This window comes from Poeciliopsis prolifica, unplaced genomic scaffold (genome assembly GCF_027474105.1).
Source record: "Poeciliopsis prolifica strain line A6 unplaced genomic scaffold, Auburn_PproV2 SCAFFOLD084, whole genome shotgun sequence".
Classification (NCBI taxonomy): Eukaryota; Metazoa; Chordata; class Actinopteri; order Cyprinodontiformes; family Poeciliidae; genus Poeciliopsis; species Poeciliopsis prolifica.
In genome coordinates this window covers 718,081-790,169 of record NW_026562459.1, presented here as the reverse complement: position 1 = coordinate 790,169, position 72,089 = coordinate 718,081, and the positions used below count along the sequence as shown (strand labels likewise).

General features: G+C 37.7%; 1 protein-coding gene across 1 annotated transcript; it reads right to left on the bottom strand.

Moving 5' to 3' along the window:
- Positions 1-55,278: 55,278 nt before the first annotated feature.
- Positions 55,279-63,365, bottom strand: LOC129353121 (Krueppel-like factor 6). Its single transcript, XM_055022340.1, has 4 exons — positions 63,036-63,365; positions 59,551-60,133; positions 58,569-58,692; positions 55,279-58,070 (listed from the first exon to the last, which is right to left on the bottom strand). Exons 1-4 carry the CDS (start codon positions 63,135-63,137, stop codon positions 58,019-58,021), a joined length of 861 nt encoding a protein of 286 aa, XP_054878315.1. The 5' UTR covers positions 63,138-63,365; the 3' UTR covers positions 55,279-58,018.
- Between the last annotated feature and the right edge of the window lie 8,724 nt (positions 63,366-72,089).

Genomic DNA, 72,089 nt, shown 5'->3' with positions numbered 1-72,089 from the left:
TTAATGGTCTCCTATTTTTCTAATTGGACGAGTGTGTGAAGCTAATTAATTATAAATTACCTGCTAATGGTTGCATATTGGTGAGCCCACAGCCTATTAGCGACCAATAAATACTTATTAGGATGCCCTGATTGCTAAGTAACTTATCATCAACATGCTCATTATCTGATAATTGAGGCTTGTTTCCCTTCTTGTCTCAATTTGTTGATAAAAATACAGCAAGACAGAAAGCAACAGAGGCGAAAGTGTCTCAGCTCTGACGAATAAAAAAATCATTTTAAGTTGCTTTGATTGCACTCATCTCTGCAAAACTGTTACATTTGTAGTTAATGTAGAAAGTAAGTTATTGTTAAAACAAATTAGTCAACTCAAAACTTTTTATATGCAAATAGAGAACATACAACAATCACAGCTATCTTCTGCAGTTGTTCTGTGAGGATCTCAGTCATGTTTGCAAACAATGAAATTTTTTCATGACCAATTGTAATTTACCAATTATTTTTCTGTATTTTTCTTGAATCTTGGCCTTTCATATTAACCACATCTATTGACGACATGTCCTTGGATAAGTGCCTGTTCCAGAGCACCACACCAAACATGCCCCATTTCAAAGTTAGCTCCCTTAACATTGTTTAGATTGTTGAGGAAGACCTACAATCTAAAAAGGGGAAACATTAGACACCCAGGATGTCATAAAAGATTTGGTGCAATCTTCTTAAGGAGGTTAGTGAACTTTGGTCCAAGTTCTTGTTTCTCACCAGCTTTCAGTGGCTGTTTTAAAATTCAGGTGTTAGTTGGTCACTACGCTCTTTAATATCTTATCACTCATCCCAGAACTGATTGTTGGTACCTTTACAGATCTGACATTTGGTGACATTCAGTCAAGTCAGAATCTTGCATCTCTTAAATCTGCTCTGATGGTTTTCACAGGGAATTTTTCCCTGTTCCATATTTGTACCTCTTAAAATGAAAACTACTGAGAAATAAATAATTAAAACTCTAAATTGATTTACAAAAGAGTTTGAAGTGTGACTTCAGTTGACAGCTGTACAATTTTATAAAACATATTTTTTTTCTGATTTAGACAAAAAAAAGCTGATGAATAACTTTTTATGTTTGCTTCCCCAGTTGTTTAAACTACTTTAGGACAAAACTCTTTAAATAAAACATCACCTAAAATCTAGCAGGACTCAGCAGCACCTGCAAACAGCCTGACACTGCATTGATCAAAAGGGCCAGCTTTTGAAAGTGAATAATCAAATAAAAGGAATTATTCATACAAATGACACCAGAGCTCCAACAGCTCTCAGCTCCGAACGTTTGAATTTCCAAATGAGACGTCATCTCTCTTGCTATTTGTTCAGTGGCTTTTAGTCACTGTATTGCTCTTTCTGAGTGTAAACACAACATACACGCTTATAGAAATGCCTGTGGCTCATAAGGGTTGTGATGGCAACAGCAGGATGCACTCAAGCTTGCTTCCACGCAGCTGGGACCCCTGCTGTGCTGCGACCTCAGGGGGAGATGTTGGGAAGATGGAGTGGGGGATCAAGGTTAGGAGGGCGTAAACTGGGAGTTAATTATGTTGAATCAACTGAAAAATCTTACAAGTATGAATCTTTGATGTATGGTTGCATTTTCTTCATTAAAACAGTAGAATTCAATTCTGATGGAAAAAAAATACTTGGTGAAGATGAAATCTATCTATCTATCTATCTATCTATCTATCTATCTATCTATCTATCTATCTATCTATCTATCTATCTATCTATCTATATCTATCTATCTATCTATCTATCTATCTATCTATCTATCTATCTATCTATCTATATCTATCTATCTATCTATCTATCTATCTATCTATCTATCTATCTATCTATCTATCTATCTATCTATCTATCTATCTATCTATCTATCTATCTATCTATCTATCTATCTATCTATCTATATCTATCTATCTATCTATCTATCTATCTATCTATCTATCTATCTATCTATCTATCTATCTATCTATCTATCTATCTATCTATCTATCTATCTATCTATCTATCTATCTATCTATCTATCTATCTATCTATCTATCTATCTATCTATCTATCTATCTATCTATCTATCTATCTATCTATCTATCTATCTATCTATCTGAAATCACTTTACTAGGTTATTTTTTGCAGGACTTATGAAGCACAACTGAATCATTGAATATTTGAGACCCCCTCTAAAAATGCTCATAACTGCATATTTTTGATAGTTCAAACATCAGCTATACACTGACATGCATTGATACGTCCTGTGGAGTCTATATCTTAGTGCTGTGGTAGAAGCTAACATCTACAGCCTTTCCATATGTTCCCTCTTCTGGGCTTAGTCAATTAGAGCCAAGGAAACTGAATGGTGTCCTTGGATTGAATTAGTGAATTGAATTAGTGAATGTCAACTGGCATTGCGACTAGATACTTCTGATCTGCATTTCATTTAAAAAAATCCAAGGTGATTTTTCTACAAATAATTTGGAGGCACATTCCACAGAAAAGTCCTTGAATCCTAACCGGTAAATAGACAGGGTTCTTACACAGTTACTGCATATTTATTGGTGTTTATTAGACTTCAGGAAAACCCAACAAGGTCACTACCCTCTGTAGTGACCTGTACATCATCAACAATGTGTTGCTTTAGGCAGCATTTTTATTTAGTTATTTTTTTAATGTTACAAACATGTAAAAAAAACATATTTATGGCTCATATTCTGAAGGAGAGTCATTGATCTGAAAGCACCAGAGTTTGGTGTCTGCATTGTGATAGTTCTGTAACAAAGCAGTCATGAAAACTGCAAGTTCAGTCGGTAGTATGAAGAAATGATTGCCTTGACAACCATTGAAAGGCAGGGAAGAGCATCATGACCAGGTTTTTATGATATCATTTTATTTTTTTGGGTGCAAACATTATAACATACAAACTGTTTTCATCTTAATTTCTTTCTTAAATTTCTTTCATCTCAATAAAGAGAGCTAACAGGATCTGGCAGCAGTTTGGTGAAAGCTGCGCTTGTATGTTTGAACTGATTTTGCAATGTTTGATAAATGTGACAAATATAAAAATCTTAGATTAAAAACATAACTTCAAGGGGTTGAATTTTTGTTCAGTTGCCAGTTTATTATGTAGCACCCCAGAACTAATTAAACAATCTCATTATAAATCTTTTCTTCTTGAAGTCTGTAATTATTATTAGTGGTGCTGCAGGATATCGCTGCACTCCGTTATGAATCTGAGGGCTTTCTACATTAGGAACACCTCCCATTCTAGTAAATAACCCTTTTAAAGATCTATCTATCTATCTATCTATCTATCTATCTATCTATCTATCTATCTATCTATCTATCTATCTATCTATCTATCTATCTATCTATCTATCTATCTATCTATCTATCTATCTATCTATCTATCTATCTATCTATCTATCTATCTATCTATCTATCTATCTATCTATCTATCTATCTATCTATCTATCTATCTATCTATCTATCTATCTATCTATCTATCTATCTATCTATCTATCTATCTATCTATCTATCTATCTATATCTATCTATCTATCTATCTATCTATCTATCTATCTATCTATCTATCTATCTATCTATCTATCTATCTATCTATCTATCTATCTATCTATCTATCTATCTATCTATCTATCTATATCTATCTATCTATCTATCTATCTATCTATCTATCTATCTATCTATCTATCTATCTATCTATCTATCTATCTATCTATCTATCTATCTATCTGTCTGTCTTGCATTCTGAAACAGTCCTATATAAGATATTTCTCCATTATTTACTCTGTGTCAATGCACTGTTTGAAATCCAAGGATACTTGGTGCTTTTTCAATCTCATTTCTTCACAATTGTTAGTCAGATTGAGAGCGTCTATCTTTGGTCTGGGTTGAGGTAAACAGTTTCCTCGATGCCTCAGCAGGAGCTGAGGAAGCAGGCACTGAACTCAGATGATGAGCCACAACAAAACTCAACTTTGTGCTTCCTGTATTTATTCTTCCTGATCTTTGAGCTCTTCCTTACTTGGTTGCAGAAATTTTATTTTATTTATGGTTATATTTTATTTATGGTTATTATTTTATGGTTATTTGGGTTGTGAAAATTATTTTTCACAACCCAAAAGTAGATCTAATCTATTTTAATAAGCATATCCTGAAATCTTGCTTTTTTATTGCATTTATTTACCTATTTAACGTGTCTTAAATGTTAGAAACTTTCATACTGCCACTTTCATATCCACTAAATCTGTTATGTCACTTTGGAAAATGTCACCAACACATCATACTAAGCCCTGCGTTGGTTAGCTGCAGTAGCAGCTTGTATTGATCTGAACAGGTAACTAAATCTACTTGTCAAAATAATGCTTCCAGCCCAGAGCTAATATATCTCACTGAGCACGTTTACAGCAGCTGGTACGAGCTAGCCAGGTGGATGTGTTGAGGGTAACAAGCCTGTTGTTTAGCAGACATGTCACATGAATCAAGCCAATTGTACGATGGCCTTCTTTGTGGCGGCAGCCTCGTAAACAGCAAGGTCAGCCGCTACAGTGGATGGAGACATAAATGGGTCATATATATTGTAACAAGGCCATGGGGGTTAGGGCAAACACGACCCTGAGAGCAACCTTGCTTGTACCCCTCCCCACAATACTCATTTTCCCAGACTCCTTTATTGTTCATTTCTATAGCAACTGTGCGCTCGTTGCTTTGGCCTCTTTAATACCTGATAGCAAAACTGCTCTTAAAGAGAGAAGCAAGATCCTCGTTTCATGATATTTTTATGGTAACTGCAATGTTGAGCGACTGACTATTTCTTTTTTCTTTCTTTTTCCAGAGCAGCGTTATGTTTGCTACACTGTGCACCAAGAACAACCCCTCATTGGCCAAGACACGCACATCACCACATGCACGCTCTCACCGTTCACCCGTTTCGGATCTGGGGCCAGAGGAGCCCACTGGGGCCCCGGGGGCAGAGAAACAAAGACAATAATTGGCTCCAGTTTATTGCTGACTGCGTTTTGCACATCACACACTTGTTCCATTCTTTGGTAGCAAGCAGCAGCCTGAGGAGGAGCCAGAGAGGTCATCAGTGCAACACTCTCCAAAGGGCTGAGGACATTCAGAGGTGAGCAGTAAGAGATTTATCAGGTGTGGCAGCATAAAATGAGAGACAGTAACTCCTAATATGCAATAGTCTGTCTCAACATTCATGTGTTAGATTGCTTAAGTGCCAATCATCTGCAAATGTAACTTTTTCATGCATAAATTATGATAACCTTCCTCTCCCCAAGTTTTTTAATAATTTTCAGTCATAAAAAAATCTCAAATTTTCTACAATTTTCTTGTACTGTAAAGTCTAATAAATATTTAGTGCTGAATTTAAAGACTTTGTTCACAATAATATATGTTGCATTTTTTGTGGATTCAATCAAACAGCATGGTTTAGTGGTTTTTCATTCATGCTGATGTACAAATAGATGCTTGTCTGAAATCAATATTTGATCAGAAAAAATTGTGAACAATAAAATTATGCATGTCAAGAAGTCATTAACTCATCATCATAATAACACACTGCCCATACATGAACTAAATAGCTTTGAAATTTTAAAAATATCATGAGACAGAAATTCTGCTAATATGTTTTTAATATTTGAAATTTAAATAAATGAATGTGAATGTTTTTTTTGGCATGGATCCATCAACTTGCATTTTTATAAAAAGAAAAGGATATCATAAATAGAAAGAGTGCAAGAAACAGGTGCTACACATTAAATGCTTTTAGAATGAAGAATGTGTTGAGAAAATGTGCAATCTTAAAAATCAATTCTTAAAACAGAAAATCAAAAATCAGGGACACAGAGGAGAAGCAGGAGGAGTGAAATAATATTGGATTTCCAGTATTTCACAAATCGGCATCAACATCATCTCAAGATCCACTTTGAGGCCAAGTCTTTTATTTTGTTTGTTTATTTTTCTGTTTTAATTTATATTCTGTTGCTGAGGCAGTAATTGAGCCATTTAGAAAGAAATGACTCTGTTGAGAGGATTGTGTGTGAATGGAGGAAACAGAACTGGGATAAAGACGAAGGGAAGCATTGGGTGGTAACAGTTGCACTCTCAGAGAATGTGAGACTTGAGTTGAACAGCAGCACAGTGGAAGAAGAAATCGAAGGGCGGAGCCGGGTGGAGAGCTCCCAAGAGCCCAGAGTTAATGTTGAGATTTTTCCTCCCTCCAGGCAGAAATGTGGCCACAGAAAAATATATTCAAAGACAAGAAGGCAATAAATCAAGAAGTCCTCAAGTTAAACATGTTTGGTACAATGTTAGGCAGACGCTGCTCTTGGATTGACCTTTTATTACAAACCTGATAGGGTTCAGTCTGGCCTGTCAACACACACAGGATGAATATGATGCAATTGAAGTGATGACATGTTTATGGCTCAGATGATGAGACTGGTTTCAGAGATTAGTTACGTTTATAATTTCAAAACCACAGGTTAATTAGCAGCAACAGAAGGCAGACAATTACAGTGACAACATTTATTCATTTTCTTTAATGATTTCTAGAGAAACTGTAAGCCATTCAGACTTCTGTTTCCCACATATTGGTTGTACTCCTATGTGTCACTTCCTGTGGAAACTGATTATCTTCCAGTTCGTTCTTTGTTTGATCATCACTTCTTGGTTTAGTTCAGCCACAAAACAGGACAGGTATGCAGGGAGGATCATCATGGCTGACACTCCCTACATCCAGGACTTGTACTGGTCTAGGGTCAGAAAAGGGCAGACCCCACACATCCTGGACTCCGACAATTAAGACGTTTACCATTGGGTGGGTGCTACAGAAAATAAAACTAAATACATAAAAAAAGCTGCCTGTGTTTGATGAACACGATGACTATCTTACAGTCTGAGTGTTTGTTTGTGGTCAAACCTGATTATTACTCTGAAATAAGTGACTAGTCTTCAGAACCCTAAATCAAGTTTAGGATACCATGGAAACTGACATCATTCTGTTAGAAAATAGGTAATTGATCAATGTTTGGGTTCAGTAAGGTTAGAAATTCAGGCAAAGTTTCTCTAATTATCTACTTGCCTCTCTGATATGACAAAGAATTAAAATAAAATTTTTATTGAAACCAAAACAGTTTGACAAATAATGGTTTTGTGATTGGAGATGGTTTTGTGATTGGAGAGGATGATAAAGTACAAACTAACCTGAAAATAAAAATTTAATCCAAAATTTAAATTATGCATCATTTCTAACCTTCAACATAAATTTCATATGTGGGTTTTGTCATGCTACAGTCCAAGCCCTCTGTGTCATTTTGTAAAATCTGGGGTTGTTTGCTTCTGTTATTCCACTTTGCTCCACACTGAAAACAAAGTTTAACACAACATCTGCAAAATTGTTACTGCAAAACTTTTGTTTTTCTAAGCTGATGACATTATTCTTTTTTAAATTTAGCTTTTATTTCTGTTTAGCATAATAAACAGGTATAAACTACAACTCAAAACTTGCAGCAACAGCCAAATAGCAAAAAGTGGAGAAAAGAACATATTTTTGGACCCTTAGAGATTTTTCCACAAGTATCACCAATAAAAAAACTGAATAAAGGCACTGATACATTATGTTCTCTTCATCAAGTTAAACAAAAAACAAAAAGCTTGTTTATTTTAAGTTTCCTCCATATTTCTACCAATCTAATAAAAAAAACAATCATTTATGCTCATGCTTGAGCAGAGATGAAAATCCATGGTCTCTTTCCTCTTCCATGGTTCTTTTCATTCAAAAGGATACGCGCAAACAGAAAACCGTTTCTTACTGAGCCCCATCGCGTCTGTTTATAGCCAGGATCTTTTGTTTTGGCTTGTTCCCCTGTGTGTGCGGAACGAGGGGGAGTTCCTTCAACCTTGACCGAGTGCCTCAGCTTGGCATTGCAGTTATGAACAGATAAGAACAGATAACATTCTTCACGGGTATTGAACAGAAGTCTTCTGGTCATGTGTGGTCTTGTCACATTGTTTATGAATCAGCCTCAGAGAAAAGCATGTTGTCTGTGCATGAATAGGAACATTATATAATGCAAAAAAAAAAAAAAAAAACATCACTATGAATGCTTGAATCATTCATTCAGCTCACAAACGTCTTGACCGTTTAGTGTCTTCTGCCCAAGTTCAGCTTCAGCAGCATTTCATTTATTATCATCCATCAACATTTATCTGTCCAGCGATCATCCACCATCATCAGAACATCAACCCAAGGATCCACTCACCCATTCTGGTGGATTTCAGGTCAGGATTGAGCAAACATCATTATGAAGATGAAGAAACACACTATGCAGGTCAACACTTTCCTGAGGCAGGTACAGCCAGTAGGGATCTGCGAACCATAAAGGAGTTTCTTGAACTTTCTCAGCTGACTGAATTCGAAGTGGAGGAATGGGGCTGACTGACGGACAGCATACGCTCCCTCCAACTATTATCTCTAAGGCTTAGCCCAGACACTATCCAGAAAAGCCCATTTCAATCATGATCCATATCACATAACTATAATGTAACTGTGAGATGGAACATAGACAGACCAGTAAATTGAGAGCTTTGTCTTCCGGCTGAAGGTTTTTTCCCCCCGTCACAATGGACCTGAGTTGTACCCGCATTACTGCAGACAAAGCCTCAATCCATCTATCCATCTGCCCATCCATTTTGGCATCAAAAGCTTGGGCTCAGACATGGAGGAGCTGGCATGCAGGAGCAGATGGCAAAATCATATCTGAATGGATGAAACCGCAAAGAACTTATTTTAGCTGTGAAAAAATGCAAAGAAATATATACACTGCTGTTGAGTTTTTCACATCATAACAACACTTATCTAATAAGTGACCTGGCAGCGAGGAGGCATCACACAGAGACCAAATAATCCCCTCTGAGCTGATATGAAATACAGCTTAACATTTTCTTCAGTCCAGATCAATTTGTCCTTGCGGCTCTATTGAGTGAAAACAGAGGGACGGGGCGCCGCAGAGTTGGTAAAGATGCTCAACAAACAGCCCTTGAGCGCACTCCCAGAAGAGGCAAGAGACTACACAGAGGAAGGCCGTTTCTCAACAGGAAGCTCCAAGTAAAAATATTTTCATTGTCTGTCTCTTGAATCTGGCAATACCCCAAAGAAAATATTTGAAAAGGAAAGACAAAAACAAAACTGCGGAAGAGTCCAAAGTCAAATCCCACAAAAGCTTCTGGGAGTCAGAAAACAGAGGTCCAAATCCTTCATGCAGGATTCTGAATCAGGGTTTGTGTGTCACTTCTCACAGCAGTGGCTCATGTTGGGGCTGAATGTCAGTTTTTAACAGTCAGACAAAGAAAGCATGATTTGAATAATGTTCTGTGTCAGCTCATGCTCTGCTTGTTAACAGCACATTCTTATACACCCACACACATGTTCAGAGAACACATTCGGTGACATGCAAGCGTGTGTAAACCATACATGAAGCTCAAATTCACAGTGACAAGCATGAATGCAGCGAAGACAGAAAGAAAGTAGAATGAAAATACATTCTTCCATATTTGCACATAAGGCAGAGTGCTTACTTTAAATGCAATGGAAAAAGAGCTGCACAATTTTCTGAAATAACTGCAATGTATCGGCTAGCTCAGCCGGTCAGAGAATAGGGCTAATAATGCCAACGTCGTTGGATCGATACCCATACTGGCCACTTGAAATCTAAAGTCTTTCAGACAAACAACACTTCAAACCAAAAAAAGATTGGAAAATAAAATCAACAGTAGAAAGTCAACAAAGCTGGAAAATCGTGTTTACTAAAGTCTCAACACCCTAACGTTTAAATCTATTGAAGAACCTGTGAAGGGAGTTAGAGATTAGGGTGATGACACAGAGTATTTACGATTTAAAAAATCCTGGAGCTTGTCAGCGAAGACACATTATGAGAAAACTGGTTGGAACATGTAAAAAATTAATCACAAGACTGACTTGATTATGAGCTTAACAAAGATTTTCCCAGTCATTATTCATAAAGATTCCAGTCATACTTTCTATTGATTCAAGAAAAATTTCACCGCAATGAAGATTTAAGAAAAGTGCTCATATTCTAATATTTTTCAAAATCAACATGCTTATTTTTTTATTTTTCAGTCTTTTTTTAATTCTAAGTGTTAATTCTCTTTAAGACTTAAAGTTTCAAAAGGCCAGTACAGGTATGGAAGTTAATTACTTGTTATGTTCAGCAGATATTGCTTCTACTTGTAATTCAATGGGCCAATCTTACAGTAGTTACAGCTTCCTGGATCGTCTTTTACCCCCGCTTCTTAATATCTTCCAAACTCATCATCAATGCGTGCGCCCAACATGTCACAAACACTTCTGATATGCATAATGCGAAGGCTCATTTTTTTCTTTTTTGTGAGATAAACACATTCCCAGAAATAACTAGTTGACAGACCCACCAGCATGCAAAAATATTTCACTGCACCAACTTTCACCAGTTTCGACATACAGAGACACTTATCTCAAGTGATAAAATTGCTGTAATTTGCAACCAAATATCAGACCATTTTCAAAGAAGAAAATGGCTCAATTTTCTACTTTTTGCATCAAGGCTGTTGCCAAAAAGCTTTTGCAGCCCTTTGACTTTGTTGAACATTGATTCATGTGTTTATCTTGTGCCTTTGCAAAGGTATTAGTTTGTGCATTTTTTTAAGATAAGGTTGGACAATGTTGTACTGTATAAACTTTAAGGTGTTTGTACCTCAAGTTATGCATGTGTCCATAATTTCACTATCAATATTCATTTCATACAAGTATTCATTCTGATAAGAAATTACATTTGCATCATCAACAGAGCAGGGCATTCATAACAAAAAAATTATGCTGGAGAATATATAGACAGATACTTCTCTTACAACCAGTTCCAAGAATTCACATGGTGAGCTGCAGGGCTGTGTGCTGACGAAGAAGCACTGTAACAGTAAACTATGGCACAGAAAAGAAATGGAGCAGCAAAAAGCAAGCTTGCATCGCTGTTATATAATTAGTATGTCAAGCATTGGGCCCAGAGGCCAAAAATAATACCTCTGTCTCTCATGGGGAGCCATGGCAGGGAGGTCAAATGAGATGGAAGGAGGTATTTAAAGTCTAATATAAAGGAGGTCCAACAGTGCCGGAGAAGAATTTGTGGTGCTGCGCAGCGGCTCGCAGCGTGTAATCCCTGACACAGTTGGTGAGGCTCTGCTGACACGACATTCAGAAAGTCAAGACAGGGGAGCAAAGTGCTGATGTGTTCATTCACTTTGCCCCTGACAGATTAAGTTTAAAGGCATTCTGATGGGACCTGCATTTGTAGTTTACTGTATGGGTTTTCTTTATGCTGTGAAATGAGCCGAGCGATGCAACCTTTCAACAAGCTGAAAATGCTCTGATCCTTAAACGAGTTTGACTAAAATCAAAACTATTATTCATTTTCAATCAGGTGTTTCAAACCTCTTAAGGTGAGAAGAAAATAATGATTTAGACTTTTTATATTAAGCAAAAGTAAAGAACCTTCCTGTTTAGTTGAGATCCTTGAGAATTTAATTATTAGTTTTCATTTCTGGTGGGTTGATGATTTGCTTATTTGATGTTTGAAAGTAATTTTCTTGTATACTGTTTTCTGTGTGTTGCAGTTGTTGTTGTTTTCACCGTCCTTCTGACGGTTTTGTCATGTCACATCATAGCATTGACCCTAACTTGACCTCTGAGTTTCTACTATGGACTTATTATGAAGGAACAGTCTCTCAATGGCAGCAGGAAGATGCATCAGCTTAACCCCTTCAGTGCCTTCAGCTATGAACACATGAAGCATGCAGACTCTTCACTGGGGGGAAACAATGTGAGAGCAAATCTCTGTCGAGCAATTTATCTCAGATCTGCTCTCGTTCACTTCAGTCGATAAGCAAACAACATTAAAAATCAATGAGAAGACATCAGGCGAGATCATTGTTGGAGTAATCATCTGTTGAGAGCAGACATTGATAGAGTTGTCTTTTCCCTTGATTAAATGTGACCTATTTCCCCCCTGCCTCTCCCTCCCAGCACACACTTACAGTGTAACCATAAAAGAAGAGTTTGCAATCAGGGACATTCACACGAGCAGATACCCAGACCCACAACCCCCCACAACGACAGCGAGGCATGCAAGCTCAAACTGGCGCACACATCCACGCACTTCCACGCACCAGCCAAGAAAACACACAGTCACACACAGAAGAATGTGCATTTGATTAGGGGATGTGCATTTGCTAACCCACCCACACCCAAGCACTGAGAAACAACACGTCGTAGACGCAGGTATGCCACGGCTAGCCGCCACCAATCGTCTCACTCACATTGTGATAAAATTTCGTGGTCTTCACACAGCTGAAAAATGCCATCCATCAAACCGCATTGTCCCAGCCACCAGAGGATTATCTCAATCTGAATCACATTTCCAAAGCTGTTAACATTGAAAGCAATGAATCAAGTTCATTCATTTCATTTTTATTTATGTACTAATACACGTTGTCATGTTAATTTCCAGTTCTCTACACCTTTAGTGCCTTGCTGGATTTTTTTTAACACTTTTTTGTATTCTATCAAATTGTTTATATTTTATGTGGTCGTTATGTTTTTAGTGTTAAGATAAACACAAAGAAGTGCATTGTAACATGGAAGAAAAAAAAACATCCCTTGTTTTGAAAAATAAAACAAAAACTGCATTAATATATTAAATATGACAGTTTGGAAACTAGTTAGTAACATTTAAAAATAGAACTCAATAAAACTGGTTGTGGCGTGGAGCTTAAAACAAAGAAAGAAATACTGAACACCAAAAAGAAATCAATAATGACCGAAACTTTCATTCAGATAAACTGCAATTAATCTACAAAACTCTGAGTCCATCGAGACAAATGATCATGAGAAACAGAGTGCTGAGCTGTTCATATGGATTCAAATCACTGTGACTAACAAATCAGATTTAGTTTTATAGCAGCAGATGCCGGTAATTGCTGTATCCTGACTGGAGCGCAGAGACGGGTCACTGATCCAATCAGTCGTGCCTGTAGGAGGATTGAAGTAACAGCAGAGGTGGAATGTGAGGGCAAGTGTGGCCACCAATTCAAGGCAAACCCGCTCACATGTTAATTGGCCGACAAGAAAAAAGAAAATCAAAGTGTCCAGAGCTTTAAAAACAGAGAGGCGACACAGTGGGCTATTACTTTAACAGCTAGAAAGCATGTTAATTAAGAGCATCATTTCCTGTTTTCTCTCATATGTCTGAATATTGTAAATTCGACATGAGCGAACATCAAATTTTGGGTCTCAACATGTGCGAGTTGTAGGAGACTCAATCAATGTGGTCTATGGACGAGCTTGGCAAATTCTTCAGAACAAAATTTAACTCTGTTTTTAAGCATATGTCACAGAAAAACTCTGACAAAATCTACTCAGAATAGGGCTTGAAAAATTTGGAAATCTCTACAAAATAAGAAAATCTACTTTAGCTAAACTGAAATTTAGATCCTGAATCGTGGGATAATACCAGTCATTGAGGACCAGTGTCCTCTATATTTTATGCTTCCCAGCTTGAACACATGTAACTTAATATTTGCAAGAATTACATTATCTGAGAAACAAATTCAGGAATTTGGAAGGTGTGTTTAAGCGCAGCCAAAACTAAAACTGAGCAGAAATCCCCACATTAGCCAAGTGGAATAATTTGACTGTATGTTATAAAACAAACGGTTGGAACATTCTGCAAATTCTTCTCAATTATGTTGATTAAGAATCAAAATTCTGGTGTTTCACATCATAACAGTAATGCATTTTCTTGATATTTTTAGAGTTGATATTGATTTGCTATATGATTTAACTAGGTTGTAGTTTCCAAAGCATCGTGATTGAAGGAATTGCATTGAAAAGCAGTGGAAGACTTGGAACCATGATCCTAACCATAAGCTCTTTGATCAGCTGGTAGGTTTTGCAAATAACTGTTTATCCATTTATTTTATTGGGATTCATCAGCAGCTCCAGTTTCAGGACCATGGACAGCAATAAAGAGAGTAATTTCATGTGGTTGCTTTCTGCCTTCACTAGGAATGGTAATCTTAACTAGTGGCAAGTCTGCATGAGTTACTAATCGCAGCTCATGTAACTTAGGAGGTAGACAATAAAATCTGCTAGCACCACTGTGGTTTGCTAATGGGATTAGATTCTAGTTCAACCTCTCTCATGCTTCAAACTGTATTTGAGAGTCCAAATTGTGTTATTATTACATCGAGTGGAGCATTCAAGTGGACTGGTCGGCAGAGTGACAAACTCATATTGTGACTCCAGTCTGCCCCGCTGCTGCACCATCAAGTGCTGAAAGACTCGTCTCAATGATGAATGATAGTTGTGAGCAAGCACATGTGAGAAAAGCAGGGGAGCGTTTCACCAACCTTTACTCTCACTGAGTGATGCTGGCCGGCTGCCAACACTTACATTCTGACTGTCAGCGCGGGATGTGGGGAATCCGTCTCCTACGGCCTCAGAGAAACCACTGCAACTGTAATGGATGATGTCTGGAAGTGACAAGAGCCAGATTACTGTTGGCAGATGTGCAATACAAAGAAATAAGCAAGAGTGATGGTTGTATTTTGTGGCGGTCACACCTTTGATGCTCGGTTTTGTACAGAACAAAACTGTACAGCTGCTCATTTCCCCATAAGGGGTAAAGTCTCTTCTGGTTCAAACTTGCATGTTAGTTATTTTAGAAACTCTGACTGAGTGGAAAATTTGGAGATGGATGTCTTAATCTGTTTTCAACACTGTGCAAACTCTCTTCCATCCTTCTCTTTATGTCTAACATAAATTCATTTGTGGTTTCCACAAACGTGTTATTGAAAAGCTACTCCATAAAAACAGAGCCAAGCCAACATTGGTCACCTTCACTAACTATACATTTATTAGGTTTCATCAAGACAAAACAACTATCTCCACAACAATGGAACATTTATTTTAATGCAATAACTCAGCAAGAAATATTTTGTTTTTAAAATGATGTTTTCTTCTGTACAAGAGCAAAAATGAAGGATTTGTTATTGAAACAGGTGATAATTATTGAGTTTGATGGACCTACATTGACAGAGTGAATAATTGTCTCTCTCTCTCCCGTCCGTCCATTCGTCCGTCCATCCGTTGTTTCCACAAATCCAAGCTTGCAGGGGCTGGTCCATCTCTTGAGTAGCACTTTGTGAAATGTATTAAATACATTTTTTTGGTGTTATAAAAGAATTAAGTAATTATATATGATATGTAACCATACTTTATTAAAAGGTAAATATGGCCTCCCATCCCTGACTCTTGTGAAAACAGAAAAACTCAATTGCAATTATTTTAACTATGTTTGGGTGCTTAACGCCTCCACTGTTCTTGTTTGATTTTTCTTCTTTATTATTAGAGGCAGTAATTAACCTAAAGCTCAATTCATCCAGCTGTGGGAAAAAACTGGTGTACCTGGAGAGAACCTGTACATGTGGAGGGAGAACTCGACGCACAAAGGCCAAAGACAAGATTAAAAGAGGTAACAGTGTGAGGGAACATTATTAATCAGCATGCAACCTGAATTTAGTTAATTTAGCTAATTTAAATAGACATAATTAATGATAATAATAATATAAAAATCAACCTAAGCTGGTCTAGAAAAAAATGTTAGCAGATTTCATTGAGGTCTTGTTACACACATTTTAATGAGTTTCAACATAACTTAATTTATTCTAATTAAAAATCTGTCAGTTGCAATCACATTCAGGCTCAAATCCATTTTCATACTCTCCAAATGATCCCTTTATTATCTACACCTGCTTGTAAGAACAAGCACTGAGCAGAAGGTCCTGGAGCCTAACCCTAACCCAAGCCAGGTCACCACTCCGTCACAAGGTCAGCACAGATGACAAAGAGCCATTCAGGCACAGACTCTCATCCAATGACTATTAGATGCTACAATTAACTTAAGATGCACGTTTTTGAGCTGTGGGAGGAAAAGCCAACACATTCACACCAAGAGCAGACAAATGAATTACCTTCTTGTTATTCAAGTCTGAACAAAAGAGCAATCATAAACAACCAAATTATGAAATTCTCTCCAGTTAATAAAACCAAACATTACATTGAATCTTCATCTAAATTCAACCCTGTCACTGCTTGTCATCTGTTTAAAGATGAAGCAATTTCTAGTCATTTTTTAAATAGAAGCAAAGCAACTATAAAATGGTTACACATCTTGTTTTAAAAAGAAAATATATTTCAGTTTGTACTTTTAGCTCCATTTTATTTGTGTTTTAATTGAACAGTTGTAATTTCATAATAAAACTGGTCAATATAAAAATGTCTTTCAGTCCATCTTCTTATTTGCAATACATAGATTCACCATGACATGTTTAATTTGCAACTTCACAGAAAAAGCAAACATTTCACTGTCTTGATTTCAAGCCTTTTCTCTGTTTTTTTGCTTTGTCCTTTGGAATTTAGTGAAAGAGGTTAAGGAAAAGCAAAAACAAATAAAGAGAAACCAGCTTATATTTGATGATATAAATCTTTGAAAGGCTTAATGATCCTTTCAGTAACAGTTCGGTTGTATAATAACAAACCTCCAGGCAAAACCGCCCATTTTCTACATTCATTCCAGATTACTGTGTGCATACAGAACTGCATTTTCCACAGGTCAACTCATCGATTGATACAGCAAAGCAAGGCAGTTTGAAAATGTTGACACTTCTTCATCCTTCCCCTCGTATAAAAGCCTCAGAGTGCAGTCCGGCTGTAACATGGGCCATTAGCTAAAGAATGTTGAACATAACCATAGTGGTTGTGCCTGGCCAGCCAAATCAAATAACTGCTTTTACAAGCACCGCTTCACAACACTCTTGCTTTCAGGCCCTCTGCCAAGCTTATGTTGATTTTCCAGGAGCCTTGAGAACGGAGCTACGTTAGCCTTGATTTACGCCGTCTTATTGGAATTCCTTTACGAGCAAGTGGCGCATACGAAGAAAGGATGGATTCCTTAAGAAGGGGTGCTTGACTGATAAGGGCCCATTTGTGATGGGGATCGAGCAGGGTCTGGCGATGAATCACTGTGATATGAGGGAAGGAAACTGTAAAAAGGAGTCAGAATGGAGAGTTATGCAAAGGCAGGAGAGGGCATATCTGGCAGAAAGCCCTGGAGGGTATGAACAAGCGGGTGTGGAGCTGTGACAGGATGGAGGCAAAGCTAAAGGAAAACACTGCAGTTAAATTTAATTTTATTAATTCTATTAATTTAACAAATATTCATCGCTAAAATATGTTTGCAATTACTGCAGTCATCTTCTCATAGTTTATATTTAAGAAAACATTTTTCTTCAAAGCTAACAGCTATTATGCTTAAATTAAACATTTCTGCACAAATATTCCTGTGTCAAACTATTACCCAGTTGTGAGTAATTTATCATTTCATTCTTTAAGAGCACAAATTATTTGGCTAACTGGTATGGGGAAAACTTTGCAAGTTATAAGAAAGAAAAAAATCAACAAGCTTGACATTTAAAAAAATCTATTGGCTGATTGTGTCATGTGACTTGAGTCAAGACGTCATACCAGTCAGGAAACGTTTTCATTTTCTTTTTCTTTGGGTTAGAAAAGGAGCTATTTTCTATGGGGTTGTTTGTAATGACCTTTGACATTTTAGGCTAATAGCTGACAATTTGCTCCCAGCCAGCAACCATTTCTTACCTGCCTTACAAATATACAATAATAATCTGTCTGTCAATGCATGTCAGGTGTATAGATGTTTATTTTCTCCATTTGTTTGTCTGATTGTATGTTTGGAGCTTCAAATGCATTGTTTTATCATTTTGTTTTCAACAATGTGTTTCTCCATCACTCACTAAAGTCACCAACCCAGAGAAATATAAATACACATTATGGTAAGTGCATGAGCACAACACAGTAGATAAATCAGAATGAAAGAGTAGGGTATGAAATGGTTTGTGTATTGAAATGATAATAGGAAAGAAAAAAAAATGATAATGTAAGGGTATGAAACGGTGATGGAGTGACTGTGAGCCAGTCTTTGACAAACTTCTACACAAAGCTCAACATCTGCTGCTTGTTAATCCAACCGGGCCGTTTGAATAGTTCTGATGAGTGATTCTGTGTGTGGCGTCTCTGACTCGGCTAACAAGATCCACTTTTCAGTTAGTGCTGTAGTTTATGTTCGATCTTTTGCCAGATCTTGTTTTCCGCCTACACTAACTTCTCTTCCATTCTGTAAGCTGACACTTTTGAAAAATATTCTGTTTTAATAGTCCACATAGACAACTGGTTCTACAGGATGCCTCTCAGGCCTGCACAATTATGCTGTTCGATTTGCTTTGGAAGTCTGAACTCAAATCTGGACATGATGTTGAGTTTGCAATAATTGCACAGAGGACAACCATTGGGATTCGCTAACTGCTGGGGTCAGAGACAGGGTTAACTAGTGGTAGCAATAGTCGATAATATGTTTCTCTCCATTTCAAAACACCAGAGAAACATGTTTAAAATTGAAGTTGCGTATCACTTTATAAGCTCACAAATGTGCTAGCTGTAAAAATGCAAATTAATCCATATGAAATTTAAGGCTCAATACAAATAAGTGCTTGCAGTGTATACAAAAGCTTGATTGACAGCATTAAGACATTCATCTTGGCTCTGATTGGTTGTTTCTGACTTGAAGCAGTGCATTTCTGCAGATGGCAGTGTAACCACATAAACAGGAGCTTTTTTTTTTATCAACAAGTTATTTGTTTTAATGTTTCCTACAAAAATAAATCCATTATTTACAGTGCAACGCTCACTGTTTGCCAAAAGTTAGAGTTTTTAAAACTTTGAATGTGAATTATTTTTCTAGCACGCTGCCATTTCTTCCCTTTGTAGCTTATATTGTAATAAATAAAACATCTCAAGAAGAAGGAATTAACTCCACGTTTGAAGTTTTGCCAATCCAATTAATCTCACAAATGCTGTTCCTTTCATTCAGCTGGAGTCCAGTTTACATAAGTCCTATTTACTGGCATCCGGCCAGAAACTGTCACCGCTCAAACAAAACACCGCCTGTCTATTGTTACCATTCATATCAAAGTTAGTACTCATCCTAAAAGACAAAGACTTAGGAAATTAATTTCTTTTTGTCATGATGCTTTCTGATAAACAAATCCAAGAGTGCTACAAACACAATAATGTATAATTTGTATATATTAAAAAAGTACATAAGTGAGTCTGGAAAGCCAAATTCCTTCAGTACTCAGAGTCAGCTCCTCCAAGCCTCAGGAATTCAATGACAACTTTTAAATGTTGTCTGCCTTCTTCAGTTTGTTGTCCAGACAAGCAGCAGTTTGTTGGTGACATCTTCATGAAGATGTTGTCATCATGTGGATCACAAGCAAAAGCTTGCGGTCCTGAAGGCAATCAGCTGAAATGAGCTTCTTTCATGAAGAAGCTGTGAGATAAGGAGATGAGCTTCATCATCCTGGAGGAGCTCAGGAAGAACTGCTGTCTCTGACTGAGACTTCTGAACCTCGACTCACTGGTGATGCAACCAATCTGTCCGCACAACTCCTCTGGAGGCACCAGGATGAGCTGCAGAGCCAAAGTTTTCCATCTGAACTTGTTACTCCGGCAACTGGATCTTGAAACAGCGGAAGAGATGGATGGAAGGAATCAAATGAAATAACAAAAATCATCTTATCTTTGCTGCATACATAAAGCATTTTAACATGCTGTTAACATTTCTCAATAATTCTTATTTCATCTTAAACTTGTTCCTCTTTTCTCCCTCTCGGTGTTCATTAAATTAAAAAAAAAATAAAAATACACAAAGCAATTTTGAATAAAGTGGAGCATGATGGCAAACGCTGTAATGTTCCACTTGTGAAAGTGAATCTGTTGGACCTCACCTTGACCTTTGACATTCAGAGTCACACGGCCAGATAGGACACATTAAAAAAAAACCTAAATAACAAAAACATTTCAGAATAACAAGGACAAAGTAACTTTGGAATCTCATGAATATTATTAATCAAACATCCTTATGGCTTGTAGATCTAAACACAGTGAATCTAGTGAGAGAAATCTCTCCTTTGTTAACAGGCTATATTCACTTTTTGTCTTGTTGAAAACAACTCCAGACTGACTGCACAGTGTAGTGAGTTCACACCAAGCCTGTCTGAGATGAGAAAAGTGCCACCAGGAGTCGGCTGGTGACTTTTCCTTCCAGGCTTCCTGGAGAGAGGGGAAGTCTTTAATCCAAGTGTGCACTTGCATGCTGACAGCTCATTGTGATTCGTCCTCATTCCCTTGGAGGTTTTCCAGCCGTGGGAAGAACCGCGAGTGGACTCGGACTGTGCTGAAAGGATTACATATCTCCTGAAGGGGCTGGGCTGGATGAACCTGCCTTGAAATAAAGCTGTAATAATACATTTGAGTGTGATTGCCTTTCAGAACACCTACAGTTAGAACAAGATGTAGCACTGGTGGAGGAACAGACAGCAAATGTTCCCAGTAGAGATTTTGATTGCATATGTAGGCGTTAAAGAAAACCAAACAAACAAAACATTGTAAGTTTTTAGCCCCGTTTTCAGTGGGGATTCTTGGTGTCACACAATGGAAAGGAAGAAGAACAAATGAAACAGCATAAAAGAAAACAGTCCTATGGAATATTAAACTTTTAACTGAAAGAATAACCAAGATTAAATCCCAAGAAAATCAAAACTAACTTGAGGAATTTACAAAAGTACAAAGATACAGCAAGGCGGTAAACGTTTAGTGTTTGAACTTTTAAAATATACAGATTTTAGAGGATATCAAGTCTTTGCAGATTTCATTTCCCTGGATGATGGATGGCATTTTAAGATGGTCCTGTAGACACTTTTAATGTTTTCTAATTTGCCAAATACTTGTTGAACTGTGGCCAAGAGGATTTTCTTACATTTGGTGAAGATATAAAATGTTTATTTTTTTGTTTTCATAAAGTGCTCACACCCAGACAGCTGTAAAACGGGTTCACTTGAGGTTCTGGATTGTCAACTAAACGCCTGTAAAGTATTGCTCTAAATTAGGGTAAGGTTGATTAAGACCTGCACTACAGAACATGTCTTCTCTGTTAGAACATGTAAAAGCAACTTGAAAATCTTTGTAATGAATTTTTTCAGCATTTTCTGCTCCATAAGTCTTTTTCTGGAAACTAAAAGAACTGTTGGCTCTGCTTCTGACTCCTTCTGGCTGACTGCCTTTGTCTCCACTGCTGCCTCATCGCTCTTCCCTTGCTGATCCTGAAGTTTCAGGCTTTACAGTTTGGCCTAATTAATAGCTCACTGCCACATATTGTCATAAGGAGGAAACCAATAGCTGCTGTCAGTCCTCAGTCGCAGGAAACCAACCCTACTTAGAGAAGTTCTAAACTGCAGTCTCTGCATTTCTGATATTGTGGATTTCATTTTGTCTCGCTGATTTTTATTTTAATTTATCACTGTTGGCACTGAATGACAAGGTGATTTTAATTTGAGAGGTATCGTAATTGAGATTGTGCCTGAGTCAGATCCAGCACAGTGCAGCCAAAAGCAGTAATGTAAAAAGTTCAGCAGGAATAACTTCTTTATTACTTTAAACTCTGTGCTAAAGAACGGAATAATCCTCAAAGTCAGAATGTTTTTTTATAGCAATTTGAATATAAACTGCACAAACATTTTTTGACCATTGCTTTGGGCATAACTCATCTTTCTATAGAAAAGTAAAGCCCAAAATCATTCACACCCTCAGAAGATTTAGATTTAAAGTCACCTTCTCTGGCCCACCAAGAATCCTAAATTGTATCTGTTGGATAATTTATGGAAGGAAGTTTCAGGGTGATGTCAAGGACAACCTCAAAGACTTGGAACTAATTGGAAATAATGAATGTTATAAAATACCGTGTGAAAAAATGCAAAATGATGATCAGCAATTATCAGGACAATTTGATAATCCTTCATTTATTGGAAAATAAAGGATTTTCCAATAAATACAGATAAATAATTCATTACTAAACAATAGTCCTTGTATTTTGTCTCCTTATCCTTCAGGAGAGGACTTTCAGGAACTTGCTTGGAGAACAAAACACATTAAATCAAAGTCTGCAGAGGCAGGAGCTGGTGACCAGGTGGAAGCTGGTTGTCTCCAACATATTCGTCCAACAGGAAGAAACTGCAGCATCCACAGGTGTTTGTGTTTCCCAAGTCCAAAATGATTTATCTGTTGAAACTTGTCTCACATCTAACAACTTTTACCTTTGCTGCAGATCCAAAGGGAAACGTTTTAATCAAAACTGTTTGGTTAACTCAGCCAGGATTTAAATGCACCTCAGACGCTCACCATTTTGTCACCATGCCACCCAGCTCTACAACTACGTTTCAAAAATAAACATCAATCTCCCTTTTGGTTAGAATTTTCTTCAAAAAACATGAATCTCAATTTCAAAAATCATAAAGAACCTGCACACATCACAGTGTATTTAGTTTGGCTGCAAGATCCTGATGGAGCATGGAGTCACATTTGTAAAAATTAATAGAGGCCTGGCCATCTACAGCAAACATGTTTGATGTGTTTTACAAGAAACGCATCAAACATCTCATAGCTCAACTTCGTGATGGGTCCAGTGACACTGACGCATCGGCGCATGCATCAAGCCCTGAGACAAAAACCCCGTGTTGTTGCACGTATTGCTTTTCAGCAAGTCACATGACTGAAACAGGAACTGTTTCGAAATGACACTGGAAGGAAGCGAATCTGTGAATGTGATACATTTACCAAAAATAATTCTTGATCTTTTATCACACAGTGTCAACTATGGAGCCTGAAGGCAAACGAAAGGTTTCATAGTTTGGGACCATTTTGATCTTACATCGGAAAATAAAGTGTTGGTTATCACTTCATTGTTGCTTCATCCGGTTCTTTTCAGTTTCTACTTGATCCATCTGAATCCAAATTCAGCTGAAATTGACTCTTAGTTTACTTTCATATTATGTTCTGCATGAATCTCACACAGTTCTGCACATGTGTGACAGAAATGTCTTATTTCAATAAGTCCACCTCCTCAATGCTGAGGCATTAAAGGGTGTCAGAATGAATCCCAGATACACAGTTTATATAGTTTACTTCATTTTTTCTACAGCAGAAGTTGTGTCAAAAACTGTAACAAACTGAATTTCATAATGTTGGAATTTCAACTGAAGACATGACAATACAATACATAATACATGACTTAAATATTATTGTATACATTAGGCCATCAAATCAGTCTGTCAACTATGTTGCCTGTAGGGATTTTTAATGTCCAGCAGGTGTCAGTATTCAGTGACACAGTATTGACACAGTATCAATACGGTTTTTGCTGTGGGTCAAAACGCTTCATTAAGCCTCAGTTTACCCATCACTAGCTCAACTTTTTCATTAATAAATAGAAGTTGAGACTTTCAAGATGAAATATGCACTTACAGGGCAGGAAACAGCAAACAGGACTTCAGACTTTTCCCTTTCACAGATTCTCCTTCCTCTGAATCCGTATTCTGCTGGAATACGGATTCAGATTTATCGATTGGTCGACTGCTTTTCTGATTTTAACTTTTCTTCCTCAGCTTGTCAGTTTAGGTCACAGGTGTCAAACTCCAGTCTGCTTCAACACACCTGAATCAAATAATGAGGTCATTAGGCGGACCCTGGGAACTCAACAGTGTACTCAGCAGGTAAGTCAGCCATTTCATTCATGTGTGTTTGCAGGGACACATCTAAAAGTTGCAGGAAGCCTGTCCTTGAGGACTGGAGCTTAACACCCCTTTTTTAAAGGTTGATGTGAATTGTTGTGTCTTTGTAGGTTTGATGTTTTGCTGATGACTGTATAAACCTTTGGGAGCCAACACAAAACAGCTGTGTTTACCAAGTAGTAAATTTTAGAGCCAGTTGCTTTCACTGGACTTAATTTATGAGTGTCAGAGCAAAGGGGGGGAAAATATAAATGTGCACTTCACTTTTCAGATTTCAATTGGTGATTTATCATAATCTACTTCAGACGAAAGTGCTACCTAGTGTTGGTTTAAAATAAAACCGACATAATTTTTAGTTCAACAGATTATATTATGGGACAAGAAAACATCAATAAAGGCCAATATCTGTTAAATGAAGCAGTTGGAAATGTGCCCTGAAAGGTACAGTGACATGTTTCCCAGCACTCTGCCTTTCTCTCATGTTTTACAAAGTTCAGCAAAATTACACAGAAAACACATTTCAGCTCTTTACTTTGTAGAAGTGGAACAAATAAAGGTACATTGCCACACAGATGAAATATTGTCCTATATTGAATAAACTACACAAGTCAGAGTCATATTTCTGTGGAATATGCAGTAACTATCATGTGCTGATGGCTTTTCTTCCCTGCTTTTACCATTTGTGACAAATTCAGAGAGTAAAAACAAATTTTGTGGACTGAAAAAACAACTTCTGTATGCATTTGAAACCCTGTGTGGATATTCATACAAAAGAGCACATTCATGCAGCTTTTCTCTCGCTCAGACTCAAATTTATATCCTTCAGTGTTTTGCCTTGATACACAATGAAATGACACTGACATTTCCCTCCAACTATTTACACGAATGTGTCCACGGAACAGTGCAAACAAAAGCAGAGGATCCTGGAAGCCCTTTCTTGAGGCTGAGCCAACGTGACGGTCTCTCATTTCTATTAAAGAAAACGCACAATTTAAATGTTGATTCTGCTGCTCTTCAGAAAACATCTCAGTTCTCTGTTCTGGCTGGTCCCATTCATCGAATGTCCTCGAGATAAATGCAAAGAGGCCAGCTTTGTTGCCTCGTGTTTTATCTTCGACAAATTCTTCCAAATGTTGAGAGCTGTTTATTAAAGTGACAATGATCAATAATGACTGATGTTGTAATTATAGGCCATTGCAGTGCAGTTTGACATTGCATTTTAAGTAGGCTGAAGAAGAAAAAGCAAAAAGAAGCTCCATCAAGAGCTCGTTCGTCTCCTGCAGCATTTCTTTCTCTAATTAATCTTCATTTTGAGGACAGATCCGTCTCGCTAATGCACTTTTATCATTGCTCACTGTTGTGCTGTGTTCTGCTAAAAAAATAGCCAGCTGCTGAACCTGAAGCCAGTGCTTCGTGTTTGTTTGGAAGTTGGTGGAAAAGTGAATAATGTATGTTGCTGTGTTCTAATTTCTCAACCCTGATTCCTTCCCCGTTTCCCTGGTATTTCTGTTTGTTTTGTTTTCCTTCACAGTATCGACTTTTCTGTCCGCTAGTACATCTGCTGTTGCCATCAAGGACAAGCACTGCTTGCCTGATTTAAGAGGGAAATGTGCTGCTAAATGCTGCAAAGAAAGTCATGTGACCACAGGATGAGGTGAAAGGAGCATAATGGTAGACATGGCGCCAGTATGCAACTACCTTACTAGTCATAATTTTTAAAAGTATTCCAAAGCTGTCAACTTCTAGATCTAAATCTACATCCAAACATCTCTTGCATCAAGTCAAAGTGTATTTACACATATTTGAATTTATGGGAGAATTAGAGTATGTACCATCGGTTATGTGCACATCTGTGCTTTCCACATTAACGCCAAACATCACATGCAAGCTTTGGAGGCTTTTATTTGAAAACAGATGTCTGAAAAATGTTTAGCTGCTCAAATCTTAGATAAATGAGCAAAAAAACATGTTTTACGCCAAAGCACCAAATATTACCAGTGCTATAATATGTACAAACTATTATCATAACAAAATAGCAATGCAAAGCAATAAAAATCATGCTCCCACTCCAGAATTCACATTTGTTTTGCTTGCAAATTGTTACATTGCAGTAAACAATGTGTTATAAAAAATTTATCTCTTTTTATTTGCACATCACAACTTTTCATGAGATCAGCACAGTTGGAGGAAAGAATTACAGCAGAAGGCAGGCAAGTTACAAGGCCAGAAAAACCCCTAATGGAAGCTCTAAAAGCTACAAAAACAAAGGCAAAAACTGCAGCAAGACAAGGCAAATTTTAGAAAACACGCAGTTCGCTGGAAAGTAGTGCGCATGATGAAATCTACAGAACATGATGGTGACTTAGTTAAACTGGGAAGCAGAAATATTGCTACAAAAAAAAACAACAACACACAAAACAGTCTGACAACTCCATGTTTACGTCACAGAAATAACAAGTCCGTCATCATAACACTGCGTTGTCGCACATAAGAAATTGGCGTTATCTACTTGTTATTTCAAGAACTATTCCTCTTTTGCATTTCACTACATGAGACCCCACTGTGGAATACAGGGTTCATTGCCGACCCCCACATTTAGCTCAGAGCACGTCGCTTCTGCTCTGAAAAGTACATTAGCATGCAGTTGTGGGTTTCACTGACCGTCAGACACCAGCAGCATAAAAACATCTGCAGTCCAGCTGATTAATAACACAGACATTATTGACACAGAGCCCTTTGTATAAACATACTTCTATGAAAAGCATATTTTGATTCTTCTCATTAAGAATGAGCAAAGGTACATTAATGGTGGCTGCTTTGTATTAAGAGGGGGTCCTGCTATTGTGTGTTCTGGTTATCTGTCATGGTTTACTTAGAGACTTAATGGAACTGAGCTGCCATTATTTTTTCCCAGTCTTTCCATGCTGCTGTAATTAAAAATGTCTGCTGAGAATATCTGTCCCGGATAGAGGAAACTCACACTACTAATGCACTGCCTGACTGTTGAACTGGGAGAGCGAGGGCAGCAGTTTCCATCCCAGTAACGCCAGATAACCAGGCAGGGTGCTCCCCAGTTGGAGCCCTGAAGAAAGGCCTGCTCTGACTTCATGTCAGTCTGTCACTATGTGATGGGATTTAAACCCAAACATCAGCGGAAGCATGTCTAAATCCAGGAAAATACATGTTAGGTCTTCTTTCTCTGCTTCTCAGTCAGAAAAAAATGGACTAACTCTTTTGGGTTCAGGTTTAATCTTTGTCTCAAGTGAAACAATTCAAGCATCCCTGTCTTGTGTACAGATATTCTTTTTCTCTTAGCTCTATTGTCCTCATTTAACCAAGAAGCTTATCACAAGTAATACTAAACTGCAGAAAAAATGTAGAAAGAACATTGTTTTTTTTTTTCTTTATACTTTTCTTATCAACAAAAAAATTATCTATTCTAGTAATAATAAGTTTTCATCACTTTCTACTGGTATTTTGTAATTTAACTGTGCTTATGAGCTAATGATTTGTGATTCTGGTTGGACCCAAAGTGCAGATAAAGCAGAAGCAGCAGATAGATGATGAAGGTTTTGAAAAAGAATTTTGCATAAACTTACAATAAAAACTTTTTTTTCAAAAAAGCAGTGAAAAACACAGCAAGTCAGGGAATAAAAGCCACAGGAACAAGTAATGGTAGAAGCAAGTGAGGAGTGAGTGTAAATGAGCAGGTTAAATACTGGGAGCTTGATTACTGGAACAATGGACCAGGACTAATTATAAACACGGTGCAGCTGTGAGGAGAGAGCAGAAGGCAGGCTGAGAAAGAGAGGAGCAAGCAAACTGGAGAGCAGGAAGAACATAAATCTAATAAAGAATAAATAAACACAAGAACTAAACAGTAAACATGATAAAATAATTAAAAGCAGACAGATCTAAAATTAGACAGAATCAGAGGAGGACCTAATCAAAAGAAGAGGAAACTAAGAATAACTGAAGGTCAAACACAAAAAACAAATGAATAAAAATATGAACGTGTGGGAAAAACAAACCTCAAACACCCCAAGATACAGACAATTAGATTCAAATCAATATTTCGACTGGACAACTCCAAAATGTTACTGATTTGCGATGTATTCAATGGTAGACTCTCTAAGTTCACTAAGTTGGTTCTGCGTTACGCCTCAGAAAGAGGAGCAGTCTGTCACATGGGTCTGTGAACCCAACCGGGTTGGTAATCCTCGTCAGGTTTCCTCAGCACAAATTATCTACCGATAGAACCACGCAGACTGAATCTGAGCTCCTCCCAAAATAACTCGTATCTACAAAAGCCGATATCTTTCTGGCTGTCTTACTGTAGCTATGGGGGAAACCATTAGCCCACTCTGCCTCTGCAGCTGCTCTCACTGCTTGAAGCTGTCAGAGAGCTAAGGTCTATCGGCTGATTCATCCTTGGCTGCTTCAGTTCTGCTTGTACAAGTGCTCTCAGTTACAATTCCTGTATTTTTAAAGAAAACTTTTTCATAAACTTGCAAGAGAAAAGATCTACATTTTGCTGACAAGATACAGGCGCATGGATACCTGCCATGCAGTTCCCTTCACTTGTTGCAGCTGTTAATTAATTAGACAAAAAGTGAGCACATAACAGCACCGGCAAATATATCAATACCAGCTTTAATGACAAGGGAATGACCTTATTGTAGTTTTATTCTTCAGAGAATCCCTGGAATATATTCAAGATGTTAAGACACCAAAACTAACAACGCAGATGAGCTAAAGATCACTGCTGCAGTGGATTCCCACTTATTGGTGAGTTTTTCTGTGGAAGGTAAATCCAAATTACTTTCCTCAAATTACCTTCAGAGAAATAATTTAAAAAAAAGATGTTATTGGCCGGCATTTTGAAAGCAACCAATCCAGGAGTGCCATGTATTTGTGTTGGTGCTGATAAGAAAAACTGTATGAATTTGCTTCAGCATAGAAATGCATATTAACGTATTTTTGATGGTTGAACTATTAAGTTAAAAAGCAAAACCCTTTCTTTTCCTTTGCAAAAGAGCAAATTATGTACAGCATGTTTAACTAAATAATGTTTTTGTTTTTTTTTTAAATAATCTTGTGTGATAATCTAAGAAAATGACTTAATTTTATATGAACTGTAAGACAAAACTATGAATATTAATAGAAACAGACTTTTATAGTATATCACTCTGTTTGTAAGGATTTTATGAGTTTCATAAATTTATATGAATTATATTTTTATTTATTGAGTTGAAGTTAATCACATGACTGATCAATGCATATAGATTTTTTTAGCTATTATTTTAATGTTCACCTTTAAAAAGCAAGCAGTATAATATATGAAAAAAGTTGAAGAAATTGAAGCTGTGATCTTAGATGAGCAGAAGTTTCAGGTCTTTAACAATGACTTCCTAATTCTCTGCAAGGCTCTGACAAGAAAAATGTCCTCCATAAATCATCTCTTTGGAAATATAGCATTGATCGCACAGGAAGGCTTTCTGATGGTCTTCAGTTGTTACTGATCAATGCCAACAGGGACCTTTGACCTCCGGTGCTTCATCAAAACTCCACACGTACCGCCTCCCTGGGATCGAAGCGTGCGTTGGTGTATTGATCTGCAGCGAGGTTTCGCTCCAAAGCCTTATCGCAGTCACATCGCCCTCACACATTTACAAGTTTTCATCTGTAAAAGAACTTTTAAATTACCATTCATGATCCCTGGCTGTCGAGGTTGTCACAGCTCCACCTCTTCAGCAGCAACAGATGAACTCTGTTGCTGTCATATTATAATGAAGCCACAGATTTTTCCACGGTGCACCTTTTAGTTTGTCTGCTGTTGTTGGCAGCAATGAAAATGCTCTCCCTGCAATTAGGCTCAGCAGCAAGAGACATTTTCCCGCCCGTATCTTCCCAATTATCTCACATTGGGAGCAAAATGTGCATTTGTATGGATGTGTGTATGAGCTTCTGTCAGTGGTCCTGCTTTGCTGCCGAGCTTCATATCAGTCATTAGGAACAAAAACATTGATTGAATGGAAATTGCGTTTCAGTCATTACTTGACTGTACTAAGACCTTTTGGCTCTGTTAACTAATCAGCGAATTGCTCATTTAAATTTCAGATGATGGCGTCTCAGTGTGCTTTTACAGTGAGGGAGCAGACCCGAGGCTCAGAGAGGTTTCATTCTTTGACACGAGCACAGAAGTGAGGTCTCTACATGTTTGAATAAACACGTTCTAAAACTTGATATGCACATTTGAGATTAGGCAATTATTTCCCTTTATTTGACAGTGTTTGTGTGTTGTTGGCTCTGCATGTCAGGTTTCTGTTACAGGCTTTTTCATTAGTCTTGCTTTCGAATTTGATTTTTTTCTTCCATGTGTCCTGCCTTTGCATTTCAGACATATCACTTATAGAGTCTGGCTGATTACCATACTACGCAAGCTAAAAGTAAGAGTTATTAAGCTTAATGGTCTTGAATGTAAGCTCTTCACTCCTGTGATATTTTTTTTTACCTATAATATAGGAAAATCCAATAACAAAAACTTAAAACATTAGAAAACACCTTAAGATAAAGTATATAAATTGTTCAGGAAATAAACATATCCCCTGTCTGTTTTTTATCAACTAAAACTTAGGATAATTAGCTTATGATATATACCATCTCTGATATGATTGATCTCAAATTAAAGACCAAAATAATTTAATTGTATGTAAACAGATAATAAAAATCCAAACGCTCACAGAATCTTCAATGAAGTCATGACAGATTTCATTCAAAACACCAAAAATATTCTCATCTGCCCTCATCATATGAGCCATATGATTAACCCAACAAACATCATACCTTGAATACATTGTGTATATTTTTTGCAGGCCCTGCAGCTTCCTTAGCAACCTTCTCTGCTGCTGAATTCCTTCAGTCTGAACATAAAGCTGCATATGAACAACAAGCTTTAGGCCATGCAATTCCCTGTTAGGCTTATATTTCCTCCTCCTCTGCAGGAGGAGGCTTTGTGAAGCTATATATTCTTCAGATTGTCCAGTTGCACCTCTAATCGTAGAAACTGATTCTCTCCCGCTGAAGGCAGAGTGGACATCACATGATGATGAGCACTCAACTCTGTGTGGGTTCAGTTTGATTGGCACCAGCCCAGGTCTCTGGAAAACCAGTCAAACTCCAGGAAATCACATCAGAAGGAGAAATTTTCAGAAAACCAGGTTAATGCCAGTTTCCTCTTCTATGTTAAGATCTGACCATTCAACTCACAGCGTGTTTCTAGATGTGTTTCCAATTAATCTTGAAAGGGGAGAATGCACAAAAAGAGTTGTTCTCCTTCTTCCTGAATGCTTCTTTGAACGATCACATTCCTGAATATCCTCGCGTTATAGCGGCATGCTGTGTGCAGGTCTCTTGGAAACAGCTGTTGGTCTGAGGAAGAGATGAGCTAATTGCCACATTGCTATTCAGTTCTTCTTCTACTGATAATGGCATTTGCAACAGTCTGGCAGAAGCTCAGGCACATTCCTGCTCCCAACCAGTCAGCTGCAGACACAGAACTTATTCTGCTGTTCAATTAACTCCATAAATTTGCTGTGCTGTTTTCCATCCGAATCTATTACACTGTTCCCTAATATTTGTGCTGCTAGGTGCACAGCTTTGACTTGATGCAGTGGTCTGCTTCTGTTCTTAAACGTTAAGGAAAATAAGAACATCAACAAAAACACTTAGAGACCTTCCCAACTAATAATGCATCCTCTACTTCACTTTTATATAAAAATGACTTGTAGTTACGAGAGCAACAACATTTGAAGTCACTGGACTATTTTTAAATATCATTTTGCGCAGGCTTTCACACTTATTTATTTCCAATATTTATCTGTTTATGCTAAAGCATTATGTGACTTTCAATCAACTAAATGATTTTGTTTTCTTTTTGAAACAGAAAAATTCTCATACTCGCTTGTGCATTGCATAGTCAATAGATGGTGATAGGAAAAAAAAACAACTGTCCCTCCCATGTTATAAAAACAATATTTTGCATTTCTTTGTTGTCCAAACTCATTTGCAGAAGAGCTCAACATTTTTGCTACAATAACATTTTTACTGAAATACCATCAGCTTCACTGACTCACCTGGACCCACAAGTCACTATTTTAAATTTTTCAGGATTTTCATCATTGCTTTGAATGTGCACTTTTTTGTCCATGCTTCAAACATACCACAAACACACACACAGACGAGGTTGCAGCCCCAACACATGCTTACACAGTCAACATGACAGGATTGTTGGTGTTTGTCTTGTTGGGGAGGTGAAATTAGAATAGATAAGGAGCAGGAATCGTCCTGTTTGTGTATGTCTGTATCACAGGAGCCTGACAGCAGTCATACTATCCAAGCAAAAACAGCTTGCACCTGAAAAAATAAAATAAAATCCTGTAACAACTCCTCACTATATCCTCTAAGAGTTGAAAATTATCTCTATTTTTTGTGCAAGGAAAAGGCTTTTCAAAATCACACTGTATAACTGTATTTTGTTGATCTAATTATGATGTTTTCTTGCACTGCTGTAGTTGATCTTGGTCAAGTTTTATTGCTGAGTGTAAACATAAAAAATTATGTTGAATTAAGTTTACAAGTTGTAAAAGCTTTCCACTATGGCTGTTTCGTGTTGCCTGAGCACAGCTGTTAGAGAGATTACTTTCCTTTTGAAATGGTGCAGGCCAGGAGGGCGAAAAGGGAACTAAAGGATAAAAATATTCTGTTATTTTTCTGCAGTTAGAGTACAGTACCTTTAGAGCTGCAAAATTTATGTTTTTTCTGTCAGAAATGAAAACTGTAGTCAGTCAGGTCAGAGCTGTGTTTACGCCGAGGCTGTTTCCAACCAGTGATCCCAGAGGACAGCAGAGACAGAAACTGACCTGCAAAGTTTGTGTCAAATGGCTCAAACTCACCATAACACCATCAAATGTCCAAAATAACATTTTTATACCTGTTGCTGACCAATAAACATCAATAAATAGTCTTGCCACAGTCATCGAATATTTGTGCAACTGATTATAATAACAGCCATCTTAGGGTTTCTAATCAGAAGTAAACAAATCAAAGGCTATCACTTTGAATATGAAAGCTCATAAGAAAATACAAAAAGGACATCAAATCTGCCTTTTGGTGGGTTTCAGCAGCAACATTTCAGCCTCTGTCGTCTTTTTCTTTCCAACTTCTTCCAGACTCATTTTCATTCTGGCGCATTAGTCATGTGTGCAATATCTGGAGTTTGATTCAATGCTTAGCAAGTTTTACTCCAATTTATTTGGGACACAAATCAATTCATTCACTTAAGAAGTCCGACGTAAGACTGCTACTGCATGATAATCTCACGACTGGCATCACATGCAAACATCTCGGTATTGTGCCACTTCATAGTGATGACACCATCAGTTTATGGCAGGCATTTGCTTTTGTTCCTGGTCTTTAAATCTCTGCCTGTTTGTGTAGTTAGAAAAGTGGGCAGAGATGTTGGAGTAGCCCATAGTGATCTATGGAAAACGTCGTGTAAACTTCCTCCTCTCTGTGCTCTTACAACCTGCTAAGCCTTCTTTTTAACTCAGGCATTATTTAAGCTTTTGAGATGTTTTTAAGCCGGTTCTGTTGCCACAGTTACACTCTCTGAAAGTTAAAAAAATAAAAATAAAGAAGTAAGAGCAAAAATTCTTCCAGCTGCATCTCATCCAAAACCAAAGGGAATAACTTCCCCAAAAAATTGGTCCCTCAGCCAAAAAGATTCTGAACATAAGTGTCCAAAATATAAAATGTTTAGTTTCTTCAAATTCCTAAACAGGACAATGTATAGAACACAACTCTGCTGCTTTAATGGCAGAAAGTGGCAAATTAGAATTTTATTAGGTGTTTCCTTGATTTACTATTACTTAAAAATATTTTTCACAAAGGACAATGCAGTCTCTGAGGTCAAAGACAAAAACACAGTAAATGTGATTTTTTTTTATTTTTTAGAATTGCTTGGTTTTGTTTTTCACACAGGCTGGGAATGAATTCGCCCTTTGATGGCACCATAAGAGTCCTACCAGCAAATACACAAATGAAACAAAACACTTTTACCTCATCAGCTCCACTTTTGATGTCATGCATGCATATACCTTATTTTGCTTTACTTTGGCAATATCAATGCGTCTGGAAGGGAATCGGTTCGCATGCACTGCTTTGATGCTCTCACTGCTTTAATAAGACACACTTGTGGCCACTTTTCTTGAACCACCATTTGCAACAAAAAGACAAAGAAATGAAGCAGAATTTCTGGAGTCATGATTTGATGCATGGTGGGTCTCAAAGTCTTCATGCTGCTGTTAAAGTGACACATGTTTGGAATGTAAACATTTAGACCCTAATAAGTTATTTTGTAATTTTGGCAATGCTGCAGATGTGAATGAAGGAAATGTAATGATGCCAGGAAGTTTTCTAACCCACATGCAGAACACAGTCATGACTCAGAATGAACAAGAGTACAGTGTTTATTTACAAACAAATTACTGTTAATGGAGCACCTGGGTCTCCAGGTGAAGAGCATAGCTAGGTGAATGAGGGGAAACAATTTCCTATCTGGTGAAATATCTGTATTAGCAGAGTGGACTGGGAATCCATCTCCAAAGTCATATAAAATCAATATTTGCATTTTTTAAACTATTGGATTCTGACAAATAATACAGTATTTATTTTTATTTTACTACAGATTGTTTGCACTGCTGCAATTAAGGCAAGAAATAAAACTAAATAAAGCTGTAGTTAAGATATATTTGTCTGTGTGGTAGATGTGGAGAATATTTAAATACAGTTAGGGCCAGATATTTGGACAGTGACACAGGTTTTGTTATTTTAGCTGTTGACAAAAATATGTTCAGAAATACAATTTATATATAATATGGGCTGAAAGTGCACACTCCCAGCTGCAATATGAGAGTTTCCACATCCAAATCGGAGAAAGGGTTTAGGAATCATAGCTCTGTAATGCAGAGCCTCCTCTTTTTCAAGGGACCAAAAGTAATTGGACAATGGACTCCAAAGCTGCAATTAACTCAAAAGGCCTTTCCCTCGTTAACCTGTAATCAAGTAAGTAAAAAAGTCTGGGGTGTTTTTCCAGGTGTGTGGTTTTGCATTTGGAAGCTGTGCTGTGACCAGACAACATGCGGTTCAAAGGAGCTCTCAATTGAGGTGAAGCGAAACATCCTGAGGCTGAAAAAAAGGAAAAAATCCATCAGAGAGATAGAATGCTTGGAGTAGCAAAATCAACAGTCTGGTACATTCTGAGGAAAAAGGAATTGACTGGTGAGCTTGGGAACTCAAAAAGGCCTGGGCGTCCACGGAAGACAACGGTGGTGGATGATCGCCGCATACTTTTTTGGTGAAGAAGAACCAGTTCACAACATCAACTGAGGTCCAGAACACTCTCAGGAAAGTAGGTGTATCTGTCTCTAAGTCAACAGTAAAGAGAAGACTCCAAAGCAAAAGGTTCACATGTAGATGCAAATTCAAATTCAGAGAGTTAAATTTGCCCAAAAACACACAAAGCCCAGTTCTGGAAAAGTATTCTATGGACAGATGAGACAAAGATCAACCTGTACCAGAATGATGGGAAGAAAAAGTTTGGAGAAGAAAGGAACGGCACATGATCCAAGGCACACCACATCCTCTGTAAAACATGGTGGAGGCAACGTGATGGCATGGGCATGCATGGCTTTCAATGGCACTGGGTCACTTGTGTTTATTGATGACATAACAGCAGACAAGAGTAGCCGGATGAATTCTGAAGTGTACCGGGATATACTGTCAGCCCAGATTCAGCCAAATGCTGCAAAGTTGATCGGACGGCGCTTCACAGTACAGATGGATAATGACCCCAAGCATACAGCCAAAGCTACCCAGGAGTTCATGAGAGCAAAAAGGTGGAATATTCTGCAATGGCCAAGTCAATCACCAGATCTTAACCCAATTGAGCATGCATTTCACTTGCTCAAATCCAGACTTCAGACGGAAAGACCCACTAACAAGCAAGACCTGAAGGCTGCGGCTGTAAAGGCCTGGCAAAGCATTAAGAAGGAGGAAACCCAGCGTTTGGTGATGTCCATGGGTTCCAGACTTAAGGCAGTGATTGCCTCCAAAGGATTCGCAACAAAATATTGAGAAAAACTTTTTTGTTTGGGTTATGTTTATATGTCCAATTACTTTTGAGCTCCTAAATGTGGAGTGTTACAATCTGCACTTGAATTCTGTTGTAGAGGTTTCATTTCAAATCCAATGCGGTGGCATGCAGAGCCCAACTCACAAATATTGTGTTACTGTCCAAATATTTCTGCCCTAACTGTATATATATGTATGTATTTCTGGGGATGAGGTGAGTTTGACCACACATTCATGTATAAAAATAAATAGTGTTGGTGTTAATTTGTTTTTTTTTTTTTGTTTTTTTTTTCCTTTTCCTCTTTTCCTGGCTTTTGTTGTTATTGTAATTCAGGATGTGTTTCAGTTCAGATCAGCTCTATGATTTGATTTTTCTGCATCTCTTAAATTTTCCAAGGCATGCTGAGTATTTTTTTAAAATGTTGCTGCTTTTCTTAAAGAATGAAGAATGATAGACTGAAAAAATAGTTTAATGCTTATGCGCATCTCTGTCTCCTCCAACAATGTCTTAGTAGGAATATAATTTTAGTTTCTTGGCTGAGATATGGAATTTTAAACTTTCATGGGAAATGCATAACTTTTTCAGTGTCAATTTCTTATTCAGGAGAAAAAGACATTTCTCAGCAGTGTGAGCATTGACAGGCTGAAAAGCTGTCACCGGCGCTCTTCCTGTAGGCTTATACTCTACTGTTTGGAGTCAACAGGGACAATGAATTCTGGAGAGAGCAGGTAACGCTGTTTGGGTGAATACAGACAAGACGCCGGCTTCCTTGTCTTTCCGAGAGGCAGCAGAGCGTCCACTTCTATCTCACACACTGGCAAGCTTCCATCCAGCTATCTCATACCTTTCATTTTAGGGTTTATGAACTCTGATGCATGCAAGAGCAAGCACATGCACAGGGGAAATGGGAAAGTGGAAACACCCATTGCTATTGGTACGGCAACTGCTTTCAATTTAGGCGATTTCATGCTTTTAGGGGCGAAAAAGTAGATGGCTGCATCTAAACTAATAAAGGAAGGAATCTGTCATTTCAAAGAGGAATGCTGTTTTCATACCTCTGCATAGCTGGAGTTGCTCTGCAGAAACAGATTTCAGTTTGTGGATGTCACAGAGATTGAAGTAATAAAAAAAACTCAGTGCTTTATTTCTATAACAACTCTCTTTCAATCGAATGGTTAAACTGAAAAGCTCAAGGAATTAAGTATAAAAAGTAGAAGAAGAATGGATTTGTAAAAGTCTGATTTTATTTTGTTGGATCTTTCTTGAGACTTATCTATAAATTAAATGTAATCAAACAGCATTTTCCCGTCCAAATGTAATGGGCCTCAAATGTCAACGTGATTTTCTACATTTAGGAAAAATAATCTTGCAAACATGCACACTCTGACTCATACACTCCAAGTCAGAGGAAACTTTTTGCAGATCCAGTCGCTATAAACCTTCAAACTTACTGAGTCCTTCAAGAGCTTCATATCATGAGTTTCCATTGGCTGAAGAACATCTCCAAATACACCTTTGTGGGAACGGATGGTCTTCCTGTTCCTGGATGAATGTTGGATCCACAACACAAAATTTATGAAGACGTGGATGAGCATCTTAGATTGGTCTACACAGAGACCTAATCTTAACCAAACAGAACATACTGGGATTAATTAGAACAACATGCACTGATGTTGGACCAGGCGCTCCTGGTCCAACATCAGTGCCTGACCTTACAAATACAAGGTCTTGATAAAAACTCCTAAATCTTTTTGAAAACCTCAGAGGAGTTGAAGCTGTTATAGTTCCAAAGGATAAATCAGGATTGGATTCCATTACCAATTACATATTCACGGTTCAGTTTTCATGGATTCACCTGTTTGCAGATTAGTTTGTGTAATTTGCCTATTTGTATATAGGTTTTGCAGGACGTATCTAAATGTTCGAAAGAAAATGCAGCTAAGAAAACTTGTATTTTTCGGCTCAGTTCTACTTGACATGCTGATTGGCCCAAAGAGTGAAGATAAGGAACGGGTTGGCGCCTGCAGTGGTGCTAAGATGGTTTTCACTTTGATTATTAATGCATATTAAATCATAATTGCTGCTTTTATGAATTTGAAAAGGAAGTTCTGAGCATTTTTAAAGGATGTATTCAGCATTTATACAGGAGGTTCCAGTGTAAACTCTGTGGATAAAATTGAGATATAATTCAAGTTAATATGTATGTGAAGAAGACAAGATGCCTCTGGCAAAAGAGTATTTTAATATGTTTAATGTACATTAATCAGTATTATTGGTATATTGAATTTTTTTATATCCCCCGAGTATAATTTTTATTTCTTTTAGGAGCATCCAAACCTCAATTACAATAATCTCTGTGGGATCACTGCAGCGAGCGAAGCCAAGTTCTCAAATCAAATAACAGGAGAGTTTGGACTAAAGCCCTAAATTAGATGCCACTACATAATAAAATAAGGCACAAGTCTATCAAACAACAGGAAAGGGTTTCCCTCGTTGTTCTGTTCTGGCAGTAATGGAAACATGTATTTATTTATTTTGTTTGTAAATTGTTGAGAAATAGTGTAAGGGAACATGGCTTGAACAGGTCGTAAGAAAAGCCTTTCAGTGGATGAGAAATTAGATTAAACCAAAGTCAATTCAAGTTATGGGTTTGTTGTTTCTCTGCTATGAGGCAAGGAAATCACAAAGTCCAAGACGATGAAAACCTTTTGAAACCAATTAGGTAAACTCCAAACCCAGGCTGTTTAAGATCAAGGCGTTTTTTCTCTGCTTCTGAGTAGATGCAATTTACGAAGTTAGCACCTGACAGTGATGTTTTATGTTGTCAGACGTGAGCGCACATACACATGCACTCATATGAAAACACTCAGATGTGCAGGGATAGCGATGCTTATGTGCATGCGCTCACAGATGAGCGCCCAGGCACCACATTTCAAAATCCAATTATCCCACAGCTCAGGGATCTCAGCCTTACATGCCGAATGGCTTTGAGTGTCTGCACGTCATCCGCAGTGTGAGACAGCTGACAACAAGATTATGGCCATGAGCGCTGCATTTGTGGTTCAGCCCGATGATAGCGTATTATTAGCAGACCAGCAGAGAGCGTATGTGGCCCCCTGCCATGTGACTGTGTCGAACGGATTGTGCACGGAAAAAATATGACGATGCTTGTCTTTCAGTGCATCTGTTGAGTGATTCTTTTTGTTTGTATATTTGCAAATATATCTAAAACACAAGTGTAGAATAAAGTGGGAGGAGCATAAAACCTTGCATTAATATTTGTTGAGAATTCCAACAAAAGAAACTATGAGAAAATAACATTTTTTATATGAGATTATCATTCAGTATTCTTGAAAAAGATTTTTTATTCAGTTTTTTTTTTTTAAACCCTCACATGCATCTTATCCAAAATGTTGCAAAGCATTTCTGGTCATTGATGCTTAACTTTTCATTCAATCTCTGAACAGTTTTCATACAACTTTCACTCTTGCATTTCCAATAAGAACTGGGTGAATATTATGTTATCACTGTTATCAAAGTGAACATGTGGATATGACCTGAATACAAGTTCTAATTTCAATTTGGAAAACTCAAATTAACCTAAAAAAAGTTAACTTTCAGAGGATTCTACATTTCAATAACGAATACGGCATCTGTGTTGTGCAGAAATAAAAACTAAAATATTTAACATTGAAAGAATAAAAGTATTCACTAAGGGATTGTTCTGCTGTGCCCTTAAAGCCCTATGATGTCAACGTGTGTGTTCTCTCTATGTGTGTTTTCTTTTTCAGTCACTTTGTAGTTTTTTTTCCTTTTTCATTCTCCACAGTTCATTCCACTCTCCAATTAGCTAACCGTTGTTTTATTATTCCCTTTCAAAACCTCGTTCCTAATAACGTAAAGCAGAGAACTGAATGGTGAAAAAAAGTCTATTCGTAATCCCTCTGCACCTTGCAGCTGTTGTTGCAAAACCTCTGGAGTTTCATTCAGAGGCGCTCAAAAGGCATAAAAATGGCATGATGTGTACTCTGCTTTGGTGTGGAGTTATGAATGGGGGAGGTCAAGTATTCAGAGCATCATGGGAGGGAAGCAAGAAAACATGGCAGTAATTCATGCTCCATTAACTTTTTTCCTCTTTGCATGTCAGTCAGTCATGCATATCTATTATGCTGGAAGCAAGTGACGGTTAATAATTTGTTGGGCCAAACAATCGTGTCACAACCTTTGACCTGGTAAGAATACTAAGTATCTATTCCAGAGAACAAAACAAATTGTAGTTACAAAGAACTACCTGATGAAGTTACAAAGAGAAAATTTAACAAGAAAACAGAAAAAGAGCATCCCTCCTGTTGGAAACAAGGGAAATAACAGCAGACTGTAAGTTTGTGATTAATTTTCCATATGACACATGAACAAAGGAGAACAACAGAAGATGTCCCTGTAGTCAGATGAGCCTCACTGCTGGTTTTGTGATGGATGATTAAGGATCTTTCAAGCTCTGCTTTCTGCCCAGATCCATGTGTCAGATGTTAGACAGTCTCTCTATAATAAACAAGTTTATTTATTTATTGACACAGTCTGTGAGGATCTGTAAAACAATCTGTTGATTATAGTTTCTATTGAAGAATCTGGCAGCAAAATCCAGCCTAGAAGAAATACAGGTTTTCAAGGATGCATCCAGAAGGATCCAAATGAGTTAAGTTAATCCATTTATACATTTGCTGCTTTGGAACTCAAACTTGATTCAATTTAAATTAGCATCTCACAGTATGCTGCTTACCAGTTAATCTGCAACGTGGCCTTGCGAATAAAAAGATCACACAGCTGTTGGTTTAGAGAGAAAGATCCCAAAACCCTCAAATGAAAAGATTAATAACAGACAATTGTTGCAAAATTGCAACCAAAAATAACCTGTTTGTCTATTAAACAAAAAGGTTTCCATTTATCAATCTGGTATCTGCAAATAGAGAGTGTTAGCCCCCTTTGGCCAAACTGTGTCATTACTAGAGGAAAAGTGCTTTAGTTATCTGACCAGAGTTTACAGTGGAGCCATCACTCCTTGGTATTAATTAATTAGTTCTCCTGGCCTTCTTTAAGCAGACGACGATTGATGAATGATGTTAAGATTTGATTATATAAAGGGAATAATCAACAAAAAGGAGTTTGCTGAAGTCCAGCCCTTCAAGGCGTATGCTGCTTTCTTTCTCCAAGATGCATAAATCAAATGATGGAGGTTTGCAGAGGACTGTTACCAGTCCTCTGCAAACCCACATGACATGTCGATGAGAAAATTCAGTTGTTTGAGAGTCAGGAGTGTGGGAGCAGAGATGCATAAAAAAGTTAATCTCTTGAAGACTGGATTTGGGAATCCCTGATTTACAGCAATTTGGTAAAATGTAACAAAATAGTAGCCAAAGGTCAACATAACAATAGCCTGAGAAAAGCAAAAGTGTGGGGGAAAACTAGAAGTGTTTTGTTTTGTTCTTTGGATTCAAATCGCCAAAATCTAATCAATTATTTGGAACCTTTTTTCTCAAATACAAGTGTACAGTGTAAAAAAATCTGCAATCAGCAATATTTTCCAACCAATAATAGTTTAAGACAGTCAGAGTGAACTAAAGATTTTTTTCTCATAAGTAAAGTGTGTAAGCATAAAACCTACCTCAGTTATTTCCATTTAATAATGTCTTCAGACTGTAAAATTAAAACTGTTTTCTTAGCAGAGAAAACAGTTATGCACACATATGCATGTAATTATGCATGTATGCATGTAATTATATGCATGTAATTATTGGTGGAAAGAATGAAATGAGGTCATTCAAAACTTCTCTAAACTTTATTTTGCAAATGACCTCCAGTCAGCAATTCTTCCTAAACTTCATCCATGCTTGTCATCCAGGATTGGCATCTGTTTCAGTGACAAGGAGACAGACACAACAGTGACCTAAACAAGTTTTGGGGTAAACACAAGTTAAGCTGGGCCAGTGTTTATATGTAGCAAAGTGGTTTTTTTGCAACGTGAGTCCTTTGGGATTCCTGTGAACGGCAGGGTCAGGCTGTAAACAAGAAACCAGGGGATCTTGGGAAAACAAGCTGATGTAGTGAGGTCATATCCTTCCCCCTTTTGTCATTTAGAATGAAGAAAATGTCTCTTGTGAAGAGTGCTTGTATGCCAGCACTTAAATGTTTCTACTTTATATGAAAAAAGTTTAAAAAGTAAAAAGAAACACTAAATGTTTTAGAGGACATCATTAGGTATGTTTTGTCTGTACTCACTCATGGAATATAATGATTGTGCAACCTTCTAATCCCAGAGAAACCAAAAATAGAGGCCTGTGTGTTCCATTGTTTGCAAGTGATGCAAACATGAACTTCAGCTTCAGATGACTTTTCCACTTTCATCTGTTCTCTAAAATGTTTGTCTTTGCTGATTATGACATCCAGGTGTCACGTCAAACCTATGATGTCATTGTTGTGTGTATATTGGGGCTTATTATCATAAATTAAGGGTGAAGCTCTAGAGTTTCTTCATTTATGCTCTGACGTAATTTTTTTTTTTGAAAAACAGCCAGAATCATATTTTTAGACTGACTTTTGCAGTTATTTTAACAGTCTATCATTTTTTCTCAGCTTTTGGTTGTAGTTTTGTTGTGAAGCACCATGAGATTTTTATTTATTTTTATCTCAAATGGTTCTAATGATGGTGCTGGGACACATCTCTCTCTCACACATAATAACCGCCTGTTCATTTCACTTGGAGGGAATTCAGTAATGATGAGGACTGAAGCATCACTTTGCTTTGGTAGCAAATTGATTCTTTATTTGCAACTGAGCTGTTCAGGTGAAACAGATCAGAGTTATTGTCTGCCTGTTTTTAAGCAGGACTGTTACACCTCATTTCTGATATTTTGACTGTTTTCGTTGTAAAACTGGCCCATACGACCAACCCGTACAGCACTATTAATGGTAGTTGCAGGTCTGAAGGTAAGGTTCAGTGAGGGTAGAGCTTCTGGTGTCACACAGCAGCATTGATTGGGAAACAGAAAAATGTCACTGCTTGCAACAAGACATGCTAGTGCGTCACGTTTGTTGTCACACTAGTTTGACGCAATGTTAGATGTTTGGGTTTAACCTGTGAGAGTCCAACCGGTGGTGGAAAGTCTCCTGAATATGCCAGACTGTGCCACACTGTACCGACTTCTTCGGTACTGAACGCTTCCTGGACGTGATGCATCCCTGCCAGAACTGCTGATACTCTGACCTTGCTGCCACAAACTAAAACTCAGGTTTTTCTAACTTTTCTTTATTTATTTTTCACTTAATTTCACCAGCAACATCTATAACTGGCAACTCTCTGACCTCTAGAATCAAGAAGTGCTTCAAATAGAATATGTCCAAAACATGAAGTAGACTAAATAAAACAAAAACCATCCCGACTTTATCTGATCTACATTCATTCCAAAACAAAAAGGCATGTATATGTATTCAATGTGAGACAACAGGTTTGTCAAAAGTTCATGCTTACGTCTTATCCATCCTCAACAATACATGTTTGAACCAATTTTTGTTTCTGTTGAACTGTTGCCTCTTTGCAGGAGAAATCATATTGACGTGAGATTTCCATTATTTTGCAATTATAAAGTTTTTAGCAAAAGGCTTAACTTTTAAAAACTGCAGGTTGGCTTGTAATTGGATTTGGAGAACGATGCCCTTGTATGTGATTGTGAACGTTGGCAAATTAGGAATTGTGACAGTTCACATCCGTCTCTCTCTGCAGCCGTATCTCTCTCTTGCACGCTCACAAGTATGTCCCCTGTGCTCCTCTGTGTGCTCATGACCACAGGGGCGTTCGGCAGGGTCCTCACGGACAGTTTGTACTTTGTGTGTGTACAGAGGCAAAAGATACTATTTTTCTCTGTGTATATCCAGGGCACATTGTCTGGACAGGGAAAATGAGAATGGATGGGATTGTAATTACTGAATGGAGATATCCACACAGTGTGAAATTAGAAAAGGCTGGGCGAAAACCTCCCACGGGCACAGCCAGTAAAGAGAGAGTAGTTGTCATGGTGATAGGTGAATTCAAACGGGTTTGCAAACCTTTAGGGAAAGAGGTGTGAGTGTGTGAAAGAGTGTGTGTGTGTGTGAGTGTGTGTCTGGTGGAGAAGTGGTTTCTGATGGGGGATTCTTCTTGAGAACAAGGAGAGAAAAGTTGTTCCGACCTTGATGAAGACTCACATCGAAGGTGCTTTCAGTTTGACTACATTCAGCAACATTTTAACTTTACTTGAATGAAACATGAAAGTGTTTCATAATGTTAAAGATTTTAAAGATTCAAAATTCTTCAGCTTATCCTTGGTTTTCACTCTGAAGAAAACCTTCATGTTACTTGGATCTCATTTCATGATTGCAATAGAAATATTGCTTTTATGATGAATGAATACAAATACTTTATTAATTCCAGAGGAAAATTATCACTGCCATTCTGCACTTCAGCCCTCACCACACATAGCAAACAGTCATAAACTTCTAAATGTTGTCTTAATTTGTCAAAACTATTATTAGTCATTTAAAAGTGACTTAACATTTTTTTTTTTTTTGAATGGATCTTTGAATTTTTGGTGAGAAAAATTTTCCTATTCAAAGATTTGTAGAACTTAACTGACATATTCAAAAGAAAATGCAGCTTGGGATGACACAATGCTACTTCACACACAACTGCTGCCATTTGAAAAGCAGCCAATCAGGAAACAGCGCTCATTCTCCTGCTGATTGGTCTGTACCGCTAGGTTGAGGCAGACCGCTGATGTTCCATGGCAGTGCCAAGATGGCTTCTACTGTGCATATAAATCCATATTACGGCATATTTGATGTTTGAAGATTTAAAATAAGCATAAGCGTTTTTAGAGGATGTCTTTTGTATTGATGGACTTCAGCAATTTGCAGGCAGTTATGATCTCTTACGCCACGGTAAGGTGAATTTCTCATATAGGCTAATTGGAATATTTTGACAAGTGTCATCTAAATACTTGTGGTGTCAAAAGAAGTTCATGAAATTTAAATGTACACGAAGACAATGAAACATGATAGTTTGAAGGAAATTCAACACGAAGAAATTAAATTGTAATGAATAAACGAAACAAAGAGAAATGAAAGGGAAGTCAACAGCACAGAAAATGAGACACAAATTTCATGATTTAGCTTGAAAGAGAAAAATATCCAAAACACCCAACCTGGCCAAATTTTGTAACATTTGCATCAAATCAGAAAAAAAAGAACATCTAATTTTAAAAGGATGTCCAGATGCACCAAAGGGTTAAGGACACAACAGCTTCCTGTTGCCAAACAAAGTTCAAGTAACTGCCTGAAGGATCTACTGTTTCCAAAATATTGCATAAACTGTTTAAAAGAAAATGTATATTTTCAATTTGTCCTCCATTCTGAAAGCTATTTTATTTTTTATCATCCAGGGCATTCATTCAGTTAGCATTCATTAAAAACTAACATTCAGTTACTAAGTACAGGTATTAAATTGTAAAGTTTGTAAAGATCTCTTTGACCATTTGTGATTCATGTTGTTTGTAGTCAAACATGACGCAGATGGCCTCTGTTGCTGGTTGACATTCAACAGAAATGAAAGCTCTTGGTCTGGAGGACTGTCATTGAGGTCAGTGTGTTGCCTGAGAACATCATGCACATAAACAGGAATCATTACAAGCGAAATGACACATTTATACTGAGCATGTACAACTGTTAACTCTCTACAAACACCAACTCTTCAAGCTGTTCACATTATGATTGTCCAAGCACTTTTCTCATTAGCAAAGCATCATTTCCTGAAAGTTTGATTCAGTATGAATGTGTCAGGATGTGTGGAGTTTGCTGACAATTCCTATGCAGCCAAGGAACAAACATGCAAAGAGGCTTTTAGCTTGTTAGTTTTATAATTTAACCTTTAACACTTACTAGCAAAATTTATTTTGTGTACCACTAGAGGGAGTGTCATAACCATAACTTTAAAAATAGCCAGTAAGTTAATTTGCCAGTGTGAAATTGACTGTAACGCTTATGGATGACTTACTTACCGGCAACTAAATGTTCTTATGAAATTGTATTGCTTCTCATCGTTTTTGCTTCCTCTTCTCCTTTAAGCGGCAGGATTCTTTAGAGTTAGTCAGAGTATTCCTGAAACTGCTTCTGCTCATCTGTTTGCTATCTGTCACCTCCTTCAGTCTGTCCCAGAAGGAACACACAAGCTAACGTCACATTCACTCCCAAACTTGACTGTCACACTTTGTCCCCACAGCTGCAATTCATTGTGTTTCAATAAACCATTCTAGCTTTATGAACTTGTGTGCTTCTGTGTTAAACTGGTTTGAATCTCGACAGAGTATAAGTTAATGTAATAAGTTCTCTGCTAACAACTGAGCCTGGGGGTTTGCTTGTTTAGCTAATAAAGCAGGAGCATTTGAGAAAGGAACTTTGTTACGAATGTTGAAGAATCGGCACAAAATGAGCCCCCACTTAATTATTTTATGACCAGCCTTTAATGAACAATTTAGTAGTATTGTTAATTTGTATTAACAATAGTAATTATTACAACAATTACAGTAGTAATTGGAAAACAGTTATTGTAATAACTTTAAAAACGGAACATTTTCCTGTTATTACAATTATTACAATAGTAATTATTAAAACTAATGATTAGTATTATTATTTATTTTAAGGGACTTGTCTCTCTAAATCTTCCCAGACTGCAGTAAGAAAGTACAGATTCAATGTAATTTTATTATTTCCTTTCAAACAGGCGAAAAAATGTGACATCTGAATGATCTTTTTTCTTTTTTTTTTATCAACATTACTGCTGGTATCAACTTCATAAATGTGCAAATTTAAAAAGTACCAGAAAGTGAAGCAGCACATAGAGTTTCTGGTTCTCTTTGTTCTGAAGATCTAAATTCATCAGTCAAGACTGAGACGGAAAGGATGAAGCGTTTCGGGTCGTCGCCCCGAGGCGATGGAACAACCTGCCCCCACGGTTACGTTTGGTTGAATCATTCAAATCTTTTAAAAATACTTTTAAGACATATCTGTTTAGCCAGACATTTGCCTCAGGTATACGCTGGCATTATATCTTTTTCTTTTGTCTAATAAGATTTTTTTGCCTCAGTGTATTTGATTTATTTTTCTGTGTAAACATAATCATTCATCCTTGGCTGTCAAGGATGTGATAAAGCTTTTATTTTTTAACTTTGAGTTTTAATGTGAAAAAAAAGTGAATAAATCTTTGCAGTTTATCCTGAAAGCTTCACAAATGTTTCAACTGATATTCAAAGAAAGGACACATCTGCAAAAAACTGGCACATAAAATGAAACCAGTCAAAGCCTCCAAGCCAACGTGTAATGACATTTCTCGAAATATTTCTGCAAATATTTAAAAAAAGTAAACTTATTCTTTTTTAAAAAATGCAAAAACCAGCACACTTAACAGCTTAAGCTCATGTTAAGCAGACTAACAATTATTTCCCCATTTTATTTTATTTTTTTAACATTCACATTTTAAACTTTGTTGTGGCTCTTGTCCCTTTAAGGCTCCCCCCTCCCAGCTGGTTCTTGACTATCCAACGGCTCAATCAATTTTTTTTTTTTTTTATTTATGACAGTTTCTTGTTACGAACTTCAAAATGATCTGTTAATTCACTATAAAATCTCCTACAACACCACAAGCTGTCATCTGTGCTGGTCAGAGCGTTACAGTTCAACATGAGAAGGGACAAATGTCACTGCTTAGCGTTCTGTGTGTTATGCTGGGGGCCTCGAGCGAGAGACGGGATGAACACTTTGGCTCTGAGCCACTTTCCACACCATGGAAGTACTGCATTATGTGAGTTGAACCAGGAGACAAGAAGGAGTAGATTTCTCTGCCAGAGTTCAAAGTGCACCATGGAAAGATAATGGCCTCCTTTTATCAGTCCACCATAGTAATGAGCTTGTTCATCACCTAGAGGGAGGGAGAGAAAAGGGCTGTGGACGAGCGAGATTTAAGGAGGGGGTCCATGAGAAACCACCATCCATCAGGCACCATAATCATAGCCTGGCCAGAGCAACAGCCCCCTCCCACGTTGAAACCTCTTTATCAATGCCTGTACATAAACTAGCCATTCCCTAAAATGTATGCAAACAAAAGCAAGACCTAAGATCATTACTACCACAAGAAAATCCACTGATTATGAAAATAAAATTAGAAATGTAGTTTCTTGTAAAGGTTTTTCAAATTACAACCACAAACTTAAATTTATCCTGCTGGGTTTTAAGTGAATAACACAAATTATGGAGAGAATATGAGAATCTGGCAAACATTTTTATGTTGGGCCCCTGAGTGTAACTTTTAAATCCACTGTTCACTACAGTGGCAGCTGCAAGTGTTTTGGGGAACATCTCTACCAGCTATGCACATTAGCTCAACTTCAATCAGATTGGATTGTAAAACATTTTACAGCACTACTGAAAGTCTCAATCCTCCCCAACCTTCAGCAGATTTTGTAGCAGGATTACCTTGTATTTAGTTTTATCCATCTTTCCATCAGCTTTGGCCAGCTTCCCTGTTCCTGCTTAAGAAAATTACCTTCACAGCATGGTGCCACAGCCATAATGCGTCACAGCGGGGATGGCACATAGAGGGTCATATGCTGTGATACTTTTCACTACACATCTGGATGTAAGACACAAACAGCTGTTTTGGTCTAAGTGGAGCCAAGACATGCCGTCTTCTGCATGTTACTTGTGTCCTCTTTGTGACTTCTGGAAAACTTGAAATAGGATTGCTCATGATGTTTTCCACTTGTCACTCTTTTCCCACCTGGACTGTGGATCTCTACAGCTCTTCCAGAGTTCCAATGGATTAAAAATGAAACCTTTTCCTGTTAAATTGCAAAATTTGACAAAATGAATAAAAGTACAAGGGAGACAAGCTCTGTAGTTTTGCATGACACTTAGATTACTCGTCACCTAAAGCGGATGTTGACAGCCTTAGCTGTCAACATCAGCTTTGACACCTAAAGCTTTTACATGGGTCAAATAAGAATCCTGTCAAACTTGATTTTCTCACTCAAGCTGTTTAAAGTGAAAGATTTCCAGATTTGTGAGAAATGGTTGGTTTCAGTGCAGCATACCTGTTTGGACATTTCTGAGGGATGTTGCTACCAGAGCTGTAGTCTAGACCACTTTCCACTCTCCTCTCCCAAATATCCACCTAAACATCAACAATGTATTCAAAATTCAATGATAGATTTGAATACTTTTACGAAATGCTTCAGACTTTTTGAAGCAATTACAGATTGGTCAATTGAAAACAAAATGTTTTCTAAATATAAAGACAACTTACCCATTTACATTTGTTTATCTCTGTTTTAGTTGGGTTGCTTTGAACATGGTCATCAGTGAACTGCAGAAACTGTTGCTGGTTGTAACATCTGCTCACCTGCCAGATCATTCATACGCAGCCATATTAGGATTTTTTTTCCGGCTGTGTTGAGGAAAAGGCCTTCTTAATGTCAGAGATCAGAAGAGAATGGGAACACTGGTTTGAGAAATATTTACATACCCTCTTGCATGTGTGCCACAAAAATTAAAGAAGTTGTGGAACCAAAGGAGAGGAGGAGTCCAAGTGACTGCTAGATATTTGCTATGGAGTTCAATGACACAGCAAGATCATTGAAATGTTATCTAAGTATTTACTGTAGCAGAACCATGCCAACTTTTCTGACAAGCCAAAAGTGACTCTTCCAAAATAATCAGTCGGGCTTTTTTTTAAAAAAAAATTATTTTTTTTGTGGAAATGTGGAAATATTCCGTGGCACCAGCTTTTCTTCCAGATATAATATAATATTTCAGACATCGCATCAAAGACAGTCTGTGCTAAATAAGGCATCTGTTGGACATGGTATTCATGAAAATTCACTCACTTCAGCATGTCGAACACTTGAACTAGCTATTTTCTGATCACTCCTACTGCTAATTATTTTTTACCTCCTGGAGATACTTATAGAAGTTTACATCCTTCATCCCCATAGTCATGCACTGTGCAAAGTTTTCTTAAGCTTTGCACTTGTAGCAGGTATTTTTTCATCAACATATGTTTCAGGACAGCAAACCGTGTGGCGGCAGCTTCAGCATCAGTGTTTAATACTAATTGTATTTTCTCCGAGCAAATGGCTCTCAGCATCATAAACTGTAAATACCCAAATGTGAGTGGAAGGATTATGAATCACTGGAGACCAACAAACTTCCCATTAGACTGTATCAATGGCAGAACAGCTTTCAGCTTTTTGTGGCTGAATATAAACAAAAAAAAAAAATAGCCTTCAAAAAAATAGCCTTCAGGTTTCCAGGTGATGGAGATATGACAGTTCACGATCCCCATGTGGGGTCGCTGACCCCTGCTTTTACTTCTGGTTTAATAAGCAAACTGAATCCATCCCCAGCCTGGAGCGCTGCTGGGCATAAGAGCTCTTAGGAGGGGGAGGAGGAGAATGCTTGTGTGCATGTATACATGTGTTCATGTGGTGAAACCTTGCTCTGGGGAAGATCTTTCTACCCTAGCTGTCCTTGAGTGTTCTCATTCATTTCTCTAATAACCCTTAATGTCAATACATTGTCTTTGGTGTGGTTTTTCTGAAGCATCAATCAGAGAATGTGTTCAAACAGAGCTAAGCTTTACGATCAGGGTTTATATCCCTCTGAGGCTGCATGTAAACTATACCACCTACCAAGCAGCTTTTGTAGGAAAATATAGAAAATGTTACCCAATTAAACCCAACAAACCCCATTTCCTTTTCAGATTTATGCAGCAGGTGAGACATGTAACCTTGGCTCTTGAGAATTACCATAAGTATAACCAATATAAGAGCTTGCCTTTTTTGTTTCTATTTGAAGTATTCAATATCACTGACACATTTACAAAGATAATTCAGGTACATTAATTACTTGAATGGAAATAGAAGCATAATCAAAACTGAACAAGAATTTTCTTACTCTGTTTCTATAACACATGATGGATTTTTTTAACCAATTGTACAGAAACATTTAATAACTTTACATTCACACCTCAAGCTGTAAGACTTGTTAACTGTTAAAGTTTGTAATCTTGTTGCCAGGATGACAACAATCCAGAGGAATAGGGGTAATCATTTCCGTGTTATAACTCAGTTTCATTTTATAATACCTGCTGTATTCTCCTAGGATGTTACCGTTACTTTTCTGTCTTCTGTTCACTGTGTAGATTAATTTTCTATCTATTTTTAACTGTTTTAAATGTCTTGTTTTACTGTATGGTTCTAAACATATTTAATGGTAAGGGTTGTGCTTTAAGTTTTACTATCTTGCATTTACATTTAAATGTAAATGCAAATGTAATTTGTTTTTGTAATGTTTTTATTAGTTAGAATGTGTTTGTTTTGTTATTTTCACCATAATACATGACTTAGCTTGAACCAGTCTAAGAACAAAAAAAGTCTGAAATCATCCTGATTGCTTCTACATGAGTACAAGATCTGACATTCTGGTGACTTTTTTTGTACTCAAAGTAGCACAGATTTATTCTGAACATCTCTTCAGAGCTTTTCAGATCCTCACTCTGCCATAAACACATGATCACAAACCTCTGCTTATATGACTTTATGATTTCTTTCAGTAAAAACTTGCCCAAACCAACCCTTTGAATAAGTGATTACCCTTAAACCTTATGGCTAGTTGTGGTACCCTGAGCAGCAATAACTCATCAAGAGTTTGTGATAACGGGCAATGAGTTGTTAACTCCATTCTCTGAGAAATATGGCACACTCCCATTTCCTTAATAGTTCTAATTCAGCCACTTTAGAGGGTTTTACAGCTTGACCTGCCAGTTTACGGTCATGCTCTTCAATCTCAGTTAGATTTAAGTTCAGACTTTGACGAGGCTTCTGCAAGACTTCATTTAGTTGAGTCATTCAGAGGTGGCCTTGCTATTGTGCTTTGGATCATTGTTCTGCTGCATAATCAAAGTATGATTGGGTTTAATGCTTTGTACTGATGGCTTCACATTCTCCTGTACGATTTTCTGAGAAAGTCACGATTCCATCAACTCCAGCAAGTTGTCCAGGTGTTAAAAGCCATCATTCTAACAGTACCACAATCTGCTGTCAGGATCTTTTTTCTGAAATGCCTTGCCATGTCGGCTGTAACATGATACTAAAACATAAATATATTTACATGATAAATGTAAATATTCACTGCTTTTCTGTTGTTTTTAGTCAGTGGTCTTGAAACCCCCCATGGATGCCATTTTCTGGTCTGAAGCCTGAAGGTTGAAACAGTTTAATGGATGTCAATGACTTAATTTTCTATTGTTTTTATTCTTTTAGATGATTTGTTGCTTTCTGGGACATTTCAGCCATCAGAGAGGTTGTATTAAATGTTTTAGTAAATCTGCAGGTCAGATAATAAAAAGACATTGGTCTGGCTTGTGAAATTAAGTTCAGCATTCTTGAAAATGTTTAATTAAAATGAATTTATGATTTAACAAGGGGGCAATTACTTTTTCCCTGAATAGCTTTTCCTTTTAATAATGAATAAAATCATAATTTCAAAACTGCTTTTTATATTTACGCTCATTATCGTTATCTAATATAAATTCTTTCTGATTATAGGAAACATTTAATTGTGACCAAAAAATAAATAAATCTTTTTCACAGCTCTGTATCCCAGCTCAGATCCAGGAAGATGATCCTGTGTCTCTGCACTTTACCCCTAAAACACTTGGCTGCTGCTCCTGCTGCCTTGCTTTGTATCATTGCTGCAGCTCATTGTGGTAACAGGTCTGCAGCAGCCTTATGAGGTGGATCAGAGCAATAATATTGGTGGGTCAACTTCAATCCCCCATCAACTGTTGGAATCTCACAGCTGATTGGATGGTGGAAATTGAACAAGTTAATTAGTTCACTTTAATAACAAGATATATTCACTCTCTCAATTATGCTTGAATTGGTTATTTTTAACATTTCTTCTGCTAATAATTGTTTTGCCTCTTGTGGGACAGTTGTAAAACATAAAGCAGTGGCATGTAACTCCATTCTGTAAAGTTAGCTCAACATTTTCTTAATTTATTGGCTTTTTCCTCGAAAGATGGAATGAAAAAATGAAGAATTTAAGGCTTATCAGTAACTATTCCCCTGGGAAAGAGAAAAAATAATTAATAAATAAAAAGCACAGTCATATTTTTTGATGAAAGTAAAAAATATATAAATCATACTTTTTTCCATGTCCTTAATAAAGTAGCAGTTTGGTTTATCGCAGTAGCACATAGTGTTGGTGTGATTGTGACATCAGGCTATCTTAGTATTTAAAGGACTAATGCTCGGGTTCCCTTTAATGAAACTGATTCACTTTCTCTGCTACACTGACCAAATTAACACACCATGGCTGTCTCTAATTGTGCACAGTGGGAAGTGTAATACCTCTGGAGGAAGGAAATAAGGTCAATTTAAATATGTCACAGTCATGAATTTTTAATTGATACAAATGTCTGTGTTTTGCATACCAGATAACTAAGGGCACACAAATGTTTTGGCCACTTCCCAAAATATTAAGTCGTCATCATTACCGAATTGGGGGCCATTTTATTTCACTTACACATAGTGCAAACACTTTTCTTTTCTTTTTTGGGGTACTATATCACTGGTTTTATTCTTGTGTAAATATCGATAAATACATAGAGAAAAAGAAAGAAAGTCTCTGGAGAGCACTTCAATTATTCATGCGCTCTGGGGCATGGCGCACAGTGGGCTCGGTAGAGACTGTTTAAGCTTAGGCAGTTTATGCCTGCAATTGGAGATGAAGAGGCTATTTGTCTCTGTAGTGCACAGAGCTCTTATCAGCGATTTGTTTGTGGCACAACTTCATTTGCATGAATTTCTTGGAGAGTTTGATGAAAGTTCTGTACTCTTGGCTGTAACAGGAGGAACAGATTGTCCTCACAACGTGGATTCCTACACACAGCTCGTATTCTTGTTCAATGTTAAATTTGGGATAGAAACATCAGTGCATCATCTTGATAAATAATATATCTGGAAGAATAAACAGCCTACTGTTTTTCTTTGTTTACATGTATCAATACAGTCTTGGTACTTTCAGGAACCCCTTTTATAACCTCTTCTTTCTTTTGCCCATTAAGCTCATTAGAAGTTTACTCAGATAATTGGCAATGGTTTTACTTTTTTGTGGAAAAAACAAGACTATTCTGAGTATTATATTGAAAAAAGATAAATCTTTGACAGCATCAGCCCTGTGGAGTGTCACATCACACTTTGGGCCCAATGAATTGTTATAAACTTCACACCAGTTTTTCTCCTTGGAACAACTCATTACATAAAATTCTCCCCTCGTCACCATTTATACATCTTTGTCCAGTTTATTTCATTTTCTGTCAGATTAAACGACAGAAGCTAAACATTTCTTAACTCAAATTGGGTCTTTGTGGAGGAGCAATTAGAATATAGCTATTGCTAAAACACATACACTTTAGACTTTGTCAAAACTAGGGAATACAGTAAAATACAGTAAATGTGATCAAGTTCAAGCAGAAAGACACTTTTCTTTTGCATTGCAGTCCATGTTGGGTCGGTAAGGTTTAGTAGGTTAGATAAAATCTCTTTGGACTGTTGGCTATTTGGTTCTTCTAAATGAACTTTAAAACACCAAAGGAAAACAAATCTTTGCTGTATGATATAGTGGATGTTTTAATATTTATAAAAGTAAAGGAAAAATGTTTTCAGTGTAGCATCCCCACAGTAGTTTTTCTTATCCCGGATTATGTCTTAAAAGGCTGCATTTCAGTGTACTTTCATTTTACCAGTATTTTTTCATGAAATTCCACAAGTCAATATTGGATCTCCAGCTACTTCATCAGACAGAAAGAAAAGCATGCTTTGTTAAAGTTAACATCAAGCTGGTTTGAAAATAAGTATCCACATTTGCCAGGAAAGAGCCTTTAAAACACTTGTGACTCAACCACTACCAGTTTCTCCAGTTCTGCAGAGGACCCTGACATTAACCTCTCTGTGTAAAGGGAGGCAGAAAAAAATAACTCCACCTATGGAAACTATGGGATAAGCCATAAACATGTTATTCCCATGTGATGAAAGGAGCAGAGGAGAAAAAAAAAGACAGACGCACGTAGAACCAATAAAGTCTTTTATCCATTTTTCAATAAAAAATACATTCATACAGAAACTATTTTACAAAACAATTTCAAATGAAAAAAAAATCTTGTTATGCCATAAAACAAACAAAAATAGAGCCTCATATTATCCAATATTTTTTTAAATCCTAGCTAAAGACAGGGTATATTTGCAAGTCTTTGAAAAGTTGAGAGAAAGAAATTACAGGTAAATAACAATTTCATTAAAATTATACGGGCACCAGAATGCAAGATGATGACAATTCAAGTGTCCAGAACAATTCACATCTATAAAGTTGTTTTTTTTTTCCTCTTGAAAAATGACAGGCCACAAGTGTAGGCGCTATTGATGCCATCTGATAATGTGCATTACTCAATCTTACTTAATTTTTCTCCCATGACAAAAAAGTTACACAAACAAATGAAAACAAAAATGGAGTGCATCTATTTTACAGTAATTCTTCAGCCTTTTATCGGGTTTATTTAGAAATGACTCACTGCGCTTGCTTTTGGTCCCACACCCGTTAAAATATATGCTTTCTTACAAAATGGCCTTTTTAACGACAAACACATAATCGCATCTTTTGACATTTCTCAGTGTAAAAAAAGAAGCAACTGATTTTTTATTAATCTACAACAGGTTAACCTGCATAAAGGTTATCACAAGGCTACCTGTGATGCCAACTGATATGAAGATACAAACAAATGACGTTAATTTTTAACACCTTTGTTTTGTGTGTTCATAATCCAGGAGGAATTTTGTTTCAGTTGGCAAATGGGGATGAAATGACCTCAACAAATGCCTTTAACTTAGGTCTGAATGAGCAAGTGAACTTGGTCTCAGTCCCCACTTCAGAGACAGAAACCCGTTGACCTGAAGCACAGCAGAGCTGAACTGGTTAGACTGGTCTTGGTACCGTTTAGTCAGATTAAGGGTTGTTTGGACTGGGACTGAGGAAAAATACTGACTCACGTTGAGAGCAAAGCGAGACAAAACATACATAATAACAGACTCGTGATTAAGACTGCTGTCATCATCTCATACCACATCTATTATACCAGAGAACACATCGACTATTACAAACGGCCCTGATGTGTTTGCTGTAAATGCCATCCCCTCACTGCTTATGTGACCAAATGCACATCTCACGAGAACATGTTTCCAAGGCTCTGTACCTTTAACAGCAGCTTACAGTTTATCTGCAGTGCATCCACATCGTCTTATACTACATAGTAGTAAACCACTATAAAGGTGACTTTTTTTCTCCCAAAGGCTCCACAACTCTGTCTCAAATTGGAATCATTTAGAATATGATTTGTTCTGATGTATTCAAGGAAAAGAAATGACAGATATGGAAAAGCGGCAGTTATTGTGAAGCTGATATTATAGTATTTTTTTATAGATTTTCTTTTTACTGTTCAAAGGTTTGGAGGAGTCAAAAGAAAGGTGCAAGTGTATGGATAAGAGCCTTTGTAAAGCTATTCAGAAACAAACGCACTATTGCATTAGCAATGGCCGTTTGGTGCGTGTATGTGTGAGGGAGTGATCTTTTTAACAGGACAAGGCCACTTACATAAGGCATCAGTAAGGTCAACAGTGCATTTACAGACAGAACAAAAGAGAAAAGCAAACGTGAAGAAAAAGGAACAAAATAAAAACCCTCAACCAAGACAGTTGCTAAGCAATAGTGGTATCCCCAATTGTTAAAACTAAAAAAAAAACAAGACCGCCTTATGTTTTTTTACAATAATATGATACCGACTAACATGAAAGTAGCTGCACTTGAATGGAATTTTGTTGTCCTCTATGCACACAAGTGAGCAACACGTCCCCAGATCCCATGCAAAGGCTGCTGTTATGGTCATAAGTGTTAGTGTACAATAGTTTTTTGTTTGTTTTTGTTTTTTTGGATACAAGGCCTACACAATGGACAACAAAATGAGCTTTATAACGTGTATGTTGTGAGACAGGCCACATAATACATTGCACATTTAATAGCTGCACTAAACAAAACAACCTCCCAAGTTCAGACAGGGAGCTGTAATTCCACCTCCAGGCAGAAAGGGGTCGTCCTTTGGACAAAGGAACCAAGAAAAACAAAAGGAATCGACTCCAGCAAACAACCCCTCACTCCCTGCCTTAGCGAACAGACCAACACAGACAGAATTCTTTGCTTGCATTCATTCTTACATCAGGTCATCCTCTCGCCCCTTTTCCTCCCTTCCCTCCCCAACAAGAAAACCGTGGTTGTATAACATCGCCCCTTTCATGTCATTCACTCGCAAGCTCCAGCCACTCCATAAAGCCAGCACAGGCATCCAGTCACAGGCACTCAGAGTCCCATGTGTACAGCCAAACACACTGTCTGTGGAGGAATAGCACCCCCACTCCTGAAGTCCCACAATCTTCCTGGAAAAACAGAAACCCCCCCAAAAAAAGCATTTAACACCATACAGAAGAGTCTCTTTCCATCAACTCCAGCCAAGATCTTTCCCATCTTCTCTTTTCACCCCCTGCTCCTCTGTAAAAGCCTTTTAAGAGCAATCACCACAGCGAGGTGTTGGAGGCACAAAGTATGGTGCAAATAATAGCCTGTGTTGCTTCATGTCTTTCCACTGACTGGAACACAGCGGTGTCCCTGTTAATGCTCCCCGGATACACCGGCCTTGCTGATTCCCAACGGGTCGGGACAATCAACCAGACTCATCCCTCAGAGCTCTCAACACGGAGGCCATCTTAGATGTGCCTCTTCATGTGCAGCGCCAGGTGGTCCGAACGGGAGAAACACCTAGCAGAGAGAAAAGTAAAAAAATATGTTGAGATATTCACTTTAAAAATGACAAATATTTCCAAAACTAATGAGCAACAATTTCAAATTGTCAAATTAGTTTGTCGATTCCGGTTATAAAGAGCAGTGTCATCTAAAGTCTAAACTTTAGAAATGCATATTTTGCTTTTAAAGTACAGTAGCCTTAAATGTAACTTCCTTTTCTGTTAATCCAAATGAATGGGTTCTGTAAAGAAAAACATTTGTTGAACTGCACAGAATGCAAAAGCAAGATTTGGGATCCGGCTAACTAATGATTTCAACTATTTCCAATCCTTTGTCTGTTTTCAGGCAACTCCTTGAACTTGACCTCCATTCAGTCTTCATTTACTCCACTTCTTAGAACCCTGTTATTACAAGCAACTTCTCGTTCTCTATGTTGAAGACAAAGAGTTTTTGATTCACGGTAGTGTTTTAAAGGTGAAATGCATTCACGAATGATGAAAAACAAGATCTCACCTGTCGCAGTGATTGCATTTAAATGGCTTTGCTCCAGTGTGCTTCCTGAAGTGTCGGGTTAGCTCATCACTTCGTGCAAAGCGCCAGTCACAGCCCTCCCATGAACACCTGTAGGGCTTCTCACCTAAAAAATAAAAGTCAAATTCAGGTCAAATACAAACATTCACAAAAGACGTTCCGTGTCAATGAGTTCAAAAGTTCTTGCATAACTCTCGACAGTATCATGAAAAAATAATAATTGCATGTTCATGGTTCAGTATTTGTAAGTGAAAACATCTGAAATGTGAGCCAATATTTACTGAAAATGAGCTGATAAAATGCTGATTTCTGGGAAAGTATGATCCCTAAGTGGACTGGGCTGACTACTGTAAGCTGAGGAGAAAAACAACCTTGTAAGACTCGGGATCTGTGGTATGCAGCTGCACAGAGCTGCTTGAGTGGAAGGCTTATGTAATAGAGGGGAGCTGTTCGAAGAAAAAAGAAAAAAAAAGAGTCCTTTTCTAAAGGCTATGAGGGCTCTAAAACATAAACCCAGTGTGGTTGGAGAGAGATGATCGGAATGTGACTTCCTTTGCTAATAGGCGGCACAGCTGTAAACAGCCTGGCAGAGGTCAGAGGTGATGAGGGAAACCGCTAACATCTGAACCCCCTACAAAACACTGCAAATGTCAGCTTCCCATAATTAAACGCTATCTCTCTGTGTCTTTCTTTTTAAATTGAATGCATACAACCAAGTTTTTCCCATGGTGAAATCTGAGAACTGTTGATTTGTTTTCAGGATCCACATCCTCTGGGTCCCGCTTGGTCACAAAAGTACATCCCTCCCCCTGGTGTCTCTCCCCTCCCTTCTGCACCAAGTCACGTTTCACTGTGTGAATTAGGTCACAGTTGAGGGCATTCCTTCTGAAAAACTATTCAAACTATGTGGGAGTATTTGAGCAAGAATTCTGTCTTCAATGGTGTCATTGTTGAGTGTATTTACCTGTGTGTGTGCGCTGGTGTGCTTTGAGGTGCGAGCTCTTGGTGTACACCTTCCTGCATCCGTTGAAGTGGCACCTGTGCACCCGCCTCCTCCCGTCAGGCGACGTTTCTCCGCTGGTCATCCCTGACCTCTCCACTGACCTCTCTGTGCCCCCAGTCCTTATTTTTCCCGGTGAGTTTAGCACTGTCTGTATCCCAGTCCACACCTGGGCCACGGAGCCTTCCTTGCTGAGCTCAGGAGATGAGGGCGGCGTGCTGATGATGGCAGAGCCCAAATCTTCCCCGCTGTCACCCAGCATGTCAGTCAAAGAGCCAGAGGAGAAGTCAAGGGTCGGGGAGAGCTCCTCCGAGCTGTCCGAGGCCTCACTGCTGGCGTCGGAGTTGAAACCGCCGACGTCAAGAGGCTGGATGTCATGACTGTCCACCTCCTCCTTGATGTGGCTGCTCTTTGGATCCGCCTCATTTGACTTGTCCCCGCAGGCGAGCATGAGCTTGCTCCACAGGTCCTCCTGGTTATCAAACTTGAGGTCAGTGGCCGAGACATAGGGTTCACTCTGGAGGTACCTTTCCAGCTCCAGGCATGTCTGTGTGGAGAGAGGAAAAGATAGCCATGAGTTTGCTGGTGCAAAGAGCCTAAAGGCTTGTAGTGGAATACCTCTACTGAGCTGGAAAACCCCTAAAGCGACCAAAAAGTATGTTTATTTTTACAGGAAACTCTGGTGTCCTCCTGTGTTGTGCTTTTTCTCTCTTAGCAGCAGCAGGAGGAAGAAATGTGCTGTGGCAACGCTACAGGTTACACTTCCTCTCTGCTTGCAGGAATGAGACAAGACACAATGTCCTATGCAGAAGTGCACTCTCAGGGTGCCCTCTGAGGCTGTATCAAGGAGGATTACAAGCACCACGTATCGTCCTGAGAGCATGCAAGAACAAGGTGCTCTTGCCCGTAAACGCATGCACGACGTCGAGAGCACGCAAAGATGTGTGTGTGTGTGTGTGTAGGTGCATGCTGAGGTTGGTCATGAAATTTACATATGCTACAGAGCCGCCCCCTCGTTGAGTTAGAGAAGTGCTTGTAGATCTTTTAAATCCATCAATTATTTAGCATAATGTGGATTTAATAATGCATTTGGAGGCATCGCTAGAAATAACATAGCACACAGGGGACTGCGAGGAGGGAGGTCTGGTTCGTGGTGGTCCATAAAGAGCCTGGCATGAATACTGCAAGAGCCGCTCTGGATTGTAGGCTCTTTTTTTTGCAAAAAGGAAGTGAGCGAGCACTTCCTTAACCCTATGCAGCTCGCGAGCACAGGCCAGAAGTGACATCTGCTTACAGGCAGTTTCTAGTGATGGGGCACATTCCGGTTTCAGTCAAACATTTCTGCAGTGGAACTCAATGAAATGACTCCATCTCATACTTGGACGGGACAATCGTGACTCAGTCCAAGCAAACTGAGAACTTGGTTAGAATTTCATAGAAAATTAATTATAGCAATTAGAAACAATGAGAGAGAGACAGACATGGGAACTGTCTGTTCTTCTTGATCTGCTCTCATCAGTTATCAAAAATCCAAATAATGAAGAATCTTTCATTCACTCTTTTTCATATTGATCGATTGCATCAAAAATAAGATCTCTCAACAATTTAAGTATCAATTACTATCATGATATTTGATACACTTTTTGCATTTTCAAAAATCTGAACTTGGTATCTGTTAGGAAAATCAACTGAGAAGAGTGCATTTATGTTTGTCTTGTTTCAAATCAGCATAAGCTACAAATATGCATCTATAAAGAATAAACTAGGTTGAAATGGCAAACATAGCTGGAGTAAATTAGAAAGGGAAACAAATGAACTGAATACAAATGGCGCCACCAAGGGAATATAAAGGACAGCCAGGGCTAATGATGGAAATTCACTGGTCTCTGGGTGTCTAGGGGACGCACTAATGGGAGTTTTCCTGGCTGATTCAAATTTCCTGTAATGACCAATTCTGATAACCTCCAAAAGACTACACAATACAAATATTGCTGATAGAAGTGGTAGTTTCAAAAGCCATGATCAATGAACATATGAAATCAATGAATTGATTTGGGGTGAATCAATGAATTTATATCATTCATTCATTTCATTGATTTTGTTTTGATTTTATATTTTATGGAATCAAACATATATTTCTAACTTTATTCTGGTGTTTACTGAGGTGATTGTGTTCGTTAATATACTTTTAAAATGTAAATTGTACAATTTTATGAATTTTTTCAACAAGGAAAGAAACTTAATCAAAACTGGCCAATTGCTAGTGTATATTAATATGTTTTCTTCTTTAGTCCTTCATTTTACCATTTTTTAATGTCTATCACTTGTCACTCACTCATGGCTCCACCCTCAAAGGACACCAGGATCACATATTTACCTCAACATTTAGAGTACTTACAGTTTTTTATTTGTAAGCAGCACATTTTGCCTTAAAAAGAAGAATGTTGATTTTCTGATTTTACGAATATACACAAAATATTAACTAAATGGAGATTATGTTGTTCTAAAGAAGGATTGTGTATTTTCTTTTTTATTTGATTTAAATTTCGCAGCTAAAGATTACCAGTGGTGCCCGTTACAAAACTTTCTGGATGCGCCCCTGTTCCTGTCAGCAGCACCGGGCAAATCCCAAGCGCTTCAAATGCCTGAGAGGGGGCGACTTGGAACGAGGAGCGTGCAAAGGGTCTGGAAAAAGAAGAGCAAAGCTAAATCATGTCATGTCCCAACGTGAACAAGACGAGACTTTTCCCAGCCTGAAACTCCAACGGCTGCTCTGTCATCCAGGGTCCGCTTGGTCGAGCCACACTGGAGCAAAAACAGTCTCCGCTGTCATTCAACCTGTCACTCTTATGTGTGTTTGCCAGAATGTGTGTGAGTGCTGTGAGTGTACGCGTGCGGGTGAGATAGAGAGAGAGAAAGAGACAGAAAGCCAGAGAAGGAAAGAGGCGTAACAGGAGGAGGAGATACGCGCAAAGACTCACGGCTCGCCATTCAGCCGTTTTTATCTGCAGCACGGCGTGTTTTCATTATGTTGCATGCCGATGAGTCAAAATTGTCTACATGAATATTTGCATGACCAAAACCGCAGCAGGGGAACATAAAGCATGGAGGGAACAGAACAAAAACACAGCAGACGTGCAAATCGTTTCCAAAACGTTGCACTAAACAGTGAATATGACGGTTTGAAAAGTTTTGTCATTCTTTTCTTTTTCTTTTTTTTTTTACAGCCACATAAACCTATAAAAGAAAATAGCTTTTTCTTTTAATTTGCTCAGTTAAAGTGCAGCGCCTCTAAGGGAACTTGCATGGCTGCCCTAAAACCGCCTACTTTTAACAGAGACAGGCAGCTGTCACCGCAAAACACGCTTTCCACAAATCTAATTACGCACATTCCCTGCGCTCCTTGTTGAGCAGTTACGCATGAGCCGCGGGTTGTGTTGTCTCCTTACCTGCTGCCAGTACTCCTCCAGCGACGGTAAAGCAGAAAAGTATCCCGTGTCGTGCACAATCTGGAGCTCCTGGAAGATGCTGCACATCGGAATGACATCCATTTCCTCTCCGAGTCTCAGCCGAAACAAGAAGCGAAGTGAAGCGTGTGAAAAAGAAGAAGAAGAATGCTGTATGTGGAAAGAAGCTGGGCTCTCTGCTGTATGTGCATGTATGACAGCCTGGGACAGACGCGCACTTCACTGCTGGCTCTCTGAGCGTGTGACGCACCGAGGAGCGCTCCACACTGAACTCACTCAAAAGTCTGTCAGCGCACAGTAAACTTCCCCCCCCGATTCAAAATTACAGACGAACTCCCCCCATGTGATTACATTACGTTTTGAACGCGAACCAATCGGTGTGCGGAGCGCACGGCCCGCCTATAACCAGATCCGGACCAATGCTGTCGGATCTGGCGCAGCCCTCGGTGGTGTGGTTGGTGCGCTATTTTTAGAGCGCTATATAAGCAGCAGCAAAACGAGGAAGTGGAGTTTAGTGCCGATTCAAAATTTTGAGCTGCTGGTGGCTTGGAGCCGCACTGAGTAGCGGCTGCTTCTGCCTTTTAATAGAGTCATTTAAATATGTTTTTATCACCCGACATGACACTCATACGTCCACTTGCGAATATATATATATATATATATATATATATATATATAATATATATATATATATATATATATATATATATATATATATATATATATATATATATATATAGTATTATAATAATAATTTGAGTAAAGAGCCAACATACTAAATAATTTGTTAAGCCTTGTTTTAATTTGTGAAAATCATAACTTTTTGAAGGCAAAGCAACTTTATTTTTATAGCACCTTTCAGCCAAAAACAATTCAAAGTGCTTGTACAAGAAAATTAAGGACTACATACAGTAAGAAGACAGTAATAATAATAATAATAATAATAATAATAAATAATAATAATAATAATAATAATAATAATAATAATAATAATAATAAAAGAGCAAGCAGATAAAAAATAAACAAAGTAAACATTAAAATTTTGAATATAGTAAATGAGTGGGATTAAAAATATAAGAATAGATAACTTCAAATAAGAAGGTTTTTAACCTTGTTTTAAATAAACTCAAGGTAGGGGCAGACTTACAAGGAGTCAAACTATTAACTGAAGTATTCATGCTACATTTGTTTAGGTTATGACTGTTGAAAGGAACCAGACTGCTAAAATAGCTTGGATATAAAAAAATATATAACATGCACAATACCTCCCAAAAGTTTCCATGTCTCGTGTGTTTGTTCTTTGTAAGCAACAAGATGTTTTTGTGATCTTTGAAAGCAATTAGTTTTTTAATGTTTCTGAAATTTTATATTTTCAATGAGCATTTCCTTTCTTTAAGAAATTAAAAAGCACATACACTCTTTACACAGGACCTAAAATATACATATTTCCTCTGTTTATCGTCTGTTGCATGCAAATGCTTCAGCTAACTGCTCTGTGGAAATCACATTCACGGAGCTAAGATAATATTGTGTGTTTGCAAACTTTGTTATCTCAAGCATTTTTCTTTCTTTTTTGAAGAATTTGCACAAATTATTTTGTTGATCTGAACAATAATTTATCTTTGAAGTTTTCTGCCTAAATGATTCATGGGACAGAGATAAGCAGCTCCATATATATATATAAAAACGGAGTCATTTATTTCCAAATGGTCACTGGAAAAAAACTGACAAAAGGGGGAAAAAAATGTTCAGACAGCTGGGAGAACTGCCTATGAACTCAATGTAAAAATGACTAAATGAATGACTAACCTTTGGGTGTGGTTTAGCACTTTTTCAGAGTTCTGTAGTTTGAACTACACAGTTTATAAACTGAAGTAACAAACCTCTTTAAAGGGTCTCTTAGTGCTGAATGCAAGAGAGGGGATTGGATGGGAAGCACAGGACCTACTGGTGAGAACTTAGATGATTTCTACTGCACATCCACAGGTCTGCCTCTGCTTAACTCGCAAGTGAACAAACTTCTAAAGTTTGCATACAGATAGGCAACAAGCAATTTGCTTGGAGCGTAACAGAAAAGGTATTTTAGTCCAAGTACTCATTCCACCCTCTTCACAGAGCTGCTCTGAGTGAAGAGCCATGTTCCACATGCCAATAAAGCTCCATGTCTCTCTGCATGATGACATAAGCTGCCCATGTCAGTGGCTGCAAAAAAGATATACTTGTCTTTATTTTGCAAAGTGCAAATTGTCAGAACAATATTCTGAGGCGGTAGTGAGCTCAGGGGGATCATCAAAAGTCTGATCAATCTACTTGGTCTGTGAAACAAATCTGATAGACTTCTCCTTTTCATGACTGTCCAGAGATCCATGAGGATTATTATGAGTCTCTCCACAGCAGTGCAGACAATTTAATAACCTATTAAGTTATAATAGACCAGTCATAAAAATGATAATTCAGAAAATAAAAAAAACAGAAATGCTGTTGGCGGTTATTGTAGTGGCAGCAGCTTGAGGCACTTCAGGAGTGACTGGTTTGCTTCTGTTGGAGATAATGTCCACATGTGCGTTGTAATCTCAATCACCTGTGGCTATCTCTGCTAAAGCGACACGCAGCTTTCTGTGACATCCAGGAAACCACATTGCTGCCTCATTTGTTTTCTACAGAAGCACTCAAAATAAGAGGTTAGAAAAGGGAAAAATGTGGCCACCCACTGTGCATGATGAGAGTTTCTATTAAAAGATGGTAATATATCTCTCACATTTCTAGAATGACATGATATAAATACACACTGACATTCTTCTGGAAATATATACCCCACATCCTCCCGCCTCTTTGAATGTCAATAATCATTGCTTTGCTGTAATTAGTACAGAACCAAAAACATGGATATTAATCTGAGATTTTAAATTTTAATATTTATATATCATACAGGATCATATTCTTCATGTGTGGTTAATTTTATAATTGCTTACGTTTAAGCACTAAAACACTAATTTAAAAAAAATCTCAGCTCAAAATGTGTTTTTTGACAAACGTGGTTTAAGAGGCATCACACTGAAGTCACAAGCATTTTAGATTTCACTGAGTCGATGTGCCAGACCAACACAAAGTAGCACATGATTGTGAAGTAAAAAAAAGTTTTCTTTTTTGTTACCCTTTTTTAGTGTTTACATTATAAAAAAGAATCTGAAAAATCTGTTGTGCACTTTCATTAATGCCTCCTGAATTATGACTTTAGCTACAATTCTGAACAGCTGCAAGTCTTTTGGATTATATCTCTTTAAACATGTGGAGACTGTGATCTGTTCTAAAAACAGCTCCAGATCAGTCAGATCTGATGGAAAGTGCTTGTGACCAATAAATGGTCTGGACTTTGACTGAACCATTCTAACACATGTATATGCTTTGATCTAAGTTATTAAACTGTACCTCTGAAATACGACTTTCTTACAGAAAAGACACATTTACTAATTGCACAACTTATAGTTATCGTGTCAACAGATTCTCATAACATGCTGTGGATCCCTGCCGCTCCTCCAGCATTGCTGCGTGGTTGCTAATGGATCAATGCTCTTCTTGTCCAGTTTTGGTGGACAGTGGGTAGCAGTTGTGAAGTTCCCTTTAATTTTTAAACGATGTACTAAACTCACCCTGCTTAGAACATGACATACCTGATGCATGATGTCATTCACACATTTTTTCTGACAAACCTCACAGGTCTTCATAGAACAGCTGTGTTTAAACAGATTAAATCACACAGAGACTATTTACAGCTTCTGAAGGCAAGTTATAAATTGTGCTGGACTTTATTTAAAAGTATCTCAGGAAAGACGGGTGAATTCGTACTCAGAAAACATAAACCTATGTTCAGTTTAAATTCAGTTGAAGGTAAAACCTCATGCCCTGCAGCATAGGATGTGGGATAAAGTTGAAGTTTGGAATGACAACAGCACTATTGACAAGTTAAAGGAAGGCGATGTGACAAACAGCATGTTTGGAACAGAGGACTATTGTCTGAGCTGTGGGGCCGGCTGAGCGCCTCCACCATGGCGTCTCTTTTGTTGGGTTCTCGGCAGTGGGCACATTTGCAGCACTCAGCAGCATCACATTCGGACATGACTCTGTGGGTCTGAGGGACGGGACAGAGGGCACACTGATGGGAACTCGTTTGTGATATGCATTACTGGTAGTTGAAGGGAAGCTAGATGTTTCCCTGTAGCTTGAATGATTCATTTATGACCTTTCAAGCAGGGGAAAAAGACAGAATTAGCAGTACAATAGAGCTCAAACTGTATTTTTCCTCTTTGTGTTGCATACTCAAATGCAACAATTGATGCAACAGGTTTAAAGGGGATCCCTCTGCATTTTAATCTAAGTGTGAATAGTGTGAATAGTAAATCTAGACAAAGAATATATCTCTCTTTCTCCTGGCAGATGAAAGGCAGAATGACATACCAGGACCACAAATTCACATATGAATATTACATAGACAGCCAGGCATAATGCACTCCAGTGAATAATGATGGTACAATATATTAAGAGCAGATCATGTTTTGCGACAGGTAGAATATGATATCTTTCTTTTTGTAGGCTGTGGTTGCAACACAATGTTGAAATTAGTATGTCCAAATTTTCCTGCCTATAGAATTTGTCTTCAGTGAGGAAAATCCAACATATGCATCATTTTTTGTAAACCCCAACTCAATTTAAAACTAACTTGTAAAGAGTTACTTGGGCGAAAATGCTTTGTACTGACAGGGCTGAACAAAATCATTCTCTTCAAATCCTGTTTTTAAAAACAAAAAAATATATATTTGATCTTCTGTAATTCTTACACAAATAACTTGTGGCTTTTGTCTTGAAGCAGAAAAAAAAGATGTTATGGAAACATCATGCCACATATTTGTGTTTGCTTCCACTTTCTATTTGTCAGCTGATAACTATTACTTCAGCATTTGCTTATTTGTCAGTGGGTAACATCCTGACTAACAGTTTTCAAACAATCAGTTTGGAGCAACTGTAAAACTGTAATGAATTGCTGCTCTGCTTCATATCTAAGATGTTTGGCATGGCAGCACGGCCAGAGAAAATGCTCTCTGCTCTCTGACACCACTGCGCTTGCAGTCAATCCCCAGATTTTGTTACTTGTGGAGTTTGACCTTATGAATCAACCCCATGTAGCTTAACCTTAAGGTCAGGACTGTAGCTATTTGGCTTAATAATCTGATTTTTTAAACCTATTCATGAGTAGATTTTATTGAAAATTACTTCCATGAAATAAATGATATTGTCATGCAAAATGCACCTTGCCACCAGATGACTTAGATGCCTAATTTATCTCAAAATTGTCCGTTTAAAGCCGGTGCGTTGATGTATTCAGCAAATATTTGTGTGTTTTGTAAAGACCAATATGTAATTCAGGGACACTGCTACAAGAAGTACATTCACAATAGCCAAGTTTTTCCATAGATATGAAAAAGTGTCAAAGCAACAAATACTAGTTTGCGTTTGGTTTTGATGTTATATAATAGTCAGTTGATGAGGCCTACTAAAACAAAACATATTTATCTATTTTATGTGGCCGTAAAGTATCTGTGAAAGTGGCTGCAGTTGTTGAATTTAGACAAAAATACTTATTTATTTTGTTTTCAGTTTCAATTCTCCCACTTTCTTCCTTTTTCATATATTCATGGAAGCTTTTCCATAAAATTTGCCCACATTTTGTCCACAACAATCTGCCAAGCAAAGCATTAATCTCTGAGAGTTGTGGCAGACTTGTGGGTACAAAAGTTTTATTCATTAATTTTTTCACATGCTTGTACACAGTGAAGAACCACAACAACGTCAATGGCTCTGTGCAATCACCTGCTATTTCTACAAATTCTATTAATGACTCAGATGTTCTTAATTAAAGTTGAATTGTATATAATTAGATACGGATTGGACTTTGCAGTTTTGTAAAGAATCCTAGGATGATTTTTTTTATATATATAAATTATCAACTGAATTTTATGTAGGGTCATAAAAACATAATTGAACTCTGTACTGTTTCGTAGTGAGATGCAAATCAGTAAGTTTCTGTAATCCCAAGAATGCTGCACACTCACCTGCCTGTATTCACAAAGGGACACTTAGTTCTGTCATCACTAAAATCCCTCCCACAAAAGTCTGTTTTTGTCTTTTCTGAATGAGTATGTGGTGTTACCATGCTGATGCCAAGATTACATGAGTCATTCGGCCGTGCAGAAACCTCATACGCAGACAGCCTTCGGTGCCCACAAAGCGCTCATCTCTGGCAATATTGAATCCATAGCAACAAAATATTGAGCATAAACACATCTGCAGTATAACTGTGTATTTGTCATGTAGTGTTTTGTGTATTGAAAGATGTCACTTGAGCAGTATATTCCATCATCATCAGTATATTCCATCATCATCAGTATATTCCATCATCAAAATGATCCTATTTGCTTGTTGTTTTTACATGCTGCATGCTAAAACTACAACTTTAATATTTGATTAAGTGTGACTCTTGTCGATGAAGCATGACACAAAAGCCACACGTTCCAACCACAGACAATGACAGGACTTGGGCAGAGAAAACAACCTACTGTTATGCAAACTGTAGAAATCCAGCATCTGAAAACGCTGCCAAAAAATGGTCAGTCACTTTTAATTAGCTGTCTTAAAATTCTTTGCACTGCAGATAATGGCCAATTCTTATTTTGCAAACTTCATCTGGTCCAAGATTAGGAATCCACAGCTGCAATTAGGCTAGAAAGTTTTGCTGTAGCCATTAAGAAAGAAAATTCAGATCGCATAATAAGGATTGACACTAATTTAAAGGCTGTTGTTGTTGTTGCTGTAGTTTAGATTAACTGTGTTCCAAATACATGCCACTGGATTGGCAAATTTAGATAAATGTAATAGTTAATTTTGCTAAAGTATTCAGTTTGATGCAAACACTCAGTGAGAAGAGAAACATAGATTGTTAAAGGGCAGAGGAGCAGGCACAATATGCAAAACAGTGGGGTGACTGTAGCAAAAAAAGCAGACTTAATTTAATTGGCTCCTTGCATCACATGTCCCACTGATCTTGGGTTTTGACACGCTGTGGATGAATCGAAATCATAAGACTAGTCATTAAAGAAAGTGGACACAAACAGTTTAGAGGAGCCAGCCTTGACAGGAATGTTACTTTGAATTCTCAGGAAACAGCCTGAGAGGTTGTCATGTAATATAAAACACTTACCCTTAAAGTGGTATTTAAAAAAAAAAGGCTTTTCAATTCCCATCAGTTCGCCTTTACCGGGTGACCTCAGCGCGAGTGTGATTTGTGAGGAGAGCATGAATAAGCAGTCTTAGTCCACTTTAGCTCACGGATCATCAGAAAGGACCTTAATTGATGTTTACAAGTTATTCTGAAATGAAGGGCCCGGAATCCCATGACTAAAGAACATTCCTAGCAACGAAAAAACACAAGTCCTGATGCCTGAACGATCAGCTGAGATGTAGCAATAGCTTTGTTTAGAAAGGTGTGAATACAAGAACATGGTTGTTGAAACAACTGCACGGGATTAGACTGAGGGAATCCCCTTGTTGTGGCTGTGATAGCAAACACAGATGAGGTAATGAAACAGTTGGTTAAGAAGACACTTGCGTTTTCAGAACGAAACAGGAAATAAACCGAGGTACACTGTTGCCATCGTTACCATAATAAACACAGAGTACACATCATGTACATGGCTGATGCTACAAAAAAAAAACATTTTCCTGTGTAAAATATATTCACAGTTTATCATTTCATAATGACCGTATGAGAAAAGAGGTTCAACTGCAGTTTAACTTGTAAAACCTGGAAGTGTCTTTTTTTTTTTTGTAATCTTTTTTGTTTTATTCTTATTGTTCTGCCAAAAACACCAAGAACTGAAGCTAAGTTGTGTCTGGGTTTCCCTTTTATATCCGTTACTTTCTCAACCACATCTTGGATCATTTAAAATAAGTCAATATGTTTCTACACATCCTGCTACCCAGAGTTCAGCTGTTAAGCAACAAATTGTGGTTTTATGAAAAGCAACAAGAGCTTAGCATTTGCCAAAATAACCAAACGTTTTATGTACTTCAACACAGGAAGTCGGTCTAAATTCACAGAAGTTCTCATATCTATCAAATGCTCATTAGATGACGCATGACTCTGCTTCTCTTCACATCTCAACCATTTCTTTTTTTCCAATAATAGAGTTAATGACTGAAGCAACTGACTACTACATGTTAACTGTTTTACAAAGTGTTGCATTTAGAATGAAAATCCCTGAGTGGTGATAAAAACATGGCTGAAAAAAAGAAGGAACAAATGAGAGCCAATACGTGACAGAGAAAAGTGGAAGAGAAACTTAGCATGCATGAAAAGCTTTTAACTGATGCAAAGTGAAACGCTGGCAAGTGTGGGTAAATTTGTTAGCAGTGACATCATTACTTAAAAGGGTGAGAGCAAGAGCGCTTTCCCAGCCATGAGGGAGATCCTTGTGTGGAAGTTCCAGTGTGTCTAAAACCAAATTAGTGCAGTTGATTGTGATCTGAAAGACTTTTTTTTTGTCCTGCACATTCCTATGCTCTCTGCCTGCTACAAGCTTGGCAAAAACAAAAGTGGTGCAGCCAATGCATTGATGTGCTAATTTATATTCGGCATCATTTGGCAGCCTTGTATAACTTTGAGCAGTCAAAAGCTACTTTTCACAAAAGAACAAGCCACTTGTGGCTTTGGTGATGATTATGTATTGAAGGAAATTCTAAAAATGCCTCCTTTATATGAGGTCAATGAGTTTAAAATGACTCAAACAATTTATGCTAAGCATTATATTTCACCCTAGTGCAATCCTCTCCTGTCTCACTGTGGTAAAGCAGCCCAGTCAGCATGTGCATGTGTGCCCACTTTTAAATCTGATTGAAATAGAAGGTACAAAGAGGTTTGTACTTGCTTTGGCAGATCTTCACCGTGTCTCTCATGGGCATTAAGAAAATAATTTTCAGTTGTGT

Coding starts and splice junctions, on each gene's coding strand:
- LOC129353121 (XM_055022340.1), bottom strand. CDS start 63,137: ATGGATGTCATTCCGATGTGCAGCATCTTCCAGGAGCTCCAGATTGTG. Junction 60,134..63,035: donor TGGAGGAGTACTGGCAGCAG/GTAAGGAGACAA, acceptor CTCTCCACACAG/ACATGCCTGGAGCTGGAAAG. Junction 58,071..58,568: donor AAATGCAATCACTGCGACAG/GTGAGATCTTGT, acceptor TCTCTCTGCTAG/GTGTTTCTCCCGTTCGGACC.